Raw genomic sequence first — 71,095 nt, forward strand, 5'->3', positions numbered from 1 at the left:
AATCGTTCCCAGTCGTCGTCATTGTCAGTGTCAGACTCAGTGTGTCCCTCAGTCTCAGTGTGTCCCTCATGTGTCTCTGAGCTGACGTCCTCTCCCTGCGTTTCCTCTCGGTGCTCAGTTTGTCTTTGCTGAAGCTGTGAGGACTCTTCAGTCTTCACACAGACGGCACTGGACTCCGGGACAGGCCTGGAAAATGATTTAAACATAAATATATTTATAAATCGACAGTTTGTGTGAGTGAAATGTGAGACATGTGTAAAGGGGCGGAGCCTACACTGGCAGCTGCTCTTCCTCCTCTTTGACGCTCTGCTCCTCTGGCTCCTCTTTAATCCGTGGAGTCTCTGTGATTTCCTGGTTCAGCTCAGGACCAGGACTCGTCGGGATCTGGACATTCCCTCTGACCAGTTCGATCCTCGGGCTCTGAACCTGGTCCAGGAGCTCCTGTTTCCTCTGGTTCTCCTCTCTGGAGCGACACAGTTCCTCCTCATACTCCGCTATCGTTCTTTCAACCAGCACAAATATCTCCTCAGCCGCCGCAGCCAGACGCTCATTCACCAGAGCTCTCAGGGTTTGGCTTTTGGACATTTTTACAAACTCACAAACAGGTGGTGAAGCTTCAGCCCTAAACAGAGACAAGGAATAAACAATTAGCCTTTAAACATGTCTAATGTCTCACATTTTTCCCAACATAAATAATATACAGGCTATGAGATTGTCTTTTAAAAATGCTGATGATTCCCTGTAAACATCGTCAAAGGTCACTTATGGGACATCGCCCAACCCGACTGGGCCGTCAATGCAGGTCAGTCAAGTTAAAGCAGTCTTTGTCCGAACGGTGCCGCGTTCCCACAGCGCTGTTTGTGACGCTGCGGATCAGGATCGAGATGGGAATCATTGATCAATAGATGGAAACTTATTTTGAACCCAAAGGCGCAGATTTATCAGCGGAGAAGTGTCTTTCCCTCCTCCCTCTTTCTCTCGGCTGTGACCGGCTCCAGAGACACGACAACCCGCGGACTTTCTGTGGGTTTTGTGTCGTACGGACTTCACTGCAAAAAGTGGATTCTAAGCAAGGAAAAAATGTCTTACTTTAAGAAATAAGTTCTTATTTTTTCCCTAAAAAGTAATAATGTTTTGTGGAGCAAAGTTTTCTTGAGAAAAAAAATCTTATTTTAGGAAATAAAATCTAGCCATTTCTAAAAATTTGCTAAAAACATACAACATTTCTTGTAACAAGAAAGAAAAACTTTTTGAATCTTCTTCAGTTTTAGACAAAGAATATTTTTTCTTATTTTAAGATAAAATAAGATCAACAACTCTTAATTCAAGAACTGATTCTCACTGATCAATAATACATTCCATTATTTAAAGTGGGCGGCTCGGTGGCACAGCGGTTAGAGCCTCCGCTTCACAGCTCGAAGGTCCTGGGTTCGATTCCCACCAGGACGGGGCCATTCTCTGTGGAGAATCATGGAGACGGGGCTCCGGGCGCGGGCAATACTTTCCTTAAATATTAGTATTTATTAAGAACATTTTACTTAAATCAAGCAACATTTAAGTAAAATACCCACAATTTTTCACAAAATAAAAACGTTTTCCTTAAACAAAAAGAACAATTCTTATCATTACTGTAAAGTCTTTACCAAACATAATTTTTTAAAGTGGGAAAATTTGTTAATGTATTCAGATGTAATTATGGTCTATAAAACCCTAAATGGACTAGCCCCGCCCCCATTACAGGAGTTTATACAGCTAAATGTAAACACAAACACACGCTCATCCAGCAGAGGAGACTGTAATATCCCATTCAGAAAGACTTCTTTCGGACAATCTGCCTTCTCAGTACGAGCAGCTCACTCCTGGAACTTGATCCCAACAGAACTGAGGAACCTGACCTCACTCCACACTTTTAGAAACTCTGTGAAGAAGTGGCTCTTGGACAATCAGACATGTGAACACAACATGGTCTAGAGTCACCACTGATGCATGTCTTGCTGTGTGGAAGATTGTGGTGTTTTGTGTTTTGTCCCTTTCTGATTTTTATCTGTGAATTTACCTATTTTTTACATATTTAACGTTATCATTCATCATTCACTGTCTTTTTATGTCTCTGTGATGGTGTTTTTGCTGTATGTTTGTGCCTGTGTTTGTCCTGTCATGACATCAACCTGCCAGGGGACGACGGATGAAAATGAGCCTATATGGCAAACTCCGGCACATTTACATGTTGAAAAAACACATGTTGATTAATGTGCACTGTCCCAATTCAAATAAAGATATTAAAAATTATTCCATTTTCTGAGGACATTTTGCTTAATTCTAGCTCTTTATTTGCTTAAATTGAGCGTTTCTTTCTTGTTTTATGATGAGAAAAATATTCTGGAAATAAGAATTCTTAGCAAGAAAAAAATGCTGACCCCATTGGCAGAATGTTTTCCTTAAAACAAGACAACATGTTTAAGATTTCTTCCCTTGTTTTTAGTCGGGTACTTTATGCAGTGTTGGCTCTGCCCTGGTTTATGGGAAAGTCGCTGCTGTCGCTTGAAATGAACGAGCACTTTGGAGCAGGGAGTGACCGAGTGATGGAATTACACCGGAAAGTAACGAACAACGATGGACTGTTCTGCACGACCTGGCAGCTCACTGTGGAGACGGACAACAGGAGGGCGACATCCTGGCAGGAAAAGGGATGAACTGTGAAGGAACCACCTGCTCTGGACTAACTGAACTAATGCTGAGACCAAGAAAAAGCTAATTTATTATAAATGTATCAACTATAACTGGAATAATTCCTTTCCTCCTGAGAGGAGATTGAAGCAGCTGGACCTCTTATCTGTCCCACACCGTCAGCTTTCCCCACTCAAGGTCAAGTCACGGAGCTAAACCCGATACAGACTGACGCTTCTGTGACTATATTTACAAACATTCACTAATTTCAAGGACTATGCAAATAACTGCACACACATCCCCTCCCGAACCCGCCCCAATCCCTCTGTGTCTGCGTCCTCTAACCTTTCTTTTCAACTCTCCCACCCCCGCCCTGTACTGTGTGTTTCCCATGTCTTGATGTCTTTATATCTGTAGGTATGTGGAGATTTCTAAAATGGAGTTGCCATTTTTGTCCCCAGTATCTGTGACCGGGTTTTGCCCTGATCATTGTTAGAGCGGGACGGCAAATGGCCTGTTTGGCTGAAAGTAGGCGGTCATTCCCACAGTAAGTCACGAGTCACGTCGTCAGGATAATTGTCTTCAGTCTCGTGTAGAAACGGAGAGAATCGGTCTTCATTTACTCCCGCAGCAGCAAATTCAAAATGTAATTGTAACTTCAATATTCAAGAATTGAATAAACACCTTTCAGACACTGTGGACACTGTGGAGAAGGAGCTGGACATGAAGAGGGTCTTGTTGTCGTTTGCTGCTCAAAGTTTCCCACATGTTTTGTCACTCCTGCCAATGCACGTGTGGAAGAGATAAACCTTAAACACCATTCAGTTACTCAGCTCCACTTTTGTTGCTCGTTTTTCCCACTTTCTGTCCACGATCATTAGTTTTGTTTACTCTGCACTGACACAACTGAAAACAGCCTCATTAAACCAAACTCCAATGTTTAAATGAACTAAAGCTAAAATATAAAATTATGCTTTAACACATACGACCAATGGAAATATGTTAAATCAATGTTGACTGAAAGTTTGATGAAAGAATCTTGAATATTTAAAAAGTTCTGGTTGTTTCTCTTTTTAGGTCACACTGACCTCCATTCGTTTCAATGGAAGGGGCGGAACTAAAGAGAGACGCTGATTTTGAACTAGAAACCGCTGTAACTTTCTTCATACTGAACATATACACACACATTTCATTGCATATTGTCGGGGGTTACTGCATCTTTCCACTTAAACTATTTACTTGTCTTTCTATTGAGTTTGAAATTTTTATCCACATACCTACTTCATGTCTTGGAAATGTTAAATCCTGTTTTATTGATTCGATCTGTTGTTTTTTTGTAATTTTATGCAACTGTGAAGCACTTTGAATTGCCTTGCGTATGAACACTGCTCTACAAATAAACCTGCCTTATGATAATTATTCATACAGTTAAACAGTTAATTAAGGCGAGACGCTGCAGGTGAATAGGGGAAAAAATGTATATTTACAGATATCACTTTGAAACTGTTGCTGTGGATCACTGGCATAAAAGTGAGAAAAAAATACATGGCAACTTTTCTGTTATTTTATCTTTTCATATAAGAACAAGGTGTTTCATGCCTAAAAATGCCCCAAATTTCACATCTTTTCGGTGCTGAAATCTGAATAATGGATTGAGCTACATTCAAATTTATGGTTTCATTTTATTGATAAATGAGTTGCCAAAACTTTTTCAGAGGGGATTTTGGATTTCTTGTTTAGTTTTAAAATAAGCTGTTTTTTAGTGGAAAAATTTGTAAAAATGTAATTTTTGCCTTATTTTTTGACATTCAAAACTCAATAAATGGGGCTTAAGGGATTAAATAATAAAAAATCGTTCTGAAAAAATCTTCCAAATCTTGTTCAGTCCAAGGCTGGAAAATGTGAAGTCTTTAGGTCCGACTGACGTGGACATAGTGTCGCCACAATGACAGAAAAATGTGTTTGGAGAAAAAGGCCCTTGAAATTGTGTTCTCCCAAATAAGTCTATGGGGGAACATTGAATCAACGCAATATTTAAACATGTTATTGTGAAGATTAGGCATGTTTTCTGTTTCCGGGTGAAAGTTTATATGTTCAGAGACCAATGTGGCCCAAAACCTGAAAACTGAAAAAATTGAGTTTTGCCTGTAGTGTCTCCCCTTAATGCTAAACTCCGAGCACATCTCCACTGTTTTAGGTCGGACCAACGGCTCCCTTTTCTCCTGACTAGAGAGACGTCGGACTAACGGAACCCCGACTCAATAGGACATGTTCTGAATATTCTTTATCTATGTTTGTGGCTAATGTAGTCATAGGAATTGCTCATTTGTGTTGTGTTCCTCCCCGGACAGAACACACCCGGAGAAACTGTTGCAGGAAAATAACCTCTTGTGACTCATAAATAACGTCTATATCTTTAAATTTGCTTTGCCTGTTTTTACCTCGGCTCAGTCACACAATTACGATACAATAACACAGCGCAAGTGGTCACTGCAGCTAAATGCTAACGCTAAAGCTAACCTCGCGCGAGCCTTTTAGCTTCACATTAGCGTGTAGCAGTTAGCTTAAGGAAGAACAAGAAACTTACTCAGATAAAGACGGACATTTCAACGTGTAATCCAGAGTCATGAACAGAAAAGCCAAACGAGCCTCGGCTAATGTAGCACGAGAAGCTAACGTCGTCTTCTTCTCTGCTTTCAGCGTAATGGCGGATTGTTCGTCAAACTAACAGCGCCGTCTGGTGGACCGGAGAGAAACTCGTGTAAAGGTTCTATTTCTGTTCAAAACTAAATAGAAAATGGAACTTAACATTGAGGGAAAAATCAAAAATGAACCACTGCCATAATCCTGCGCAGAACTAAACCGAAGCCTGTGTTAAAGTAGTTAATGGTGGCGTTAACATTAAAGATATTGTAGTGTTGTATTGTAGTCAGTGTTAACTTCCGCCTGAACCGAGAGGATCTTTTTCCTCATGTCATCAGATTTTTTTTCCCCATCATTTTTTGTCGGGAATTCAACTCATTTTTGTAATTTTTTTGTCATTTTTTGTCACATTTTTTATCACATTTTTGTTATCTTTTCGTCATTTTTTTGTAACATTTTGTCACATTTTTTTGTCATTTTTTGTAATTTTTTTGTCACATTTTTTGTCACATTTTTTCGTCAATGTTTTATCACATTTTTGTCATTTTTTCGTCAATTTTTTGTCATTTTTTTGTCAATTTTTTATAACATTTTTTGTCACATTTTTGTCATTTTTTCGTCAATTTTTTATCCATTTTTTGTCATTTTTTTGTCAATTTTTTATCAATTTTTTGTCAATTTTTTGTCAATTTTTTGTCACATTTTTCCGTCAATGTTTTATCACATTTTTGTCATTTTTTCGTCAATTTTTTGTCATTTTTTTGTCAATTTTTTATAAATTTTTTTGTCACATTTTTGTCATTTTTTTGTCAATTTTTTATCCATTTTTTGTCATTTTTTGGTCAATTTTTTATCAATTTTTTGTCAATTTTTTGTCAATTTTTTGTCACATTTTTCCGTCAATGTTTTATCACATTTTTGTCATTTTTTGGTCAATTTTTGTTCATTTTTTTGTCACATTTTTGTATTTTTTTGGTCAAATTTTTATCCTTTTTGGTCATTTTTTCGTACATTTTTTGTCAATTTCTTGTGACATTTTTGCCACTTTTTCATCAATTTTTCGTCACTTTTTTGTCTAAGTTTTCTCACTTTTTTGTCACATTTCCATCATTGTTTTCTTCTCAGTTCTGTTGCTATTTTCACAGCTTTTTCCAGAAGCTTTCGGACTGGGGTAAAGCCAAACTGGAGAAAATGTGCTCGGTTCGGGTGGGAGTTAAGGGGTTTCAAAATGTAATACGTTTGTGTTACATATTACTGTTTCAAAAATGTATCTGAGTTTAGGGCAGTGCAATTAGTCGAAATTCGATTACAATTTCGATCATTTCACTAAACGACTACAAAATTAGCGTTTGTGTTGTTTTTTTTCACTTTTCTAAAAAAAAAATTTTGGGGGCAAATATTTCACGGCGCTGGGATTATTTCCCCTTCACATTTCGCGTGCCGTGGCTCGTGCTTTTGCCTGACTTAAAAACAAACAGCGCTGCTCAGTTTGCTTGTGCAGGTGTGAGGGCAGCAGGGGGCAGGTGTGAAACAGAGACCTCTCCTTAATCGAGGCAAACTTGAAATCATTTGTACTTTTATAACTGTTCAGAAAACAGAAAATATTCAGCAGTTTTTTTTATTAATAAATATATAAATAAAATAAAGACCTTTTTTTTATAGGGAACAAATAATCGTTTGAATAATCGTGATTTCAATTATGACAAAAATAATCGTGATTATTATTTTTTCAATAATCGAGCAGCCCTATCTGAGTTACACTAATTTGAGTTAATTGGACAAAATATATACAAAATAAAACCATATAACTACGATAAATAGTAATAAAGCCACAGAGTGCAGCCAGAGATTTCCTTTTCCTTGGCTCATTCTCTTGTGTTTTGTTTTGACATTAACTACAGATCTTATTGTGTCCAACTTGATTTGGTGCATTTTATTTGGGGGGAGTTTGGCATTTTTTTGATCTTACATTTAAAAGGGGGGGGGGGGGGGGGGGGTATTATGCAAAATCGACTTTTTCAAGCTTTACCTCATGTTATTATGTCATTCCCTCGTTAAAAACATGGCTGAAGTGTTGCCTTGGCACATTCACGTATTTTTGAGTCATCTGTAAAAACTCTGATGGCGGCCATTTTAGGGATAGGTTTGCCTGAGTCCTCCTAGGAACGCCCCCACCTCCTGGAGACGCCTCCGAGCTTTGGTCACCAGCCGAGTAACCAACCACTGCTCCTCAGCAGAACCCCCTCCCCACTGATGCCACAGACAGCGTGTGGAGGGGGCGTGTCTAAAGGCTCAGAGGTTCTTAAAGAGACAGAGGCCTATTTCAAGACATTCACTACGGCCATTTTGAGAGAGACATTTTATACAAGGCAGTTATTCTAACTTACTGCATTTACAGACCAACAGAAGGTTTGTCATCATTGTAGTGTGATATAGACTGGTGCTATGGGACTGAAAAAAGCATAATACCCGCTCTTTAACAAATGGCAAGCGGCTCCCAGATTCCTGTACTATTAAGTGGCCCCATTCTTACCTGTATTTGGTGGAAAACCCGAGCGTAAACGCACTAGAGGAGCTGCGAGCGCACAAATCTCATGATACACAACAAATTGCATTGTTGTATAATGACAAATAAAGCACCTTAGCCATAACCTCATATAAAAGTAAAACATGTGCTTTGTTATTTGCATGACTTGTCTTTTCCTTCAGACCGTACGACTGTAAACGTTTGTTCTGCTGCTCAAAGTAATGAATAAATGAACCAAAATACTGTTATTCAAAATGTCTGCTCTAAAATTCTAAATAGGTTTATTCAATTATTCCCAACACTGACAATGAACATGAGACCTGCCTTCAGATTCGTGATTACAAGTTATAATAGAGTCAACACAAAACCATTCCCTTTACCACCTCATGTAACCGGAGGATAATGTTAATATTGTTCATTTGTGAATCTAAAACAGGATTTAACCTCTTAACTCCCGCCTGAACCGAGAGCATTTTCTCCAGTTCAGCTTTACCCAAATCCTGTAGGCCAGTGTAACACCTCATTTGAAAGCTAAGCCCTAGAAAAGTCATCTAAATGGATCTTTTTCCTCACGTCATCAGATTTTTTCCATCTTTTTGGGGGAGTTTCAACTCATTTTTGTAACTTTTTTATGTCATTTTTTTGTCAATTTTTTGCCACTTTTTTGGTACATTTTTTGTAATTTTTTGTGACATTTTTGCCACTTTTTCATCATTTTTTGGTCAATTTTTTGTGACATTTTTGTCACATTTATTGTCATTTTTTTGTCTTTATGTCATTTTTTGGTCAATTTTTTTGCCACTTGTTTGTTATTTTTTTCGTCAATTTTTTGTAAATTTTTCGTCATTTTTTGTCAATTTTTTGTAACATTTTTGTAATTTTTTTGTGACATTTTTGCCACTTTTTCATCATTTTTTCATCAATTTTTGGTCATTTTTTTCCCTCACATTTTTGTCACATTTAATGTCATTTTTTCATCTTTTTTATGTCATTTTTTTGTCATTTTTTTGTCAATTTTTTGCCACTTTTTTGTTATTTTTTCGTCATTTTTTTTTAAATTGTTCGTCATTTTTTGTTAATTTTTTGTGACATTTTTGTCATTTTTTTGTACTTTTTTTGTAAATTTTTTGACAGTTTTTCACCATTTTTTTGTCGATTTTTTTTCAATTTCTTGTGACATTTTTGTGACATTTTCGCCACTTTCATAACTTTTTTGTCACATTTCCATCATTGTTTTCGTCTCAGTTTTGTTGCTATTTTCACCGCTTTTTTCCAGAAGCTTTTGGACTGGGGTAAAGCCAAACTGGAGAAAATGTGCTCGGTTCAGGCGGGAGTTAAGGGGTTAAGAAGAAACGTCTGCCAGAGAGAGTTTCACTTCCTGTTAAAGCCGCTCTCTGGTTTTTCAGGTGTGCGTCCTGAAATGTGACTCTCGACTCCTTTTATCGGCGAATCTCTTCTCACAGGTGGAACAGCCGTAAGGTTTCTCACCGGTGTGCGTTCTTGTGTGTGTGTCTAAATGACCTTTTTGGGAAAACGTTTTCTCGCAGATTAAACAGCTGTAAGGTCTCTTTCCCGAGTGTGACCTTTGATGTAAATACAGAGCGCGCTCGTGGGCAAACGTTTTGTCACACGTGGAGCAACTGTAAGGTTTCTCTCCGGTGTGTGTCATTTTGTGTAAATTCAGGACACTTTTATCCGCAAAAGTTCTCTCGCACGTCGAACAGCTGAAAGGTTTCTCTCCCGTGTGTGTTCTCTTGTGTTTGTCGAGGTGGTCTTTAATGGCAAACGCCTTCTTACAGAGCGAACAGCTGTACGGTTTCTCCCCCGTGTGGATTCTACGATGTCGTTTGAGGGCAGACGGAAATGCAAAATGTTTATTACAGTTTGAGCAGCTGTACGGCTTTTCACCCGTGTGTGTCCTTGTGTGAGAATCTCGCTGGCCCTTTTGTGTGAAGGTTTTTTCACAGACAGAACAGCTGTAAGGTTTCTCTCCTGTGTGGACTCGAATGTGCGTGTGCAGACTCTGTTTTGTCCCGAATATCTTTTGACAAAACGGGCACTGGTGCTTCTTCCTCTCGGCTCCTGAGGCGTCTTCAGTGTCTCCATCGGCCTCTGTCTCCATCTGTGTGAATCGTTCCCAGTCGTCCTCAGTGTCAGTGTCAGACTCAGTGTGTCCCTCATGTGTCTCTGAGCTGATGTCCTCTCCCTGCGTTTCCTCTCGGCACTCAGTTTGTCTTTGGTGAAGCAGTGAGGGCTCTTCAGTCTTCACACAGACGGCACTGGACTCTGGGACGGGCCTGAAAAAGGATTTAAGCATGAGTATATTTAAAATCTACTGTCAGTTTGTGTGAGTGAAATGTTTAACCCCTTAACTCCCACCTACCTACACCCACAATGATGGAAATGTGACAAAAAAGTGATGAAAAATTGATGAAAAAGTGGCAAAAATATGATAAAAACTTGATGAAAAAATGACAAAATGTGACAAAATGTAACAAAAAATTACAAAAATGTGATAAAAATTTGACAAAAAAAATTACAAAAATGTGATAAAAATTTGACCAAAAAAATTACAAAAATGTGATAAAAATTTGACAAAAAAAATTACAAAAATGTGATAAAAATTTGACCAAAAAAATTACAAAAATGTGATAAAAATTACAAACAAATGACAAAAAATGTGACAAAAATGTGGAAAAAATGTGACAAAAAATGACAAAAATTTGACAAAAATATGACAAAGATTTGATAAAAACTTGATGAAAAAATGACAAAAATGTGACAAAATGTAACAAAAAATTACAAAAAAATTACAAAAAATATGATAAAAAATTGACGAAAAAATGACAAAAATGTGGAAAAAAACTGACAAAAAAAGACAAAAAATGGACAAAACGTAATGAAAAAATTACAAAAATTTGACAAAAAATGAAAAAAATCACAAAAAAATTACAAAAAAATTACAAAGAATGTGACAAAAATCTGATAAAAAATTGACGAAAAAATGACAAAAATATGGAAAAAATTTGACAAAAAAATGACAAAAAAGGGCAAAAAAAATCACAAAAAATTGACAAAACTGTGATAAAAAATTGACGAAAAAAGTTACCAAAATGAGTTGAATACCCAACAAAAAAATGATGGAAAAAAAAATCTGAAGACGTGAGGAAAAAGATCCTCTCGGTTCAGGCGGGAGTTCAGAGGTTAAAGGGGCGGAGCCTACACCGGCAGCTGCTCTCCCTCCTGTTTGCCGCTCTGCTCCTCCGGCTCCTCTTTCATCTGTGGCGTCTCGGTGTTTTCCTGGTTCCGCTCGGGGCCAGGACTCGCTGAAGTAATGTGGACATTCTCTGTGACCAGTGAGATCATCGTGCTCAGACTCAGCGTTTGACCTTTAGACATTTTTACAAACTCACAAACAGGTGGTGACGCTTCAGCCCTAAACGAAGACAGAGAAAACCACGAGGTAACAACGTGTCTAACGTGCACCTTCGCGAGCCGTCAAAGTCACCCATGTTAGACTGGAAGAGAAGAGGCAGATCACGCTGGAACACAGTAGAAGGAAAGTACAAACTTAGGTACGGATCAACTCGTCTAAGCTCAGGTAAGAACAGATCTCAGTCTGGAAAAACGGTGGCCTGTTCCTTTAACCTCTTAACTCCCACCTGAACATGTCTTCTCCTGTTCTCCAAATCTAAAAGCTTCTTCAAAATAGTCACAAAAAACGAGAAGAAAAAGAGGATGTAAATTGACAAAAATGACAAAAATCCAGCAAAAAAAGAAAAAAGACAAAAATCCAACAAAAAATGACAAAAATCCAGGAAAAAAAATGTCAAAAATCCAACAAAAAATGACAAAAATCCAGGAAAAAAAATGTCAAAAATCCAACAAAAAATGTCAAAAATCCAACAAAAAATGACAAAAATCCAGGAAAAAAATGACAAAAATCCAACAAAAAATGAAAAAAATCCAGAAAAAAAGACCAAAATCCAGGGGAAAAAATGACAAAAAACCAGAAAAAAAATGACAAAAATGCATCAAAAAAGTAACAAAAGTGCCATAAAAAGTGACAAAAACACATAAGGGAAATAAAAAGTGACGACAATGGCAAAGAGGAGAGAATGCATTTGGTTTTGGCGGGTGGTAAGAGGTTAAGAGTGAGGAGAAAATGTACAGTTAATCTCTTACGGTTAAAACGAATAGTCAGTTAAACATAAATATATATCACAAAAATAGACAATTAATAAAACATATCTTTTCCACATGGATGTGTCTGTGTTTGTTTTATGTGGAGCCCAGAAGAACGGTTATTATTAAAGATAAAGTTATCTCCAGAAACCCGTTTGGTGTAAAACAGCTGTGATCCTAATGCTTCCAGCTGCAACAAACATGGCGGAAAAAGCACCAAAATGTGACAAAAATTCAACAAAAATTCAACAAAAATTCAACAAAAATATGACAAAAATTCAACAAAAAAGTAACAAAAATTCAACAAAAATTCAACAAAAATGTAACAAAAATATGACAAAAATTCAACAAAAAAGTGACAAAAATTCAACAAAAAATGTGACAAAAATTCAACAAAAATGTGACAAAAATTCAACAAAAATTCAACAAAAATGTAACAAAAATATGACAAAAAATCATAAAAAATGTGACAAAAATTCAACAAAAATGTGACAAAAATTCAACAAAAAAATGACAAAAATTCAACAAAAAAATGACAAAAATTCAACAAAAAAATGACAAAAATTCAACAAAAGTGTCACAAAAATGGAAAAAAGAAAAGAAAAACATAGAAAAGGTGACACAACACAGCAACAACGCGAGGAAAAAGATCACTTTTGTGGGTCTTAGCTTTCAAATGACAGGCCTATGTAACAGCCGAGAGGACAGAAGGCATTCGGTTTCGGCGGGTGGTAAGAGGTTAAAGAACAAAACACAAACAAACATTTCTGTGGTAGTTTCCACTGAGGCTAACAGCCGGTTAGCATCTCCTACTGAGGCTTTAGCTTCATCAAACACCACGATCAAGAGCAACAACAAAACAACGGGTTCATGACAATGTGTTTAAGAGCCTTATGTGGCACGTGGGATCATTTAAGCACATTTACTCACCCGAACAAGGCCCGACATCATCACAACACAAGCACAAGAGCGACACGAGCAGCGGGTCTAAAGACAGGCGCGCGTCGCCACCTGCTGAGTGGAGTCCGTCACTACAACAACAACTACAACAAATATTTTTCTTGTACTTTTCCGGAAGGCGTGACGCAGCCAGACGTACTGCTGCCCTCCACCGTTCATAAGCGGAACTGCATCATGGACAAATCCTCACAAGCAGATTTGTATCAATCAAACTTTATTTATAAAGCGCTTTTCATACCGAAAGGCATCACAAAGTGCTTTACAGATTACAACATTTAAAACAATACGCCTGGGACAACCTCCCATATGTATATTTTATATATTAGGATTAAATAAATAGATTAGTCAGTTAAAGGCTAAGCTTAAAAGGTGGGTCTTGAGCTGCTCTTGAAAACATGAACGTTCTCCTCAGCCCTGAGCTCCTCCTCAGGTCTGAGCTCCTCCTCAGGGTAAAAGCGTTTGGGTAAAAGTCTCTCTCTCTGGGCCTCAGGAACGATGTTTAACCCCTTAACTCCCACCTGAATCAATCACATTTTCTCCAGTTTGGCTTTACCCCAGTCCAAAAGCTTCTGGAAAAAAGGTGTGAAAATAGCAACAAAACTGAGGCGAAAACAATGATGGAAATGTGACAAAAAAGTGACGAAAAATTGATGAAAAAGTGGCAAAAATGTCACAAGAAATTGTCGAAAAAATTACAAAAAAATTACAAAAATGTGACAAAATTTGACAAAAAAAATTACTAACTATATTGTAAGGCGTAATAATACCAGGAGTAGTTTGGCATCCACACAGTAAAGTGAAGATTACTGCGCGGATTTCGAACTACTTCTGGTATTATTACGCCTTACAATATAGTTCCCCCTTTTATCCGCTTAGAAAATCCACATTGTTTAATTTTGTGTAATTATACTTTGTAGTGGAACACTTCACGTAACCATATTTAAATAGGGAAAACGTGGAAGAGCTTGGTAGCTTCTATCTTGACCTGTTTTGGAGCTATAGAGGAGAGAGGGAGAGGCTAAATGCTAACGCCGTCTGCGCTGTGTTTACGTGACTGAAGGCACGGGGGAAGATCAGACAGGTCCTAAAGAACTCGTCACAGCTCAGGTAAGAACATATCTCAGTTTGTAAAAACGGTGGCCTATTCCTTTAAGTGTGAATCTGGTGGTGATTTGGGTCACGTTTTTGCTATTTTTTCATCGCTTTTTTCCGTTGCTTTATTGTTGCTTTTCCGGCACATTTTTGTACCATTTTCATCCTTAGGTGTGGGTTAAGCAAAACATTATATATATATAGTTTTTTTTTATATCGGTTTTGGTTTATTTGAATGATTGTTATGAACTTTATTATTATTACTATATGTTTTACTTTTGATTTAAACAGCTACAACTGCCCATCAGTACAACAAAGATTAAAAAGTGCAATTAATGACGAGTAAAAACAATTACAAGATACACAACATGAAACTAAAGATGGGTTTTCAACAACGACTTAAAACGTGAAAACCTTCGATATTTCATGAAAGATGAAGCGTAATCATCGAACTGATAAGAGATTTGTGGATGATTCACACAGGTTTGTGCAGATAAAGGCACAATATGGACGGTTTCTGCCAGACAAACACATCAGATTAAGAGAACAGCTGCTACAAAACAGCAGACAGGTATTTGAAGCTGCTGGTGCCTCTGGAGTCTCCCGAACATCACGGTGTCGGACCCTCCAGAGGCTGCAGTTGTGCATAAACCTTCTATCCGGGCCTCCCCTAAACGGTTCATTGAAGCTGAAGCAGAAACTCATTTTCAAACAGTCTTGTTCACTGATGAGGCCGTGTAGCCCTGGATGGTCAGATCAATGGAGTAGTGGACGGTTGGTGAATGGCCACCATGTCCCAACAAGGCTGTGACGTCAGTAAGGAGGGGGCGGAGTCAAGTTTTGGGCCAGAATCATGAGGAGAGAGAGCTGGTCAGCCCCTTTAGGATCCCTGAAGGTGTGAAAATGACCTCTGAAAAACGCACCATGTAAAGAAAACCTCTCAATACCTCCCAAATATCATTTAAAAAACAATTTGGAACAGTTTATAAAACAGGAATAACTGAATAACAATTATCACAGTCATGAAATAGCTCAAAATAGACACATAAGTAGTTTTCCCATTTGATTACATTGTACTGGGTTAAAAGGACACAAGATGGCTGCCAGAACTGCAAATGTTCAAACATCTTACTATGAAAAGGCTTACAAATAAAGTGTATTATTATTGACTCAAATGCAACTGTAAAAGCTGCAGTTACAAAAGATTTCACAGAAAACTCCTAAAATACATTCAAAATGGAAATAAAATATAATATTTGCTGAAGTTCACCTCAAATTGTGTGGGTGCACATGTGCGTTTTGAGATTATATTTCCGGACAAATGTTTTCTCACAGACTGAACAGCTGTAAGGTTTTTCTCCCGTGTGCGTCTTTATATGAAGGTTCAGAGTGCTTTTTCGAGTAAAGGTTGTCCCGCAGATTAAACAGCTGTATGGTTTCTCACCTGTGTGTGTTCTTGTGTGTACATCTAAATTACTTTTTTGTGTAAAAGTTTTCTTACAGATTGTACAACTGAATGGTTTCTCTCCTGTGTGAACTCGAATGTGTCTTTGTAAATTTTGTTTACTCCATAGTGTCTTGTTACAAAATGGGCACTGGTGCTTCTTCCCCTCCTCTCCGTCAGCTCCCGATGTGTGTCCGCTGTGGACAGTGGTCTCTGGTCCAGACTTGTTTAGGGGGGACAGTTTGGCCTCTGTCTCCATCTGTGCAGCTGCAGAGCTGCTGTGTGGCCCCCAGTCGTCGTCATTGTCAGTGTCAGACGAGTCATTATGTCCCTCAGTCTCTGAGAGGAAATGTGTCTCTGAGCTGATGTCCTCTCCCTGCGTTTCCTCTCCCTGCTCAGTTTGTCTTTGCTGAAGCCGTGAGGACTCTTCAGTCTTCACACAGACGGCACTGGACGCTGGGACAGACCTGAAAAATGATTTAAACATAAATATATTTAAAACCTACTGTCAGTTTGTGTGATGTTTAAAGGGGCGGAGCCTACACTGGCAGCTGCTCTTCCTCCTGTTTGACGCTCTGCTCCTCTGGCTCCGCTTTGATCCGTGGAGTCTCTGTGATTTCCTGTTTCCGACTGAAGTCAAAACTCGTTGTCGGGATCTGGACGTTCCCCGTGTCCAGTTCGATCCTCGCGCTCAGAACCTGGTCCAGGAGCTGCTGTTTCCTCTGGTTCTCCTCTTTGGAGCGACACAGTTCCTCCTCGTACTCCAATATCGTTCTTTCAACCAGCACAAATATCTCCTCAGCCGCCGCAGCCAGACGCTCATTCACCAGAGCTCTCAGGGTTTGGCTTTTAGACATTTTTACAGAGTCAGACCTGAACAGAGACGGAGAAACATTTCAGCAGTGACAACGTCTCTGATGTGACTCTAATCAGCTGCTACTCAAAGATTACAACGTCATCATATCAGACTGAGTGCAACAAGAACAAACACAGCAGCTCCAGCACTGAGACGCGTTAATGAACAGGTTTTATTGATTTCAATAAGTTTCCAGATCGCTCCAGCTGCTGATGTGTCCAATATTCTTAATGACACACAAGTGTTGATTATTGCTTTCATTATTCTGTAACTTGTTTTTCTCACCGATTTATCTGTAATTCATATCCAAGAAGCAGCTGTTATAAGTGTCATAAGTGTTTGTATATTTCTAATGATCCACAATAACAAAAATAAAATCGAGATCGAAATACATAAATGAGCCGGAGACTTGTTAATGCTGTGTGGGCTTGGCTCTCTGGAGGAAGCCTGGTGAAAGTAAGTCTTGCATCACTCATATAAATCCATATAAAAACATGTGTCGAGTATAACAGTAGCTTAAGTGCTAACATACAAGTCTATCATTAATTAAACCAATATGTGGTGACATATATGTATGTATTATTATTCCTCTACTCCAAGTTACTGTGGTACTAAACGCCATGATTTTGTGCTTCAGTCGCTTTCGTGCTGTATCTGTTGTTCGCCACTAGATGGCACCATTGCTCCATGTACTGTTGTGACTCTTCACATTGTGCCTTTATTTAGAGTCAGGGATCTCTAACCCTTTCCTGGCACCTCGATAAAGGTTTTCTACATTTCTACACGCGCTTCATGCGTCACATTTCAGAGGCATTTTGTGTTTGAACATGTTCAACATAATCTAAACACTGACATGTGATTAAACAGCTCAGTTTGGTCCTAATTTCACTCCATTACTGCATTAAATGGTGATTCTGAGGCTTAAAATGTAAATATACGCATCTAAAAGGAGTCGTTTCGAGCCTAAACTGCGGATAAACTTAGCGCTGGTTCTATTGTTGTTGTGCTAATGCTAACTCGTGTTAGCGGTTAGCATCACAGTGTCCGGATTTAGCTTTAGCAGAAACAGTCAAACGCTGAGCAAAAGGTCACACTTACTGTATTGACTTGAATATGACACAATTATAGAAATATCATTAAGAATCAGAAAAGTGTGTCCGTGACGCGAAGAGCGGCTAACGCTGCGCGGAAGTGAGGAGCAGGTCGTGATTGGCAACTGACCATTACTGCCCTCTACTGTTCGGGAGCGCGACCGGAAGAACATATTCTATTTATTAACCTCTTAACTCCCGCCTGAACCGAGAGGATCTTTTTCCTCACGTCAGCAGATTTTTTTCCATCATGTTTTTGTTGGGTATTCAACTCATTTTTGTAACATTTTTTTTGTCATTTTTTCTAACATTTTTGTCAGTTTTTCTTCTTCTTTTTGGTCACATTTATGTCATTTTTTTGTCCATTTTTCCTCAATTTTATGTCGTTTTTGGTCACATTTTTGGTCACATTTTTGATCACTTTTTTTTTTTTTCATACTTTGTCACATTTTTGTCATTTTTTGTTGTCATTTTTCTGTCACATTTTTTGTAATTTTTTCGTCAATTTTTTTGTCAATTTCTTGTGACATTATTGCCACTTTTTCATCCATTTTTTGTCACTTTTTTGTCACATTTCCATCATTGTTTTTGTCTCAGTTTTGTTGTTATTTTTGTAATTTTTGTTGTCAAATTTTAATAACATTTTTGTCATTTTTTTGTCACATTTATGTCATTTTTTTGTCAATTTTTTCTCAATTTTATGTCGTTTTTTGTCACATTTTTGTAAAAAAAATTTGTCACATTTGTGTCATTTTTTGTCACATTTTTGTCATTTGTTCGTCCATTTTTTGTCAATTTCTTGTGACATTTTTGCCACTTTTTTATCCATTTTTCGTCACTTTTTTGTCAATGTTTTCCCACTTTTTTGTCAATGTTTTCCCACTTTTTTGTCACATTTCCATCATTGTTTTTGTCTCAGTTTTGTTATTTTTGTAATTTTTTTTGTCAAATTTTAATCACATTTGTGTCATTTTTTTGTCACATTTATGTCATTTTTTTTGTCAATTTTTTCTCAATTTTATGTCGTTTTTTTGTCACATTTTTGTTATTTTTTGTCACATTTTTGTCATTTTTTCGTCCATTTTTTGTCAATTTTTCGTCACTTTTTTGTCAAAGTTTTCTCACTTTTTTGTCACATTTCCATCATTGTTTCCGTCTCAGTTTTGTTGCACCTTTTTTCCAGAAGCTTTTGGATTGGGGTAAAGCCAAACTGGAGAAAATGTGCTCGGTTCAGGTGGGAGTTAAGGGGTTAAGAATGTTTTTGGGACACTTCTTAACCCTTCTTAATATTTTCTCCCGTTCGGCTTTAATCAAATCTAAAAGCTTCTGAACCGGGACCTTACAGCCTATGGAGTTCGGGAAGTTACCATGGAGATCCGCCATCTTTGCAGCTGTTAGCATACCTTTCCATTGACTAGCATTAGCTAAAAACAGTATAAAAAGAGGAGAAAATAGCCTTGTGTTAATACATCTAACTCACTGTGGTGTCCAAGTGTTTTAATGTGAACAATCACTCCAGTATTTTAACTTTTAAAATCTACATTAGTTTACAACTGCTGCTAATCCCATAATAGTGATATTACGTCACATTCCCGAACTCAGTGAAACGCCTCAGTTGAAAGCTAAGACCTACCGTGCTGTCACTTCTGGCACTTTCATCTAATTTTTGCCATTATTTTGTTGAGTTTTTACCTTTTTTTTGCTGCACTTTCATCCCTTTTTTGGTTGATTTTTGTGTGTCTTTTTTTTTGTGTTTTTTCACTTTTCTTGTTGAGTTTTTGTCTCTTTTTTGTTGCACTTTCGTCGCTTTTTTTGGTTGATTTTTGTGTGGCTTTTTTATTGTGTTTTTTCACTTTTCTCTTTTTTTTGCTGCACTTTTATCCCTTTTTTGGTTGATTTTTTTATGTCTTTTTTTATTGTGTTTTTTCACTTTTCTTGTTGAGTTTTTGTCTCTTTTTTGTTGCACTTTCGTCGCTTTTTTGGTTGATTTTTGTGTCTTTTTTAATTGTTTTTTCACTTTTCTTGTTGAGTTTTTTGTCTCTTTTGCTGAACTTTCATCCTTTTTTGGTTGATTTTTGTGGCTTTTTTATTGTGTTTTTTCACTATTCTTGTTGCACTTTCGTCGCTTTTTTGGTTGATTTTTGTGGCTTTTTTATTGTGTTTTTTCACTTTTCTCTTTTTTTTGCTGCACTTTTATCCCTTTTTTGGTTGATTTTTTGTGTGTCTTTTTTATTATGTTTTTTCACTTTTGTTGTTGAGTTTTTGTCTCTTTTTTTGCTGCACTTTTACATTTTTGCTGCGTTTTCATCCTTGTGTTCTTCTTGTTTTTGTCACTTTTTTTTCTCTCTTTTCCGTAAAGCCAAACTGGAGATAATGTGCTCAGTTCTGGTGGAGGTTAAGAGGTTAAATGTTTAATACTTAAACATAAGTATAGAGAAATGAGCAACTAAGAACAGAAACCTGCATTTTCATAGTTCCCATCATGGAATTCTCAGCTGCACCTCCATTTTAAACACAACCGATTAGAAACAGACTCTGAGGGGAAAGTGCATCAAACCAGACCTGCACAAACCTCATAAAGTGTTAACATTTATTTAACTACAAATAATAAAACACAATGTGCAACAGCAGAAGATTGATAAAAAATCAAAGGTCACACATTAAAAAAAAAAGCACTGCCAAACGACATATTCAATGTAAAAAAAAGTGGACCCCAAAAAACCCCCCACACAAAATGAACAGAACAATAAAGCAGGAATGGATACTAGAACAATGTAAGAAATAAAACATTTAGAAAAAATAGATCTGCAGCTTAGTCAAAATGTCCAACCAAGCTTGAATTAGAATAGAGGCGTGTTTTAATCAGGGACAGGAAGAGGCGGCTCTGACGGGAAGAGGCTCGGTCACATCTAGTTTTTCCACTTTGACCACGGGCTAAAGTCTAAGCATCTGGTCCAGGGGCGGACTGGCCATTAGGGTCACTGGCTCTCAGGCCACCGGTCTGGCCTCTCACTTTACCTTACCTCACTTTACCCAAATCTAAAAGCTTAAAAGAAAAGCATCCGAAAAAACAAAAATGTGCCGGAAAAGCAACGAAAAAAGTGCCAAAAACACAACAAAATGTGAGGGAAACGTGACGACAAAGCAATGAAAAAAGCGATGAAAAAACAACAATAACATGAAAAAAACCCCGAAAAACAAGAGACGAAAACACAATGAAAAAGTGACAAAAAAGTGGCGAAAAAGTAATGAAAAATCAACAAAAACATGACAAAAATGCAGCGACAATGTGACAAAAAGTTACCATCACTTTTCAAGATTTTAGCTTCAAATGAGGCGTTACAGAGTTGCTCTCCAGTCAAGAAGCCTTTAGAATTGGGTAAAGTCGAACTAGAGAAAATGCTCTCGATTAAGACGGGGGGTAAGAGGTTAATGTATGTATTTGTGGAAGTGTCGCATTTACTCTAATTTGGGCCAGACTGACCAGAGTCCAGGGCTGTGTTTCAGTCCCAGTCCGCCTCTGATCTGGTCAGAAGACCTCAGTGTTCTGCCTGCACTGTGCCAATTCAATTTTAAGTTCTATTGTTAAAGGAAGCCAGTGGAGAGAGGACGGCACAGGAGTAACTGACTGTATATAACATAACGAATCACAATAGTCCAGTCATGGTGTTACCAGTGCATGGACCGCTTTAAAAAGTTGGCTTGGTGGTAAATAGGGCTTGATCTTCCCTAAAAAGCACATCCCTAATAAAGGGAAGAGGGATCTGCAAATGTTCCGAACAATCTGAAGAACTGTATGGTTTTAATCTAGAGCACTTGTTCTCTGAAAGGTTGTCTCACAAACTCAAGGCTTTTTGGTGAGTTTTTTTATGCTTCCAGAGAGCAGACCCGCTTCCAAAGTGTTGCTCACACACAGGACAGCCGTACGGTTTCTCTCCCGTGTGTATTCTCGTGTGGACGTCTAGACATCTTTTACTGGCAAATCTTTTCTCACAGAAGGCACAGCTGTATGGTCTCTCTCCTGTGTGTGACCTTGTGTGTACATTTAGATCACGTTTAAGGGCAAATGCTTTTCCACACTCTGCACAGCGGTGGGGTCTCTCTCCCGTGTGCTGCATTTTATGTCGGTGGAAGTCAGTGGCAAATACAAATGTCCTCGAACAGACTGCACAGCTGTAGGGTCTCTCTCCTGTGTGCAGCCTGTTATGTTGGCGGACGTAAGAAAGACTTGAAAATGTTTTCAAACAGACTGAACAGCTGTAAGGTTTATCTCCGGTGTGCGTTCTTGTGTGTAGAACTAGATGACATTTATGCCTAAAGGTTTTCTTGCAAATTGTGCAACAGTGAGGTTTCTTTCCCGTGTGTGTTCTTGTATGCACATTTAGTCTGTCTTTTTGGGTAAAGGTCTTCTTACAAATTGTACAACTGAACGGTCTCTCCCCTGTGTGAACTCTGATGTGTGTTTGTAAAAGTGATTTTGCCCCAAATCTCTTCTTACAAACATGACACTGGTGCTTCTTCCTCTCATCTGCATCGGCTCCTGACGTGTGTCCGGACAGTTCGGTGCTTCTGTCTCTGATCTGGACTTGGTTGTCGTGGTCTCCGTCAGCCTCTGTCTCCATCCGTGCAGCTGCAGGGCTGTGTGGTTTCCGTTTGGCGTCATTGTCAGTGTCAGACTCAGTGCGTAGCTCAGTCTCTGAGTGGAAATGTGTCTCTGAGCTGATGTCCTCTCCCTGCGTTTCCTCTCGGTGCTCAGTTTGTCTTTGTTGAAGCTGTGAGGACTCTTCAGTCTTCACACAGACGGCACTGCACTCTGGGACAGGCCTGAAAACAAAATGATTTCAACACAAATACATTTAAAATCTCCTGTCAGTTTGTGTGAGTGAAATGTGTGACGTGTTTAAAGGGGCGGAGCCTACTCTGGCAGCTGCTCTTCCTCCCGTCTGTCGCTCTGCTCCTCTGGCTCCTCTTTAATCCGTGGCGTCTGTGTGGTTTTCTGGTTCAGACCGGGGCCAGGACTCGTTGGGATCTGGACGTTCCCTCTGACCAGTACAATCTTTGGGTACAGAACCTTGTCCAGGAGCTCCTGCTTCCTCTGGTTCTCCTCTTTGGAGCGACACAGTTCCTCCTCATACTCGGCGATCGTTCTTTCAATCAGCACAAATATCTCCTCAGCCGCCGCAGCCAGACGCTCATTCACCAGAGCTCTCAGACTCTTAGACATTTTCACAAACTCACAAACAGGTGTTGAAGCTTTAAAGCCCTAAAAGGAGACGACAGAGAAAACATTTCAGAAGTGACAACATGTCTAGCATGGTCTGTGAGCCGTGACTCTGAGTTCAACTGCAGCCGCGACTGAACGATAATAACTTCATCAAATATCTGAGTGCAACAAGAATAAACCAATTATCGTACATGTTTTGTTTTTTTAAATAAAGGCTCCGACCTAACTTGTTTAACCGTAGTTCATATCCAAGAGGCAGCCATTTTCTTCACCTGGTTTGGAGCTATAGTGGAGAGAGGGAGAGGCTAAATGCTAACTGCTAACGCCGTCTGCGCTGTGTTTACGTGACTGCGGACACACGTGAAGAACAGACAGGTACACATGAACTCGTCTAAGCTAAGGTAAGAACATATCTCAGTATGTAAAAAACGGTGGCCGGTTCCTTTTAGTACAGGGACAAAATGCATGTATTAAATAGCAACAAGTGACTTTCAAACATAACTGACAACAAAGTGGTTAAAACAGTTTGGAGAGGATTTAGGATTTAATGTATTTCATTTCACTTTTCATTGCGATGATTCAGGTGACATTGTTGGAGCTAATACACAACATTGTTCTGTTGTTTCAGACTTTATCAAGTGCATTCACATCAGCTGGGAGGAAACAGTCTGCCTCTTAACCTGTGTAATCGGGTTCCAAATACAGGGCTTGACTTTAAAGGAACAGGCCACCGTTTTTACATACTGAGATATGTTCTTACCTTAGCTGTGACGAGTTCTTTAGGACCTGTCTGATCTTCCCCCGTGCCTTCAGTCACGTAAACACAGCGCAGACGGCGTTAGCATTTAGCCTCTCCCTCTCTCCTCTGTAGCTCCAAAACAGGTCAAGATAGAAGCTACCAAGCTCTTCCACGTTTTCCCTATTTAAATATGGTTACGTGAAGTGTTACACTACAAAGTATAATTACACAAAATTAAACAATGTGGATTTTCTAAGCGGATAAAAGGGGGAACTATATTGTAAGGCGTAATAATACCAGGAGTAGTTTGGCATCCGCACAGTAAAGTGAAGATTACTGCGTGGATTTTGGCTGAAATTAGATCAGGATAATTGTTTTCAGTCTTGTGTAGAAACGGAGAGAATCGGTCTTCATCTTTCATTTTTGTAACTTTTTTGTCATTTTTTGTAATTTTTTCGGCAATTTTATATCACATTTTTTGTTTAATGTTTTGTAATTTTTTGTCAATTTTTGTTTTTGTTTTTTTTGTCAAATATTAATCACATTTTTGTAATTGTTTTGTCACTTTTTTATCAAATTTTTGTCATTTTTTTTGCTACATTTTTGTCATTTTTAGTCACATTTTTTTGTCAATTTCTTGTGACATTTTTGCCACTTTTTCATCAATTTTTCGTCACTTTTTTGTCACATTTCCATCATTGTTTTCGTCTCAGTTTTGTTCACTATTTTCACAGCTTTTTCCCCGAAGCTTTTGGACTGGGGTAAAGCCAAACTGGAGAAAATGTGCTCGGTTCAGGTGGGAGTTCAGGGGTTAAACCAAACTCCAATGTTTAAATGAACTACAGGAGCTAAAATAACCAATGGAAATATGTTAAATCAATGTTTACTGAAATTTTGATGAAAGAATCTTGAATATGTAAAAAGTTCTGGTTGTTTCTCTTTTTCGGTCACACTGACCTCCATTCGTTTCAATGGAAGGGGCGGGACTAAAGACAGATGCTGATTTTGAACTAGAAACCGCTGTAACTTTCTTCATACTGGACATATATACACACATTTCATTGCATATTGTAGGAGGTTACCGCATCTTTCCACTTAAACTATTTACTTGCCTTTCTATTGAGTTTTATCCACATACCTATTTGGAATGGATTAGATTTAGACACATCTTTGCCCTAAATGAACACAATCACTCAATTTAGTGCTATTTCCACCCGATCATTTTTTTTCTACCCACAACGAGATTCTGAAGCTTAAAAGTAAAATAAAAAATACTTAAATTCTTATATCCACTTCTTAAATCCATTAAACTTACGGCTGCTGCGTTTTGCTAACGTCAACTTCCGGTTAGCGTTTAGCATCACATTAGCAACAGCAGAAACAAAGCAACACGTCAGAAACACAACACCGGGCGAAATAAGATATTACACTTACTATATTGCGTTAAACATGACCCAGAACATAGAAACTGAGAGTCACACAGGGGCCTCCGTGAAGCGAGGCACGATCAGAGAGGAGCGGGTGGATGCGGAAGCGCCAGTTCCCAGATCCTCGATGGTGATTGGCTGCCGACGCCATTACTGCCCTCTATTGGTCGGGAGTGCGACGCAACCAAGAAATAATTAAAGGGATGTTTCAGGATTATTTGACATAGGGCTTTGTTGTGTGCTAACCTTAATACTTAATTAGGCGCTGCACTCTGAATTCAATCATGACAAGCGTACTCTTTTAGTTGCTTTATTCATCAACGCGGACCACTCAACATGCCGCTCCGGAGGCTCAACTTGAATCTCAACATCCGGCTTATACATCATCGCGTATAGACGTAACCTGATATCAATACATGACATCCCCCTTTTCCTTTGAAATCAAAGTTTACCATCACAAACATTTCTTTTTTTTTTTTTTCTTTTTTTTTGTACATTCCATCATTTCCTTATCTTACTTACTAACAATGTATTTTCTAACTGTCTCACAACACATGAACACGTTCTTTTATAACAAACCTTTTACTTGTTTTTATCTCTTATTTATTTAACCACAAAGTCTCGAAACCTCTCTGGTGCCTTTTTAGCCCTCTGGGGTCTGTTTGTTTGTGTCTCTGGACCCTGAGTGCCCTCTTGTGGTGGACTGAAAATGTCAGTATTTTTGTTTACGTCACTTTCCTCCCTTTCAGGTGTTGTGTCTTGTCCATAATGTTCTTCGTTGGTCTCACGTGTCACATATTTCTTTACATGTGTCGTGTTTCGGTGATAACGTGCTCCAGTTGGTGATTCAACTAAGACTTGGTTTCCAGTTTTGTTCACAATTTTGTGAGGTGTTGCGTTAAACGGTGTTGTAAACTTGTCCACTTTGTCTTGTTGAACCAGTACTGTGTCTCCTATGTCCACTTTTGAGTACTGAGCACCTCTTCGTTCATCAGCATATATCTTTGCCTTTCCTTTTTGTTCAGCGTCTCTGTCACGTACATCCAAAGCAGAAGTTTTCATTTCACAAATGTCCGGTAACTTTCCTCTCATTTTCCGATTAAACAGGAGTTCTGCTGGACTTTTGCCTGTGATTGGATGTTCAATGCTTCGATAAACTGTGACATATTTCCTCAATTCTCGTTTCCAGTCAAGTCCTTCAGCTTGTGCGATCCTGATCCTTTTCATCAGTGATGCGTTTTGGCGCTCGACTTCTCCATTGGCTTGAGCCCATTTTGGTGTTGTTCTCACATGTTTAAGTCCATTGTTTTCACAATATTCTCTGAACAATTCAGATTTGAACTGCGGTCCGTTGTCTGATTTAATGGTAACTGGTAGTCCATGTCTGCTGAAGATACAGTCAATAGAATCAATTACCTTTTCTGCAGTGGTAGAAGTCATTACATCATACTCATAGTATCTACTGTAGTAATCTACTAGAACGAGTATCGAATGATTGGAAGGTAGCGGTCCTAGTAGGTCTACAGCAACATCTTGCCAAGGTCCATCCGGTAAGAGTGTATTTCTCAGTGGTTCAGGTGGATCTGGTCTGGCTACTATTTGACATCCGTGACATGTTTTACAGTGTTTTTCCGCAGCTTTGTCCATGCCAGGCCACCACACTTTTGTTCTGAGATGTTGTTTGGTTCCGACAATTCCTAAATGTCCCTCATGAGCTAGTGACAGTGCTTTAGCTCTGAGCTTTTCCGGCAATACAATGCGAGTCCCTCGCAAAACTATATATCCTATTACACACAGTTCATTTGCGATAGGTGCATATGTTTTACATTTGTCAAAATGTCCATTTTCAATTGCCTGCCGCACCTCAATTAACTCTGAGTCTGTAGCAGAGGCTTCTTCAACCTCTCTTGTGGTAAGTGCTTTTGGAGTTGCATTTACTGTAACGAATCTCACGTATTCCTCTGATTCATGTTTGTGAATCTCCTTTGTAGCTGTGTCTGACAGCAGTCTTGACAGTGAATCAGCGATGTTTTGTTTTCCTGCAACGTGTACAATTCTAAAGTCATATGGTTGTAGTCTGAGAACCCATCTTTCTATGCGTGCACATGGTTTTGACCTCTTGCTGTATATGACCTCTAATGGCTTGTGGTCTGTGAGTAGGTCAAACTTTCTACCATACACATAGGGATGTAGTCTTTCACATGCCCATACCAGTCCTAGGGCTTCTTTTTCTGTCTGTGAGTATCTCCGCTCACAGTCTGTTAAGCTACGACTTACATAGCACACAGGTACCTCTTCCCCACCCTGTTCCTGTATCAGCACCGCGCCCAAGCCTACTGGGCTTGCATCTGCTATGACTTTGGTAGGGGCTTCTTTGTCAAAGTAAGCTAGTGTACCTGCTCTGGTTAATTCCGTTTTCAATGTCTCAAAAGCATGTTTTTGCTCTGGTCCAAATGTAAACAAAGTGTCTTTTCGTGTTAAACGTCTTAATGGTTCTGAGAGTGTAGCAAACTGTGGTATGAACCTGCTGCTAAAGCCTACCAGTCCAAGAAAGCTTCTCACCTCTGCAGCAGTCTTTGGCTCTCTGGCTTCCATCACAGCTCTCACTCTTTCTTCCGTTGGTCCGATGCCTCTTTGTGTCAGTAGTATTCCCATGAACACAAGTCTGTCCATGTTGAACTGGCACTTTTCTGGGTTTAGTGTCAATCCACATTCAGAAAGTCTCTTCATGACAGCATGCAAGCTCTTGTCATGTGTTTCCTGGTCCGGTGCGTGTATAATCACGTCATCTGAGATGTTCTCAACTCCTTCAATGCCTGACAGTGCATTAGCGATCTCGTGTTGGTATTGCTCACTGGCTGACGAGACTCCAAATATTAGTCTTTTATATCTGTAAACTCCGTTGTGCACTGCAAATGTTGTGATCTCTCTGGACTCTGGGGTTAGCTCCAACTGATGGTAGCCCCACTTGAGATCTAGCTTGCTGAAGATTGCAGAGCCGTTTAGTCCTTGAAGTATTTCATCCACTGTGGGGATAGGGTATCTTTCTCTGACTATTGCCTCATTTGCTTTTCTCATGTCTAAGCACATTCGGATATCTTTATCACTTTTCTTTGGGAGTACCACTACAGGGTTTACCCAAGGTGTAGGTCCTTCTACACGCTCTACAATGTCCATGTCAATCAGTTCGTTTATCTTTTTCTCCACTGCATCCCTTAAATGGTAGGGTATGCGCCTCAGTGGTTGTGCAACTGGTTTCACATTTGGGTCAATGTACAGGCTTATCTGTTTAGTGTTTAGTTTCCCTACTCCTTTAAACACTTTTGGGTACTGCTCTTTAAGAGAGTGCTTTAGATCTGTGACAGCCGCCACATGTTCACCTATTTTCAACACCCTTAGTTTAACAGCAGTCTTTTTCCCCAGGAGTGGTTCACCATTGCCTTTTATCACAATAAACTCGGCCTCCTCAGTCTTTTCACCAATACTGATTTCACATCTGAATGCACCTTTAACAGATAGTGACTGGGTTGAGGAATATGCATACAAGTTCCTCTGCTCTTTGGGTACATATGAATGGCACTTTATCTTTTCAGCCTTTAGCTTTTCCCATACGTTTTCACCCATTATATTACTTGTAGCACCAGAATCTATGAGCATTTTTAACTCAACTCCCCCCACAGAAAATGTTAGTTTCTCAGGTACATTATCATCTTTTACAATGAATGCATAATCATCTTGTTCAACAACATTCACATTTTGTTTCTTATGTCCTTTGGTACGACACATTTTTGAGAAATGGTCTTTACCATTGCACTTGCGACATGTTTGTCCTCGTGCTGGGCATTTTGGATCCTTACCCATGTGATCAGTATATCCACACCTGTAACACTGTCTGTCTGACATACTTTCTTCTTTCATTTTTACTTTTGGTTTCATGTACTTTCCTTTCTTTGTCGTTGCGATCCGGTTGACGGTGTCCTCTTCTTTTCTCTCCCTGGTAACGCTCATTGCTGCCAACTGCTCCTCCACTCGTTCACATTGCGAAGCCACCTCCAACGTGCGAGCCAATGTTAAACCTGGACCTTCTTCTAGTAGCTTTCTCCGTACGTATTCAGAAGTGCATTTACACAGGATAGCATCTCTTATTTGGTTATCTCTGTCTCCCCGAAAGTCACAGTCCTTTGCAGCTTGTCTCAAACGAGTACAAAATTGTTGCACTGTCTCACCTTGTTTTTGGGACAACTTGTGAAAAGTCTGTCGTGCATATGCTGCATTTACTTGTGGAACGAAATACGTGTTGAGCGCTTCCACCGCCGCCGCGTAGTCAGTCGCCTCGCCCGTGCGCGGTAAAGTAGAGAAAATGTCCTGCACGTCTTGTCCGGCCAAGTGCAGTAGAAGGGCACGTCTCCGCTGTTTAATTGCATCTGTAGCATCATCGGCCAAAATTAGTCCTTTCCCGTCCGCAAACAACTCGAAAGATGTTAACCATCTCGTCCATCTCGGTCCGAGTGTAGCAGGATCCGTGTAGCAAGCAAACGGTGAAATGCCTGACTTTTCCATGTTAGCTTGAAACTTTCGCTGCTAACTCGCCGTGTCGCCGTCGGTTTCTTTGATTTACCAAAAATAAAAAATGGTCCTCATTTTCCTCGTCGCCATTGTTGTGTGCTAACCTTAATACTTAATTAGGCGCTGCACTCTGAATTCAATCATGACAAGCGTACTCTTTTAGTTGCTTTATTCATCAACGCGGACCACTCAACATGCCGCTCCGGAGGCTCAACTTGAATCTCAACATCCGGCTTATACATCATCGCGTATAGACGTAACCTGATATCAATACATGACAGGCTTCATTTCCTAGTTATCCAGTTGTTGATTTCCGGAGACAGATATTTATTTTTTTAATTCATGCAGTCCTTATATTTGAAGAGTTTAGTGGTGCTAGGCTATTGCTAGGCTAGTGCTAGGCTAGTGCATGTCTATGGTAACGAGTAGCCTGCATTAACCTCTTAACTCCCACCTGAACCGAGAGGATCTTTTTCCTCTCGTCATCAGGTGTGTTTTCCATCATTTTTTTGTCGGGTATTCAACTCTTTTTTTTTTTTACTTTTTTGTCATTTTTTATCACATTTTTGTCATTTTTTTCATAAATTTTTTGTCATTTTATGTTCACATTTTTATCAAATTTTTATCACATTTTTGTAATTTTTTTTCACTTTGTTGTCATTATTTTGTCACTTTTTTGTCATTTTTTGGTCATTTTTGGTCAAATTTTTGTCGTTTTTTTGGTCACATTTTTGTCACATTTTTGTCATTTTTAATCAAATTTTTGTCGTTTTTTTGGTCACATTTTTGTCATTTTTTGGTCACATTTTTGTCATTTTTTCGTCATTTTTTAAATCAAATTTTTGTCGTTTTTTTGTCACATTTGTCATTTTTTTAATCAATTTTTGGTCGGTTTTTTGTCACATTTTTGTCATTTTTTTGGTCATTTTTTGTCGTTTTTTTGTCACATTGTCATAATTTTTTTGTCAATTTCTTGTGACATTTTTGCCACTTTTTCGTCACTTTTTTGTCACATTTCCATCATTGTTTTCGTCTCAGTTTTGTTGCTATTTTCACAGCTTTTTTCCAGAAGCTTTTGGACTGGGGTAAAGCCAAACTGGAGAAAACGTGCTCGGTTCAGGTGGGAGTTAAGGGGTTAAAAACCTCTTCAAAATCATGGGCTCGTCCTCCAAGCGTTGCCATGTCTGATTTGTAAAAAGCTCCTTTGTGAATCCCACGTGCAGTAATGCGGCCGCAGGTAAACAAACTACTGTAGATCCGGTCACTGAGCAGATCACTCCGCCGCTGCGTAGCGACAACCAGGAAAGGACGCTAACGCTGCTCAAATACAAGTTCTTTTAAATACAAAATGGTTATATTTCAAAAATTATTCCGTCGACACAGACATTTATATGGCCAGTCTGGTGTTATCAGTGATTTGCCTCAGGTGCTCTGTGCTTTAATGCAGGCTACTAGCTACCATAGACATGCACTAGCCTAGCACCACTAAACTCTTCAAATACAAGGACTGCTATTGACAAGGACCGTATATTATATAAATCCAGATATATTTTAAACAAAGAGAGCTTAATTCTTCTATATATAACTCATTAATCATGCCATATATCACTTATTGTTTAGAAATTTGGGGAAACACCTATAAATCCCCCCAAAAATAAAAAAAGGCAATAAGACTCATCACATTCTCAACCCACAACCAACCCATTCCCTGTTCATAAACCTGCAAACATTGAAATTCTATGATTTAGTAGATTTGTATACAATAAAAATGAAACTTACAAAATATGTTCACCATCAGACAGAGCCGGTATGAGCTCAGAGGAGAGGAGATGTTCGTAAAGAAAACATTTCAAACAAACACCATGAGATTTCATTAAAGGGGTCGATCTCTGGAATAACTGCACAGAGGATCTCAAAATTATGTCCCTCTCTCGTCCACCTAAAGAGAATGTATAAAAGTATTATACTTGAAAAACACCTTAATTCTGTTTACTAGTTTGTTTAAGACTGTCAACTTACTTTAAAAATAAATAAATAAATAATAATAATAGAATAAAATCCCTTTGAATGTCTGATGTTATGTTAGAAAGTAAAAACACGTGCTGTAAGTTAAAAAAAAAAACAAGGGTAGGCAAAATAAGCATTAGCTTCAGCCTATACCTTTTCGGTCATTTTGTATTTTGTGTTATGAAGAAGTTTACTTAACTAAGTGTAAATCTTTTGTCATAATTTTGACCGAATAAACTGAACTGAATTAAAATTAAAAACCCTTTAACCTCATAACCCCCGCTTTAACCGAGCGCATGTTCTCTGATAGAGCTCCACAGTCCCACCCACTCCCGGTCACGTGTCGGGGTCCGACATAAAAAATCCCATGTATTGTTAGCATTGACTTTTTGAAAAAGTAAATTATTTAGAGTTTAATGGCACGACACCGGCTAAGCAGCGATGTGCTAACTACCCACACGTGCACAGGTATTTTACAAGAAAGAAAAAAAAAACAATACTTGGAAATACGACAAAATTACTTTTATGATTTTGCAGTTTATTACAACAAATCTTCAGTATTACCTTGTATGTTTCATGTCCGGGAGTTAGCACATTCAAAGTGTGCTAACGTTTGAGTAGATTTGGTCTGGTCTTAGATCAGATAAAACATCTTGTCGCTAATGGAACAAGTCATTATTCTCTCTTGTATCATTTCAAGTGAAAAACAAATCTTTTTAAAAGGAAAAGTTCATTTGTCTGATTTCAAAGCAGGTTTTATGCTCGTTCCATTAGCATTTGTATCTTAGATTAGTCCAAACAGACTCAAATTCAACAAATTCAAGCAATTTTAAGTCATTTATCTAATTTAAGATGGTCATTTTTCCAGTGTGTTGCTTTACTTTGGCCTAAAACTGGCGGCTTCGGCCCTCGGTCTTTTAAAATGAAAAAAATTGGCCCTCCGCTAAGAAAACTTGCTTACCCCGGGTTTATACCATTGTCAATGAGAATTCCAATGTTAACTGGCGTAACCGCACAGTAATGGTGCGTTCCAGGCAACTGGTAAATTTCCATCCTCCATCTTGGAAAAATGTCTTGGAACACAGCTCGAACTGGTAATTACAACTTGTAAACTGAGAGCTCCAAACTGTTCCGAGTTCAGACACGAGATGAAGTCAGCAATGGTGGAGGAATATTGCCAATGATAGAACTAACAAAACCAATGTGTCACTTTTGCTCACAGCTTAACTAACTGGTGTTTACATTATTCTTATTATCATGGATCACGTTTATGCAAATAGGGCTTGACTTCCCTAAAAACAAATATATGAAGGGAACAGGGATCTACAAAACGGCTTCTCTCCAGTGTGCGGTATGTGTACATTGAGAGTATTTGTTCTCTAAAAGCTCGTCTCTTTGTGTATTCTTCTATGGTTCCTGAGAGTGGAGTGGTCGGCAAAATGCTGCTTACAGACTGAACACCTGTACGGTTTATCTCCTGTGTGTGTTCTTGTGTGAACATCTAGATTGATTTTTTTGGCAAATGTTTTCTCGCAGACTGTACAGCTGTAAGGTTTATCGCCAGTGTGTGTCCGCATGTGTAAATTTAGGGCACTTTTTTGGGTAAATGTTTTCTCACAGATTGAACAGCTGTATGGTCTCTCTCCTGTGTGAATCCTGATGTGTCTTTGTAAATTGTGCTTTGTCCGAAATCTCTTCTGACAAAACGGGCACTGGTGCTTCTTCCTCTCAGCTTCTCCGTCGGCTCCTGACGTGTGGACAGTGTGGACAGTGGTCTCCGGTGCAGACTTGTTTTGGGGGGACAGTTTGGTGCTTCTGTCTCTGATCTGGACTTGGTTGTCGTGGTCTCCATCAGCCTCTGTCTCCATCTGTGTGAATCGCTCCCAGTCGTCCTTATCAGTGTCAGACGAGTGCTCAGTGTGTCCCTCATGTGTCTCTGAGCTGATGTCCTCTCCCTGCGTTTCCTCTCGGTGCTCAGTTTGCCTTTGTTGAAGCAGTGAGGACTCTTCACTCTTCACACAGACGGCACTGGACTCCGGGACAGGCCTGGAAAATGATTTAAACATAAATATATTTATAAATCTACAGTGTGAGTGAAATGTGTGACGTGTTTAAAGGGGCGGAACCTACTCTGGCAGCTGCTCTTCCTCCTGTTTGCCGCTCTGTTCCTCTGGCTCCTCCTTAATCCGTGGAGTCTCTGTGATTTCCTGGTTCAGCTCGGGCCTCGTCGATGGGATCTGGACATTCCCTCTGACCAGTTCGATCCTCGGGCTCCGAACCTGGTCCAGGAGCTCCTGCTTCCTCAGGTTCTCCTCTTTGGAGCGACACAGTTCCTCCTCATACTCCGCTATCGTCCTTTCAATCAGCACAAATATCTCCTCAGCCGCCGCAGCCAGACGCTCATTCACCAGAGCTCTCAGCGTTTGGCTTTTAGACATTTTTACAAACAGGTGTTGATGCTTCAGCCCTAAACAGAGACAGACAAAATTAATTTGATTGACTTGTGCATCCTTTCTGTTATAAAGGCTCAGACCTCCGACCATAGTGGATGTTTATGTTCATTAAAACCCCATTACCACAGAAGACTTTTTTTTTTTAAAGAAATCAATCCGGCTACATTTTCAGATTCAACAACACATTAAAGCTTTTTACATATATTACAACAGAAATATTTCAGAACAATTGTACAAACATTCCTGAATATTCATGTACCATATTTGAATAGCCTCTTAAAAATATAACCCGTATTTTGTTGCTTAACCTCTTACCTTCCACCTGAACAGAGCACTTTCTCTCAGTTTGGTTTTACCCAAATGTAAAAGCTTATTGGAAAAAGTGTAAAAAAAAAAAACAAAAAAAAGAAGTGAAGAAAAAATAAATGAAAAATTAACAAAAAATAATAAAAATGTGACAAAAATATAAATAAAAAATGTGACAAAAAATAAATAAAAATGTGACAAAAATAAATAAAAATGTGACAAAAAAAAACCAACAAAAATGTGACAAAAAATATAAAAAATTGACAAAAAATAATAAAAATGTGACAAAAATAAATAAAAATGTGACAAAAAATAAATAAAAATGTGACATGTGTGGTCATACCGCCTTTGCTCTGCCCAATCCCGTCAGACCTTGGAAGCTAAGCAGGGAAGGGCCTGGTCGGTACTTGGATGGGAGACCGTTTGGTAACACCAGGAAGCCGAGCGAATGTAGTGAGTGAGTGGTTGGTGGTGGTCGGAGGGGCCGATGGCGCAGACTGGTTGCCGTCAGTCTACCCCAGGGCAGCTGTGGCTACAATAGTAGCTTACCACCACCGGGTATGGAGTGAATGAATAGTGCAATGTAAAGCGTCTTTGAGTGTCCAGAAAAGCGCTATATAAACCCGAGGCATTATTATTATTATTATTACAAAAATAAATAAAAATGTGACAAAAATCAATAAAAATGTGAAAAAAAATCAATAAAAATGTGACAAAAATCAATAAAAATGTGACAAAAATATAAATAAAAATGTGACAAAAATAAATAAAAACGTGACAAAAATATAAATAAAAAAGTGACAAAAATAAATAAAAATGTGACAAAAATATAAATAAAAAAGTGACAAAAATAAAAAAGTGACAAAAATAAATAAAAATGTGACAAAAATATAAATAAAAAAGTGACAAAAATAAAAAAGTGACAAAAATAAATAAAAATGTGACAAAAATAAAATAAAAAAGTGACAAAAATAAATAAAAATGTGACAAAAATATAAATAAAAAAGTGACAAAAATATAAATAAAAATGTGACAAAAATAAATAAAAACGTGACAAAAATATAAATAAAAAAGTGACAAAAATAAATAAAAATGTGACAAAAATATAAATAAAAAAGTGACAAAAATAAAAAAGTGACAAAAATAAATAAAAATGTGACAAAAAATAAATAAAAATGTGACAAAAATAAATAAAAATGTGACAAAAATATAAATAAAAAAGTGACAAAAATAAATTAAAAATGTGACAAAAAATAAATAAAAATGTGACAAAAATATAAATAAAAAATGTGACAAAAAACCACAAAAATGTGTCAAACTCTGGCAAATACGAGATGAAAAAGAATGTGAAAATGTGACAACGAGGCAGCGATGTGAGGAAAAGGATCCGTTTTGTATGTCTTCACTATGAGGCGTTACTCTGACATGCTGTGAGCGCCAGGTGAGAACTTGTTAGATTTGGGTAAAGCCGAACTGGAGAAACTGCGCTCGGGTAAGAGGTTAATAATATACAGTGACAATGGTTTCTCGACTATTATTGGGTGAACGATTTTCCTTCGGCAAGTCCACGACTCCAAAGATGTTTCTAACTGCTATGAATATATTTGATATATTTGCAACGTGGATTTTTCCCTGGTTTGTTACCACAGGTTCACCAAACGTTCATCTTGCATCGCTTTGTTTTCCGCCACTAGGGGGCACAAGTGCTCCATGTACTAATGCACTATTCTGATTCTTCTAAAGCGCCTTTACTTTAGGTGTTTTACTCAATTGTTCATCAGATTGGGCAGTAATGAGCGTGGGGTCAGAACATGAAAGCATCATCTGAGTCACTTCATTTATCTCACATGTGTTGATTGTTGTGGTGATATTGTTGGACCTAATGAACAGTTCTGTCAAAGCAGCTACAATAAACCTGCTGGAAAGTGTAATATAATGTCCGGCTCACGGTTTTATTGGAGTTTCTCCCCGGGTTTGATATGATTCGCCCTGGGTGTGAGGAGATGATTAAAGGCAGCGCTGCAGCTTTTGTTTTGCTAAATGCTAACCTCGTGTTAGCATCACATTAGCTGTTAGATTGAGCTACAGTTCGCACAGAGTAAAACATCGACCGAAATAAAAGCTCAGACTTACTGTATTGGGTTAAATACGACACGAATATCAAGCTATGATTCGGAATCACAAACGCGCTGCCAGGTCTGTGGAGAAGTGAAGAAATGTGGAGCAGGTGAAGGCGCCATGGAGCTATCAGTGAAGGGGCAGAGCCAGGGTTGCCAGATCATCAACGACTTCTTCTTCTTTTTTAGCTCCGCTCCTCTGACAGCCACACACTCCTGGTCCCCAAGACAAAACTCCGCACTATGGGAGATGGAGCCCCAACCATCTGAGGGCACCAGATGGACATATCTTTGTCCCTTTTTTGGTGAGTTTTTGTCACTTTTTAGTTGAGTTTTTGTCACTTTTTTGTTGAGTTTTTGTCACTTTTTTGGTGAGTTTTTGTCACTTTTTTGGTGAGTTTTTGTCACTTTTTAGTTGAGTTTTTGTCACTTTTTTGTTGAGTTTTTGTCACTTTTTAGTTGAGTTTTTGTCACTTTTTTGGTGAGTTTTTGTCATTTTTTGTTGAGTTTTTGTCATTTTTTTGGTGAGTTTTTGTCATTTTTTTGTTGAGTTTTTGTCACTTTTTTGTTGAGTTTTGTCATTTTTTGGGTGAGTTTTTGTCACTTTTTTGTTGAGTTTTTGTCATTTTTTAGGTGAGTTTTTGTCACTTTTTTGTTGAGTTTTTGTCATTTTTTAGGTGAGTTTTTGTCATTTTTTAGGTGAGTTTTTGTCACTTTTTTGTTGAGTTTTGTCATTTTTTGGGTGAGTTTTTGTCACTTTTTTGTTGAGTTTTTGTCATTTTTTAGGTGAGTTTTTGTCATTTTTTTGTTGAGTTTTGTCATTTTTTTGTTGAGTTTTTGTCACTTTTTTGTTGAGTTTTGTCATTTTTTGGGTGAGTTTTTGTCACTTTTTTGTTGAGTTTTTGTCATTTTTTAGGTGAGTTTTTGTCATTTTTTAGGTGAGTTTTGTCACTTTTTTGTTGAGTTTTGTCATTTTTTGGGTGAGTTTTTGTCACTTTTTTGTTGAGTTTTTGTCATTTTTTAGGTGAGTTTTTGTCTACAGACGGCCTCTCTCGCCCATATATGGTCATTTTTTAAAAACAGTTAAGGGGGAAAACAGTTTTGAAAAAATGTAAATTTCTCTAATTATTAAAAAACTACTGTAACAAATGCTGAATTATGAATATAGTTTCTACTAAATAAAGATACAAAGACATGGGGAGGAGCAAAGTGGTTCAACAGCCCATAAATACATGAATAACGGAGAATGCTAACTTGATGCTACATGCTAGCATCGGGCTAATGCTAACGGTTAGCTAGCGCTTGCTACAACTGCCGTTTTTTCACTTCTACTGAACAATCTGTTGTGAGAAAATATCCAAATGGGCCCGATTTACACTGGACTTTATTTATGTGATAAATAAGTTCATATTCCACCAGAAAATGGCTAAAAAGAGGGAAAAATTGTGTTTCTCTAAAGATTCTATTTTCCCCCTCGGTGAAGCCACGCCCCTTCTATGACGAGATGCCGTCTGTTTGTTTTGTATTTTTCCTGCTAATATGCTTAGTGTTTTTACCACTGATATGTTCTGTTCTTTTTTGTGGCAATTGTAGCATTTTGAGATGTGTTTTTCATGTGTAAAGTGCAATACAAATAAAATGTATTATTATTATTATTATTCTTTCAGCGTAAAGCCACACCGCGTAGAATTTTACCCAATAAATACAATTTAAATACAAGCATTTATTTTAGGACAGATATTTTCATGATTGAAAAATGACTCATAAATGTACAAACAAACATTTATGAGGCTCACCGCTCCTAAGATATTACTGTGAATTTTACCGGGAGTGGGTACGTCTCCGGCTCGTTTCCATGGAGATGTGACTGAAATCAGTAGAATTTGAGATTTACACAGGTTAGTTTCTTTGATCACCCACTGCAGTAACAGCATTTAGTTAGTCCAAAATGTTACGCAGTGTACCTTTAATGGCGGGCAGCTGGCTGAACTAAGGCACATGGCGCCAACGATTATTTGATAATCGATTAACCTCTTAACTCCCGCCTGAACCGAGAGCATTTTCTCCAGTTCAGCTTTACCCAAATCCTGTAGGCCAGTGTAACGCCTCATTTGAAAGCTAAGACCTACAAAACTCATCTAAATGGATCTTTTTCCTCACATTATCACATTTTTTCCCATCTTTTGGGGGGGGGGGGGGGGGGGGATTGTAACTTTTTGGTCATTTTTTAAAATCAATTATTTATCCTTTTTTTGTCAAATTTTGTCACTTTTCTTTTTTCATTTTTTTCATTTTTTCGTCACTTTTTTTGTCATTTTTTTGCCATTGTTTGTCATTTTTTCGTCACTTTTTTGTCAAAGTTTTCTCACTTTTGTCCCTTTTTTTTGTCACATTTTTTTTGTCATTTTTTCATTTTTTCGTCACTTTATTGTCATTTTTTTTGCCATTTTTTTCATTTTTTCGTCACTTTTTTGTCAAAGTTTTCTCAGTTTTTGTCACATTTTTTTGTCATTTTTTCATTTTTTCGTCACTTTATTGTCATTTTTTTGCCATTTTTTTCATTTTTTCGTCACTTTTTTGTCAAAGTTTTCTCAGTTTTTTGTCACATTTTTTGTCATTTTTTTCATTTTTTTGTCACTTTTTTGTCACATTATTTTGTCAAAGTTTTCTCACTTTTTTGTCACATTTTTTTGTCATTTTCTTTTGCCATTTTTTGTCATTTTTTCATCACTTTTTTGTCAAAGTTTTCTCACTTTTTTGTGACATTTCCATCATTGTTTTCGTCTCAGTTCTGTCGCTATTTTCCCACCTTTTTTCCAGAAGCTTTTGGATTGGGGTAAAGCCAAACTGGAGAAAATATGCTCGGTTCAGGTGGGAGTTAAGGGGTTAATCTACTATTATTATATGTGAAAGTACTGAGGTATTTGCTGTAAAAAATACTTAAGTAGAAAAAACTAATCCATTTAAAGAACATGAAAATTGTGCCCAAATTCTCCCTCATTGTGGCAAAGCGACGGGGCCTTTTGTGAAAATAAGTTCCCGGGTATAATAAAAATAAAAGTCGAATCATAATTAGACAAGTTCTTTGTTTCCCGTTGAAGTGTTGGCACCTGAAGTGTGTTCATCAGTGTCATTACAGACCGGTACATTTGTCAGGGAAAACAAACATGGAGCCAATCAGGAGTACAATTACTATCTTAGTATTCACAGTTTTGTACAGCAGAGTATTCAGTTAAAGTTCTCAAGTCGACAAAATCCATCCCAGTTTACTCCCATAGCACATTTTAATACAGTGCTTCCAAAGTGCTGCACATATATTACAAAATATACAAACAATACTACAAACAAATATACTGCAAATCAGGGGTAGGCAACATCAGGCCCGAGGGCTAAATCCGGCTCTCCAGCATAGAAGCTCTGGCCCTCAGGATGTTTTGGATGATTTTGAAGATGATTTTATTACACAAATCAGAGTTTGAATACGCTAAAAATGTGCAAAATACAGTCAAATCTTTCAAAATTTTAAACAAAACGCCCAATTAGGTCACATATAGACAATATCTGAGCGGTGCTTTATCCGAGATCTAAAACAGAACAATAATGTGTGGAAGAGCTGCACATTTACAATATCGGGTTCATCTCCAATGACAGGAAATGTGCGAAACATGGGGGATAAATTTGGGGGGAAATGTGGCTAAAAATGAGGGAAAATTGTGTTAAAATTGTTTTGGGAAAAAAAAATGGCAAAAATAGGGAATCAATTGGGAAAAATTAGCAAGAAAGAAAAAACAACTGTGAAAACAAGAAAAAAAATTGGGGAAAAATAATACTAAGAAAAAAACATTGGGTGAAATGGGGCAAACATTGGGCGAGAAATTGAAAAAATGGAAAGAAAAAACGATGGGGGAAAAACAAATCATTTGATTTGAGCTGAAACAACAAAGTCATTTCCTTTAAAGGAATAGGCCACCGTTTTTCCATACTGAGATATGTTCTTACCTGAGCTTTGACGAGTTCTTTAGGACCTGTCTGATCTTCCCCCGTGCCTTCAGTCACGTAAACACAGCGCAGACGGCGTTAGCATTTAGCCTCTCCCTCTCTCCTCTATAGCTCCAAAACAGGTCAAGATAGAAGCTACCAAGCTCTTCCACGTTTTCCCTATTTAAATATGGTTACGTGAAGTGTTACACTACAAAGTATAATCACACAAAATTAAACAATGTGGATTTTCTAAGCGGATAAAAGGGGGGACTATATTGTAAGGCGTAATAATAGCAGGAGTAAGTTCGAAATCTGCGCAGTAATCTTCACTTTACTGTGCGGATGCCAAATTACTCCTGGTATTATTACGCCTTACAATATAGTTCCCCGTTTATTCGCTTAGAAAATCCACATTGTTTAATTTTGTGTAATTATACTTTGTAGTGTAACACTTCACGTAACCATATTTAAATAGGGAAAACGTGGAAGAGCTTGGTAGCTTCTATCTTGACCTGTTTTGGAGCTATAGAGGAGAGAGGGAGAGGCTAAATGCTAACGCCGTCCGCTTTTATCCTGCTTCAGATCTCAGTAGAACCTAAACTTTTTTTCATTGTTTAATGGTATGACCATAATGTACAGACAATGCTGGCAAAATGGTGCTTTACTTTGGGCTAGAATTGGCAGCTGGGCGGCACGGTAGCGCAGCGGTTAGTGCTCTCGCTTCACAGCTAGAAGGTCCGGGTTCGATTCCCACCAGGGACGGGGCCTTTCTGTGTGGAGTTTGCATGTTCTCCCCGTGTCTGCGTAGGTTTCCTCCGGGTACTCAGGTTTCCCCTACCACTAAAAAAAAACATGCACAATAGGCCAGGATGAATGATGTGTGTGAGTGAATGGTGGTGGTCAGAGGGTCCGTTGGCGCAGACGTGTGTAGTCGTGAAAGCGCCTCTGACAGTCTCCCCCAGGGGAAACTGAAGCTACAAACGTAGTTTACCACCACTGAGTATGGAGTGAATGTACAATTGTCTCATCATGTAAAGCGCTTTGTGACTATATGTCTGTGAAAGGCGCTATATAAATAAAGATCTTCTTCTTCTTCTTCTTTTTACAATGAAGACAATCGGCCTCCGCCAAGCAAACCTGCCGACCCCTGCTGTGTGTTATGGCGGCACGAAATACAAATTCCACAAGATGAGATGAAGCACGAGATTGGGTTCACGAGAGTTTGTGAGACAAAATTTGTGATTGAACAAAAAGATTAAATATTTCCTGTTATTAACATATAAACATGAGAAACTCGAGGAAGGAAGAGAGGAGAGGAGCCGCCGGGGCAGTGACCCCAAACCTGCAGATCTCAGGAAAAACATCTCAGTTCAGAAAAGTGCAGTTCTAGGACAAGCAACGTCATAATATTGAAAATAATGAGACACTTAAACGTCAAAATGGATTTTCATGTGTGTTTGCAGATTATCTTTCCGGGCGCACGTTTTCTTACAGATTTCGCACCTGAATGGTTGCTCGCCTGTGTGCGTTCTTAAATGTCGCCTGAAGGTCGAGTGATCTGCGAAGGTTTTGTCACAGGCGGCGCAGCAGTACGGTTTTTCTCCGGTATGTATTCGTTTATGATATTCTAAAGTGTATTTGTGGGCAAAGTTTTTGTTACAGACTGGGCAGGTGAAGGTTCTCTCCCCCGCGTGGACCACTTTGTTGTGTCTATTGAAGGTGGACAGATCTGTGAAGGTTTTCTCACAGACCGGACACCTGTAAGGTCTCTCTCCTGTGTGGACTCGAATGTGGATTTCCAATTTCTCTTTTGACGAAAATCTTTTTTGACAAAACGGACACTGGGGCTTCGTCTTCTTAGCTCCATCGGCTCCTGACGTGTGTCCAGTGTGGGCAGTGTGGGCAGTGGTCTCTGGTGCAGACTTGCTTTGGGGGGACAGTTTGGTGCTTCTGTCTCTGATCTGCACTTGGTCGTGGTCTCCATCAGCCTCTGTCTCCATCTGTGCAGTTGAACAGCTGAATGTTCCCAGTCGTTCCCCGTCGTCGTCATTGTCAGTGTCAGACCAGTGCTCAGTGTGTCCCTCATGTGTCTCTGAGCTGATGTCCTCTCCCTGCGTTTCCTCTCGGTGCTCAGTTTGTCTTTGCTGAAGCAGTGAGGACTCTTCAGTCTTCACACAGACGGCACTGGACTCCGGGACAGGCCTGAAAAATAATTTAAACATGATTATATTTATAAATCTACAGTGTGAGTGAAATGTGTGACATGTGTAAAGGGGCGGAGCCTACACTGGCAGCTGCTCTTCCTCCTGTTTGACGCTCTGCTCCACTGGCTCCTCTTTAATCCGGGGAGTCTCTGTGGTTTCCTGTTTCAGACCAGGACCAGGACTCGTTGGGATCTGGACATTCCCTCTGACCAGTACAATCTTTGGGTACAGAACCTTGTCCAGGAGCTCCTGCTTCCTCTGGTTCTCCTCTTTGGAGCGACACAGTTCCTCCTCATACTCCACTATCGTTCTTTCAATCAGCACAAATATCTCCTCAGCCGCCGCAGCCAGACGCTCATTCACCAGAGCTCTCAGGGTTTGGCTTTTAGACATTTTTACAGAGTCAGACCTGAAGAGAGACAGAGGAAACAAAGTCTAATGTGACCATCGTCTGTGAGTGCAGTGTTTAAACAACCGTATGTAAAGTGATAGTGGGACACAAAATACTGGTATTCAATGTAATTCTTAATTGGAAAAAATTGGGGTAATAAAAATATCAAATAATAATAATTGGATAAAACATATCCAATTTTGTTTTTTATAAAAGCAGATTAAGGATTCCGAATTCTTCTTAACCTCTTAACTCCCACCTGAACGGATCCCATTTATTTCCAGTTTGGCTTTACCCTAATCAAAAAGCTTCTTGGGAAAAAACACCAAAATAGCCACAAAAAAATAAGAAGAAAACAAGGATGTAAACGCAACAAAAATGTGACAAAAATTGAAAAAAAAAGAAGGAAAAAAATAAAAGATACAAAAGGTGACACAATACAACAACGCGAGGAAAAAGATCAGTTTTGCGGGTCTTAGCTTTCAAATGAGGTGTTACACAGCCAAAGAGGACAGAATGTATTTGGTTTAGGCGGGTGGTAAGAGGTTAAACCTCTTTAGCAGCTAATATTAGTTATATTACAGTTATATTACAGTTATATTACAGTTATATTACTGTTGTATTACAGTTAATATTACAGTTGTATTACAGTTAATATTACAGTTATATTACTGTTGTATTACAGTTAATATTACAGTTGTATTACAGTTAATATTACAGTTATATTACTGTTGTATTACAGTTAATATTACAGTTATATTACTGTTGTATTACAGTTAATATTACAGTTGTATTACAGTTAATATTACAGTTATATTACTGTTGTATTACAGTTAATATTACAGTTATATTACTGTTGTATTACAGTTAATATTACAGTTGTATTACAGTTAATATTACTGTTGTATTACAGTTAATATTACAGTTATATTACTGTTGTATTACAGTTAATATTACAGTTATATTACTGTTGTATTACAGTTAATATTACAGTTATATTACTGTTGTATTACAGTTAATATTACAGTTGTATTACAGTTAATATTACAGTTATATTACTGTTACATTACTGTCAGTCACAGGAGAGTTCTAACCATTTCTGTGCAATAACCTGTATATATTTCTATGGCAATAACCGAGTGTGCTAAATGCTAAGCTAGCCCCGCATTAGCCTTTTGTTTTCGTTTCATTTTCGATTCACATTTTCGTCCAGGGTTTAAACACAGCAAACCCGGAGCAAACATGGAGAAAATAAGAGGCTAAACTTACAGTAGTCTGTGAAATTACATGAGAAATGTCAAAGTATTCAGAATTCTGAAGCGGTGCAGTGATGACAGGAGGAAGAGCCTCTGCACTTCTTCTGCGTTTAATGGGTGTGAGCAAGTAAAGAATTGTGCATTAGCGCCACCTGCTGGACTTCTTCCTCGCGAGGCTACGTGTTTTTTGAAAAAAAATTTTTTTTAAATAAACGTTTATTACAAAATCTCGTGGAGACAAAACAGCAAAAAACAGGCAAGGCAAGTAAAATAAAATCGAGTAAAGTAAAATAGAGTAAAGTAAAGTAACTTTTTGGTCATTTTTTTGTCATTTTTTGTAATTTTTTCGTCAATTTTTTATCACATTTTTGTCATTTTTTGTTAATTTTTTTGTCACATTTTTGTTACTTTTTGGTAATTTTTTTGTCAATTTCTTGTGACATTTTTGCCACTTTTTCATAACTTTTTTTTCACATTTCCATCATTGTTTTCGTCTCAGTTTTGTTGCTATTTTCTCACCTTTTTTCCAGAAGCTTTTGGATTGGGGTAAAGCCAAACTGGAGAAAATGTGCTCGGTTCAGGTGGGAGTTAAGGGGTTAATGTCTCCGCGGATGGATAGTAATTATTAAGAATTCTAAATTGCATTTCTTCTGGGTGTGATTGGCCATTTTATAAATGTCCAATGTTTTTCTGAAATTGTCGGATTTTGTAATATTTTAAGTTTTATCTTCCTATCATAATCATGACAGAGATGTTCTTTGAAAGCTTTATTTAGATATTTGTGTCACATTTTTTGTCTGTAATGCTTAATTCTCCTATTTTTAAATGTGGAAGTTTGATTTGGACAGTAGAAAAAAATATTGTTTTTTATCAGCTGTGTCAAAGCCACTGGGATAGATTTACAGATTCTCCTATATTCTTTGAGAGAACCTTGAAAATTAAACTTGTTTTTTAATTCTTGTATGTGTAAAATTTCACAGTTTATATCCAAAATGTCATGTACAAAGATCATTCATCATCTTTACAGTTATGGTGTTCATAGAGGCAACTATTACTTCACTTCACAGTCTTGCAGAGAAGAGGAGACATTACAAGTTCGAAGTCATTTAATTGACAATAAAAAATAAACACAATGCCCCAAACAAAAATAATAAAAAAACACATCTTTTGCAGGAGAGGGGATATAAATAAGGGTCGGCCCAAAATGTGCCATTGAGCAGAGCTGCCATTAGTCCCACATCTCCTTAGTCAGAAAAAAACGGGTTTGGGACAGTTTTTTAGAGATAAATGGCACCTCTGCTCAGTGGTAGTTTCGGAATAATGAGACGTCGGACACAATGGAACCCAATAAATAACAATAACATCCTGATCCGCCTGCTGTGATCTGCACTTTAGACATTTCCTCATCAAAAAGCCGGTCTTCTCAATAACGTGTTTACTTTAATCATCCCTCGGCCTGACACGATGACAAATTTGAAGTTCGATATATATCGAGGCAGGAAAGTATCGCGATAAACGATATTATTGACAAAAAATGACAAAAATGTGATAAAAATTTTAAAAAATAAAACAATTGACAAAAAAATGACAAAAATTACAAAAAATTACAAAAAAAGTTACAAAAAAGTTACATAATTGAGTTGAATACCCAACAAAAAATGATGTGAATAAAAATCTGATGACGTGAGGAAAAAGATCCTCTCGGTTCAGGCGGGAGTTAAGAGGTTAATATTGAGAGTTCGTTTTCTCCTCATGAGAGAGGCAGTGCAGACCGCACATCACTGATATGGTTAAAGAGGGGGTATTATGCTTTTTTCAGCCACATAGCACCAGTCTATTGCACACTACAATGATGACGAAACCTTCTGTTGGTCTGTCAATGCAGTAAATTAGAATAACTGCCTTGTATAAAATTGCTCTTTCAAAATGGCTGTAGCGAATGACTTGAAATAGGCCTCTGTCTCTTTAAGAACCTCTGACCCTTTCCGACACGCCCCCTCCACACGCTGTCTGTGGCATCGCAACACTCCGCTCGTTGTCTCAACAGTATTGAAACTACGATCGGTGCATTTTAATTATTATTGTTGGAAAGGAGCTACTGTTTATCACTTTGTGAACAATGGCCACACAGGATATGATTTGAAGACGAACCTTCCACACCGGACGCTTGGAAAGGGCTCTTGCCTGAAAAATAACTGCTGTTTGGAGGCTTCTCTTTGTAACTGCCATGCCCTATGGATCTCTAACTATACCCCCATGGACGACACCAGGATCTGCAGGAGCCCATACGATTCAAAAGACGGACATTATCTGTGCAAGTGGACAATGGTTTTTCGAGGTTACCCCGTTAGCTTGTTATAATCGACTACTGCTCATTGTTGATGAAAAGTCTGCAATAAACCACAAATGTGTAAAGCCAGGCTCATTGTGTGATCATCGTAAAGGCTGCTTCGAGTAGTTGCTGCTTTGTTGACGTTATTTGTGCATAATATGCTGCCTGTTTTCAATGAATGTTGTGAAGGTGAAGGTTGTTAGCTTATCGCGGCTAGCTTGTTAGCTCCGGGAGAAACCACTCGGCTACGACACACTGTAGATGAAATGTGAGCAATAAACTACAAAATCAACAAGCCAGGCTCCGTGTGTGATCATCATAAAGGCTGCTTCAAGCAGTTGCCTGTTTTAGTGACGTTTTCAATGCATAATATGCTGCTTGTATTCAGTGAATTTTCCCGTTAGCTTGTCGCGGCTAGCTTGTTAGCTCCGGGAGAAAACCACTCGGCTATGACCCATTGTAGATGAAATGTGAGCAATAAACTTCCAAATCAACAAGCCAGGCTCCGTGTGTGATCATTGTTAAACGGTTCTTTATGTGTGTGGTGGTTTTATTGACTTTATTTGTGCATATTTCTCGTTTTCACGTGATGACTCAGGTTTAGCTTAGCATTAGCTTTCTCCGGAGGCTCTGTGCATCATCAAGGCCCTAAGACATTCCCAGCGCAGAACCAGACACTGAAATAAGTGTTCTTGTCACCGGTTTTAATCCTGGGTGTTTCGGTAACAGAGACACTGATGTGTGTCTTTGTACAAGTCTCAGAGCTGCTGTAGCTCCGGTTCACAACACATGAAGCTAATCCTCCATGATGACCCTGTTTACATCTTAGGGCTAGACACTGCGGGGAGGGGGTTCTGCTGAAGGGCAGTGGTTGGTTACTCGGCTGGTGACGAAAGGTCGGAGGCGTATCCTGGAGGTCGAGGGCGTTTCCTGAAGGAATCAGGCGTTTTATCCCTAAAATGGCCGCCATCAGAGTTTCTACAGATTACTCGAAAATACGTGAATGTGCTAAGGCAACACTTCAGGCATGGTTTTAATGAGGGAATGACTTAATAACATGATGTAAAGCTTGAAAAAGTCGATTTAGCATAATACCCCCCCTTTAAGCGTCTCCAATTGGACCTGTGCCACCGAACCTATTCTGAGGCTGTAATCTCAAACTCTGACGAGATTGCAAGGCATGATGGGTGATCATGTGTGTTTTGAGATTACCTTTTTGGGAAAACGTTCTCTTACAAAAGGAACAGCCATATGGTTTCTCTCCAGTGTGGATTCTTATGTGTAAATTAAGGGTACTTTTTCGGCTGAACATTTTTTTACAGACTACACAGCGAAAAGGTTTCTCCCCCGTGTGAATTCTAATGTGTGTTTGTAAATTTTGTTTTGTCCCAAATCTCTTGTGACAAACGTGACACTGGAACATCTTCCTCTCGGCTCCCGACACGTGTCCGATGTAGAAAGTGGTCTCTGGTGCAGACTTGATCTGGGGGGACAGTCTGGATCTTCTGGCTCTGACCTGAACGTCTCCATCAGCCTCTGTCTCCATTTGAGCAGCTGAACTACTGAATGGAGGTCCCCAGTTTCCATCATTGTCACATGAGCGCTCATTAAGTTCCTCAGTCTCTGAATAGAAATACGGCTCTGAGCTGATGTCCTCTCGCTGCTCAGTTTGTCTTTGATGAAGCCAGGACTCTTCAGTCTTCACACAGACAGCACTGGACTCCGGGACAGGCCTGAAAAGTATTAAATATTTGTCAGTTTGTGTGAGTGAAATGTGAGACATGTTTAACCTCTTACCACCCGCCTAAACCAAATGCATTCTGTGCTCTTTGGCCATTATATAGGCCTGTGTAACACCTCATTTGAAAGCTAAGACCCACAAAACTGATCTTTTTCCTCGCGTTGTTGCTGTGTTGTGTCACCTTTTTTTTTTCTTTTTTTTTTTTTAAAGTTTTGTCACATTTTTGTAAAAAAAAAATAGAGTTTTTGTCACATTTTTGTTGATTTTTTGATTAATTTTTGTCACATTTTTGTTGAATTTTTGTCACATTTTTGTTGAATTTTTGTCACAATTTTGTTGAATTTTTGTCACATTTTTGTTGAATTTTTGTCACATTTTTGTTGAATTTTTGTCATTTTTTTGTTGAATTTTTGTCATTTTTTGTTTAATTTTGTCACATTTTTGGTTGAATTTTTGTCACATTTTTGTTGAATTTTTGTCATTTTTTGGTTGAATTTTTGTCACTTTTTTGTTGAATTTTTGTCACTTTTTTGTTGAATTTTTGTCACTTTTTTGTTTAAATTTTTCACATTTTTGGTTGAATTTTTGTCACATTTTTGTTGAATTTGTCACTTTTTTGTTGAGTTTTTGTCACATTTTTGTTTAATTTTTGTCATTTTTTTGTTGAGTTTTTGTCACATTGTTGTTGAATTTTTGTCACATTTTTGTTGAATTTTTGTCACATTTTTGGTTGAATTTTTGTCACTTTTTTGTTGAATTTTTTGTCATTTTTTGGTTGAATTTTTGTCACATTTTTGTTGAATTTGTCACTTTTTTGTTGAATTTTTGTCACTTTTTTGTTTAAATTTTTCACATTTTTGGTTGAATTTTTGTCACATTTTTGTTGAATTTGTCACATTTTTGTTGAATTTTTGTCATTTTTTTGTTTAATTTTTGTCACATTTTTGGTTGAATTTTTGTCACTTTTTTGTTGAATTTTTGTCACATTTTTGTTGAATTTTTGTCACTTTTTGGTTAAATTTTTGTCACATTTTTGTTGAATTTTTGTCATTTTTGTTTAATTTTTGTCACATTTTTGGTTGAATTTTTGTCACTTTTTTGTTGAATTTTTGTCACTTTTTTGTTTAATTTTTGTCACATTGTTGTTGAATTTTTGTCACATTTTTGTTTAATTTTTGTCACATTTTTGGTTGAATTTTTGTCACTTTTTTGTTGAATTTTTGTCACATTTTTGTTGAATTTTTGTCACTTTTTGGTTAAATTTTTGTCACATTTTTGTTGAATTTTTGTCATTTTTGTTGTTGAATTTTTGTCACTTTTTGGTTGAATTTTTGTCACTTTTTTGTTGAATTTTTGTCACTTTTTTGTTTAAATTTTTCACATTTTTGGTTGAATTTTTGTCACATTTTTGTTGAATTTGTCACTTTTTTGTTGAGTTTTTGTCACATTTTTGTTTAATTTTTGTCATTTTTTTGTTGAGTTTTTGTCACATTGTTGTTGAATTTTTGTCACATTTTTGTTGAATTTTTGTCACATTTTTGGTTGAATTTTTGTCACTTTTTTGTTGAATTTTTGTCACATTTTTGTTGAATTTTTGTCACATTTCTGTTGAATTTTTGTCACATTTTTGTTGAATTTTTGTCATATTTTTGTTGCGTTTACATCCTTTTTTTTCTTCTCATTTTTGTGGCTGTTTTGGTGCTTTTTTCCCCAAGAAGCTTTTTGACTAGGGTAAAGCCAAACTGGATGAAATGGGATCCGTCCAGGTGGGAGATAAGAGGTTAAAGGGGCGGAGCCTACTCTGGTGGCTGCTCTTCCTCCTGTTTGACGCTCTGCTCCTCTGGCTCCTCTTTAATCCAGGGAGTCTCTGTGGTTTCCTGTTTCAGACCGGGACCAGGACTCGTTGGTGGGATCTGGACATTCCCTCTGACCAGTACAATCTCTGGGTACAGAACCTTGTCCAGGAGCTCCTGTTTCCTCTGGTTCTCCTCTTTGGAGCGACACAGTTCCTCCTCATACTCCACTATCGTTCTTTCAACCAGCACAAATATCTCCTCAGCCGCCGCAGCCAGACGCTCATTCACCAGAGCTCTCAGGGTTTGGCTTTTAGACATTTTAACAGAGTCAGCCCTAAAAAGAGACAGAGCAAAACAAAGTCTAATGTGACCATCGTCTGTGAGTGCAGTGTTTAAACAACCGTATGTAAAGTGATAGTGGGACACAAAATACTGGTATTCAATGTAATTCTTAATTGGAAGAAAATATTAATTGGGGTAATAAAAATATCAAATAATTGGATACATGTAAGTCTTTGTTTCTGATCATTTTGTTTGTTATGAAACAGAAATAAATATAAAATCACACAGACTGGATTCAGGCTCATCACCATTTTGTCTGTTTATTTACTCACCGTCATTTGTCCTAATTCACCAAATCAAAATTGTCCCCGACATCTTTTGCACCAAACTTTGCGAATCCTTAACCTCTTAACTCCCACCTGAACGGATCCCATTTATTTCCAGTTTGGCTTTACCCTAATCAAAAAGCTTCTTGGGAAAAAACACCAAAATAGCCACAAAAAATAAGAAGAAAACAAGGATGTAAACGCAACAAAAATATGACAAAAATTCAACAAAAATGTGACAAAAATTCAACAAAAATGTGACAAAAATTCAACAAAAATGTGACAAAAATTGAAAAAAAAAGGAGGAAAAAAATAAAAGATACAAAAGAACAACGCGAGGAACAAGATCAGTTTTGCGGGTCTTAGCTTTCAAATGAGGTGTTACACAGACCTATATAATAGCCAAAGAGGACAGAATCACCGTCCAGGGATGGAGGCTGCAAATTAGCCGATGGCTAGACGCCTTATGTACAGAACATCGGCCAACGAGTTGGCAATGTCTCCTTGTACTGTCCCTGTCAAATAAACAAATAAATAAAAAAAATGTATTTGGTTTAGGCGGGTGGTAAGAGGTTAAACCTCTAATATTGCTGTTATATTACAGTTATATTACAGTTATATTACAGTTATATTACAGTTAATATTGCTGTTAATATTACTGTCAGTCACAGGAGAGTTCTAACCATTTCTGTGCAATACGTGCGATGGCCATGTCGTCACACCCGTTGGCCGTGGTAGGCATTTTACATTTTCATATTTGATAAACATTTTATTAAAATCCTATAATCAGCAAAAACAATGTCCATAAACAGCTTCTCTTGCGCTGTAACAGATCTATCATTTTATAAAACCGGGTTAGAGGCCTGTATGCATCAGCTGCCTCCAATTCACCAAAACATCCGGTGAAAATTGCGGAAGTAAACAATAACAGCGATCGCTCGCTCGTATAACCGAGTGTGCTAAATGCTAAGCTAGCCCCGCATTAGCCTTTTGTTTTCGTTTCATTTTCGATTCACATTTTCGTCCAGGGTTTAAACACAGCAAACCCGGAGCAAACATGGAGAAAATAAGAGGTTAAACTTACAGTAGTCCGTGAAATTACAGGAGAAATGTCAAAGTATTCAGAATTCTGAAGCGGTGCAGTGATGACAGGAGGAAGAGCCTCTGCACTTCTTCTGCGTTTAATGGGTGTGAGCAAGTAAAGAATTGTGCATTAGCGCCACCTGCTGGACTTCTTCCTCGCGAGGCTACGTGTTTTTTGTTTTGTTTTGTTTTTTAACGTGTATTACAAGATCTCGTGGAGACAAAACAGCAAAAAAACAGGCAAGGCAAGTAAAATGAAATAGAGTAAAATAAAATAAGGCTTTGTTCTCAGATAAATGACAATGTGTTACAGGATCAGAAACAATTCTGCAGCATCGCACATTTCTTCCACAGTTTGGTTGGATCTTTTTACAAAATTCAAGGATAAAAACATACAAAATTCATTATTAACCTCTTAACTCCCGCCTGAACCGAGAGGATCTTTTTTCTCACGTCAGATTTTTTTTTTTTCATCATTTTTTTGTTGGGTATTCAACTAATATGTGTAACTTTTTTGTCATTTTTTTGTCATTGTTTGTCATTTTTTTTGTCTTTTTTTCGTCAATTTTTTATCACATTTTTGTCAATTTTTTGTCACATTTTTGTTACTTTTTTTCATTTTTTTTCCAATTTTTTTTCAATTTCTTGTGACATTTTTGCCACTTTTTCATAACTTTTTTGTCACATTTCCATCATTGTTTTCGTCTCAGTTTTGTTGCTATTTTCACAGCTTTTTTCCAGAAGCTTTCGGATTGGGGTAAAGCCAAACTGGAGAAAATGTGCTCTTTTACTTTGGGTGTGATTGGCCATTTTATAAATGTCCAATGTTTTTCTGAAATTGTTGGATTTTGTAATATTTTAAGCTTTATCTTCCTATCATAATCATGATGTTTTTTGAAAGCTTTATTTAGACATTTGTGTCACATTTTTTGTCTGTAATGCTTGATTCTCCTATTTTTTAAATGTGGAAGTTTGATTTGGACAGTAGAAGAAAATATTATGTTTTTTATCAGCTGTATCAAAGCCACTGGGATAGATTTACAGATTCTCCTATATTCTTTGAGAGAACCTTGAAAATTAAACTTGTTTTTTAATTCTTGTATCTGTAAAATTTCACCGTTTATATCCAAAATGTCATGTACAAAGATCACGAGGCGACGTGTATTCAGCATAAACTGTCATTCATCATCTTTACAGTCCATGGTGTTCATAGAGGCAACTATTACCCAGTCTTGCAGAGATGAGGAGACATTACAAGTTCTAAGTCATTTAATTTACAATAAAAAATAAATAAATACAATGCAAAAAACACATCTCTTTTGCAGGAGAGGGGAAATAAATAAGGGTCGGCCCAAAATGTGCCGGAAATTTTCGGAATAATGACACGTCGGACACAATGGAACCCAATAAATAACAATAACATCCTGATCCGCCTGCTGTGATCTGCACTTTAGACATTTCCTCATCAAAAAGCCGGTCTTCTCAATAACGTGTTTACTTTAATCATCCCTCTGCCTGTCACGATGACAAATTTGAAGTTCGATATATCGAGGCAGGAAAGTATCGCGATAAACGATATTGACTCTAACGATACTAGATACTGACAACTCTCAGGCATCAAAATGACAGTTGTTCTAAAAGTGCATAATCATATCCTAAAATACCAATAATGTCACTTCATTTGCTTCAGTTAGAAATCCAAGTTTTAGAAAGAAAAAATAGGGGGAAAAGCTAAATATCAAACCCAAAAACATATCGTTTATCTGTGATTTATTGAACGATAAGTTGATATAGTAATTATCGTGACAGGCCTAATTATCCCTATATGTTTAACCCCTTAACTCCCACCTGAACCGAGCACATTTTCTCCAGTTTGGCTTTAGCCCAGTCCAGAAGCTTCTGGAAAAAAGCTGTGAAAACAGCAACAAAACTGAGACGAAAACAATGATGGAAATGTGACAAAAAGTGAGAAAACAATGACAAAAAATTGGTGAAAAAGTGGCAAAAATGTCACACAAAAAATCACAAAAATGTAAAGAAAAAATGACAAAAATTTGATAAAAAATGGATGAAAAAAATTAAAAAATTTGACCAAAAAAATCACAAAAAATTTGACAAAAAAATTGTCAAAAAAATTACAAAAATTTGACAAAAAAATTGACAAAAAAAGACCAAAAAAATAACAAAAAATGTGACAAATATGTGATAAAAAATGGACAAAAAAAATGACAGAAAAGTTGCAAAAATGAGTTGAATACCCAACAAAAAAATGAAGGTTCAGGCGGGAGTTAAAAGGTTAAACTGTGCGGGTCTTTGAAAACAGGATTTAAAGTCAAGTTAACGGGTTAAACATATCATGCATGCTCCACATACTTCATCCATATAAAAGAAAACCAAAGCCTCCAACAAAAACATTTAAAATGTGTTTTTTTTGGGGGTGAAGAGGCACATAGTGAAGACATGAGCCCAGGTCAGTGTGTGTGGGACCGGCCAGAGGCTCGTCTCAGAACCACCTTCTTAACACGGTATTAGCAACTGATAGGAGCAAGAAACTGATCACAGTGAAACGGTGAAACATAGGAATAGGAAGTGCCGATCCGTGGCTAAAAGTGGGCGAGTGAATAAGCGGATTCGGCATCTCACCGAGCGCAAAGCATGCTGGTCCAGGTTAAAGGTCAGGACTACCCAGATCGTATCCCAAACTGTGAGTGTGACACAGATATTGAATATTTTGGGCGTTGAAAGTTGATGTTTTAAAATAATTCGGTAAGAAACGGGGACACAGTGTTACTGAGAAGAGAAGAAGAACTCGTGGTCCTTTAACCCCTTAACTCCCACCTGAACCGAGCACATGTTCTCCAATTTGGCTTTACCCCAGTCCAAAAGCTTCTGGAAAAAAGCTGGGAAAGTAGCAACAAAACTGAGACGAAAACAATGATGGAAATGTGACAAAAAAGTGAGAAAACATTGACAAAAAAGTAACGAAAAATTGATGAAAAAAATGACAAAAATCATAGACTGTAGAAAATAATGGACGTCTTCTGCTCACTCCTCCCCGTTTACCAGAATGACCACGGCCGTGGGGCAATTCATGGCGGATTTACAGACTCCCCCTCCCCAGCTCTGACGAAGCATGTTCCTAAAAAGGACATACGGGGGGGATTTTCACCGTAGACTCGGCCCTTGCGTGACGTGTAGCTCGCGCTGCTCCAATGCTAACAGTCCGAGCCTCATTAAATACGAGATTTCAAAAAATCATATTACGAAAACCAGCCTGGTTTCATATATTGTTATTAACCCAGCGTGATCTCAGGAGGAAGATCAAGCCTAGTCTAGCGTTGAAACAATTGAAACCAGGCTTTAAAGTAGTTTTTAACGTGTCTAAAGTCCAATGCTTTTCAATGGGGGCCTAGCGGCGACATGGAGGTACTGCAGCAACGGCGGAGCAATGGCGGCCCCCACGTTTGTGGTCAAAAAGCAGGGCAGCCAGCGGCCATTGGATAAAATGCTACAAAAAATGACAAAAATGCTACAAAAAAATGACAAAAATGTGATAAAAAATTGACGGAAAAATTTGACAAAAAAATCTTTTGTCAAATTCTTGTTGTTTTTTCTTCAATTTTTTGTGACAAATGACAAAAATTTGAAAAAAAAATGGATAAAAAATTGACAAAAAAAGAAAACAAAAAGATAAAAAAAATTGATACAAAATTGATGTTAAAATGACAAAAATGTGATAAAAAATGACCAAAAAGTTACAAAAATGAGTTGAATACCCAACAAAAATATGATGTGAAAAACAATCTGATGACGTGAGGAAAAAGATCCTCTCGGTTCAGGCGGGAGTTAAGAGGTTAATATTGAGAGTTCGTTTTCTCCTCATGAGAGGCAGTGCAGACGCACATCACTGATATTATTAAGCGTCTCCAATTGGACCTGTGCCACCGAACCTATTCTGAGGCTGTAATCTCAAGCTCTGACGAGATTGCAAGGCATGATGGGTGATCATGTGTGTTTTGAGATTACATTTTTGGGAAAACGTTTTCTTACAAAAGGAACAGCCATATGGTTTCTCTCCAGTGTGGATTCTTATGTGTAAATTAAGGGTACTTTTTCGGCTGAACATTTTTTTACATACTGGACATCCAAAAGGTTTCTCCCCCGTGTGAATTCTAATGTGAGTTTGTAAAGTTTGTTTTGTCCCGAAACTCTTGTGACAAACGTGACACTGGAACATCTTCCTCTCGGCTCCCGACACGTGTCCGATGTAGAAAGTGGTCTCTGGTGCAGACTTGATCTGGGGGGACAGTCTGGATCTTCTGGCTCTGACCTGAACGTCTCCATCAGCCTCTGTCTCCATTTGAGCAGCTGAACTACTGAATGGAGGTCCCCAGTTTCCATCATTGTCACATGAGCGCTCATTAAGTTCCTCAGTCTCTGAATAGAAATATGGCTCTGAGCTGATGTCCTCTCGGTGCTCAGTTTGTCTTTGATGAAGCCAGGACTCTTCAGTCTTCACACAGACAGCACTGGACTCCGGGACAGGCCTGAAAAGTATTAAATATATCTCAGTTTGTGTGAGTGAAATGTGAGACATGTTTAAACTCTTACCACCCGCCTAAACCAAATGCAGTGATATTTAGTCTGGGGACCACCAATTCATTTTCTCGTAGGAGAGGTGTGGTTTACGATCGTTCATAGTCGTTTATTGGGCGATACGGAAAAAAAAAAAGTCTATCATGCGTCTGCACGAGGCCATGGCCAATCGTATCATCGTATGAGATGACGTATGACGTACCCGCTGTAAAACTTTTGAGCTAAATTATTTAGAACAAGGTCTAAAGCTTGATCAAAAAATACCATCGTGTCTGCTGCTGGCATGTTGGATCCGTAAATAAACTTTTTTTTTTTAAATCCGTAAATAAACTTCAAGCTTCCGTATATCGAATAGTGCGTCATCGTCTTGCCGTCCCTCCTCGCTGTGATTGGTTCCCAAATCCACCGGAAAATTTGCTGAAAGTTTGCTGTGCAGTTCGAAATAATTTGAGCGCACACAGCAGCATGGTGTTAGCCAGGTTATCATTTTTGTTGAATATTTGTCACTTTTTTATTGAATTTTTGTCACATTTTTGTTGAATTTTGTCACTTTTTTGTTGAATTTTTTTCACTTTTTTGTCACATTTTTGTTGAATTTTTGTCACTTTTTGGTTGAATTTTTGTCACATTTTTGTCACATTTTTGTTGAATTTTTGTCACTTTTTTGTTGAATTTTTGTCACTTTTTTTCACATTTTTGTTGAATTTTTTTCACATTTTTGTTGAATTTTTGTCACTTTTTGGTTGAATTTTTTTCACATTTTTGTTGAATTTTTGTCACTTTTTTGATTAATTTTTGTCACATTTTTGTTGAATTTCTGTCACATTTTTGTTGAATTTTTGTCACTTTTTTGTTGAATTTTTGTCACTTTTTTGTCACTTTTTTGTTGAATTTTTGTCACTTTTTGGTTGAATTTTTGTCACATTTTTGTTGAATTTTTGTCACTTTTTGTCACATTTTTCAGCGTTTACATCCTTGTTTTCTTCTCATTTTTGTGGCTGTTTTGGTGCTTTTTTCCCCAAGAAGCTCTTTGATTAGGGTAAAGCCAAACTGGATGAAATGGGGTTAAAGTGGTGGAGCCTACTCTGGCGGCTGCTCTTCCTCCTCTTTGACGCTCTGCTCCTCCGGCTCCTCTTTAATCCGGGGAGTCTCTGTGATTTCCTGGTTCAGACCGGGGCCAGGACTGGTTGGTGGGATCTGGAACTTCTCTGTGGCCAGTGCGACTCTGCAGCTGAGAACCTGGTCCAGGAGCTCCTGCTTCCTCTGGTTCTCCTCTTTGGAGCGACACAGTTCCTCCTCATACTCCGCTATCGTTCTTTCAACCAGCACAAATATCTCCTCAGCCGCCGCAGCCAGACGCTCATTCACCAGAGCTCTCAGCGTTTGGCTTTTAGACATTTTTACAAACTCACAAACAGGTGTTGAAGCTTCAGCCCTAAAGAGAAACAACAGAAAACAATAATATTCATCTCTAACATGTCAAAGGCTCACGGAGTTGCCTCCAACCCCGCTTTAAAGCTTAGCCGTTAACTAGCATAACATTGTTGTTGCTAAATGCTAACCTGGTATTAGCTTTCTGTTTTAGCGTCACGTTGGCGTTCAAATTGAGTTACAGGAGAGTCAGGCTCGACACAGACCGTGATAAAAGATTAAACTTACTGTATATGGTTAAATTTGGGGGAAAAATCATCAAAGTATCAACCAGAATCCAAGAAGTACAGCGATGAGAGGATCGGCTGCGGCTGTGTGTGTGTGTGATGAACGGTCCAATGGCGCCTCCTACTGGCCGAGGAAGGCACTTGTATTAATGAGAATGTAAAAGGATAAATAAAGGGGAGCCAATAATATAGTAGTCAAACATGAATTCATATTGTACAAAGTAGACATTCGGCAAAAGCTAAACTAAAGGAGTGAAGCAATATTTTAACCTCTTAACTCCCGCCTGAACTGAGAGGATCTTTTTCCTCACGTCATCAGAATTTTTTTCCATCATTTTTTTGTTGGGTATTCAACTCATTTTTGTAACTTTTTTGTCATTTTTTGGGTCAAATTTTTTATCACATTTTTGTCATTTTTTGTCACATTTCTGTTATTTTTTCGTCAATTTTTTAATCACATTTTTGTCATTTTTTGTCACATTTTTGTCATTATTTTGTCACATTTTTATCACATTTTTGTCACATTTTTGTCATTTTTTCGTCACATTTTTATCACATTTTTATCACATTTTTGTCACATTTTTGTCATTTTTTCGTACATTTTTGTCACATTTTTGTCATTTTTTTCGTACATTTTTTGTCGATTTCTTGTGACATTTTTGCCACTTTTTCATCCATTTTTGGTCACTTTTTTGTCACATTTCCATCATTGTTTTCGTCTCAGTTTTGTTGCTATTTTCACAGCTTTTTTCCAGAAGCTTTTGGACTGGGGTAAAGCCAAACTGGAGAAAACGTGCTCGGTTCAGGTGGGAGTTAAGGGGTTAAATTTTATTTTTGCTAAATTTTTGTCACTTTTTTGTTGAATTTTTGTCACATTTTTTGTTGCGTTTACCTCCTTGTTTTCTTCTCATTTTTGTGGCTGTTTTGGTGCTTTTTTCTCAAGAAGCTTTTTGATTAGGGTAAAGCCAAAATGGAGAAAATGTGCTCGGTTCAGGTGGGAGTTTAGAGGTTAACCAGGAAAGTCCCACTGGAGGTTAAGAATCTCTTTTTCAGGGGAGTCCTGGCCCCAGACAGGAAACTATTGTACATGTTTTTAGTGGTAGGGGAAACCGTAGTCCCCAGAGGAAACCTATGCAGACACGGGGAGAACACGCAAACTCCACAGAAAGGCCCCGTCCAGGTGGGAATTGAACCTGGGACCCATCTGTGAGGCACGAGCGCTAACGGCTGCACCACCAATCTGTCTTTTGCAGTCGCGTGATTAGCGGACACTATGGGAATCAAACTCACGACCCCCGTTTCTAAGACTCCACATGTTGTAGTTTTGACAAAGGAAAAAACAAAACATTTAATTGTGCAAAATACTTTTTTTATTCAAGTTTTTGTTGTCCATTGAAATAACTCCTGGACATTTGACTCCAAACAAACAGCTTCTATTACACGAGGTATTAGAACTACACAAAAATAGGAACAACACGTTTTTCAAAAGCTAACACATTAACATGCACATGCCACAGTTATTAAAGTCATGAACTCAATATATGTTACACAGTATTGCAGTATAAATATTATAAATATTCTTTGTTTTTATAAATAGCTCCAATGATAGATGATAAACATCCGGTCCCAAAGAGAAGAATGTAAAAAGGCATGGTGATGGTCGCCACTTGTGGTCTAACCAAAGACTGAACCAAAACTGAACCGGATCCAATGCGCCTCTGGCAGATACGACTGCTCCCACTGCAGAGCAAAGAGCTGGGCCAAACCAGGACTAAACCAGGACTAAACCAGGACTGAACCAGGTCCACAGCGCCTCGGATACCGATCACTGCAGACCGGAAACACTCACAAGAGCTGCAGTTAAAAACCTCTTACCAGCCGCCTAAACCAAATGCATTCTGTCCTCTTTGGTTATTATATAGGCCTGTGTAACACCTCATTTGAAAGCTAAGACCCACAAAACTGATCTTTTTCCTCGCGTTGTTGCTGTGTTGTGTCACCTTTTTGTATGTTTTTTCTTTCTTTCTTTTTTTTCAATTTTTGTCACATTTTGGTAGAATTTTTGTCACATTTTGGTTGAATTTTTGGCAATTTTTTGTCTAATTTTTGTCTAATTTTTGTTGAATTTTTGTCACATTTTCGTTGAATTTTTGTCACATTTTCGTTGAATTTTTGTCACATTTTCGTTGAATTTTTGTTGAATTTTTGTCAAATTTGTCAAATTTTTGTCATATTTTCGTTGAATTTTTGTCATATTTTTGTCAAATTTTTGTCACATTTTCGTTGAATTTTTGTCACATTTTCGTTGAATTTTTGTCACATTTTCGTTGAATTTTTGTCATTTTTTTGTCAAATTTTTGTCACATTTTCGTTGAATTTTTGTCACATTTTCGTTGAATTTTTGTCAAATTTTTGTCACATTTTTGTTGAATTTTTGTCACATTTTCGTAGAATTTTTGTCACATTTTCGTTGAATTTTTGTCAATTTTTTGTCAAATTTTTTGTTGAATTTTGTCACATTTTCGTTGAATTTTTGTCACATTTTTGCTGCGTTTACATCCTTGTTTTCCTCATTTCTTGTGGCTATTTTGGTGCTTTTGTCCCAAGAAGCTTTTTGATTGGGGTAAAGCCAAACTGGAGAAAATGGGATCCGCTCAGGTGGGAGTTAAGAGGTTAAACACAGGGTATGTATATTTAAAAAGAATATAAATATATAACACTTAAAAACATGTGTGTCCCAGGTCCAAGGTCAACATGTCCAAAGCCAACACAATCCTAATGTTGATTTATTCATAATTAACGTTTCATCAAAACATTATGACTTAAAAGTTGTGCATCAGAAAGCACTTTACGTTGCCAGATCCTAAAATCAATTTGGACAATCCTACACCTGGGTTCAGTCCTGGGTTTGGAGCTCGTTTAGTTCTAGTTTCGCTTTGGTTAAAGTTTAATCCAAGTTAGTTCCCGTTTGGCTGGTCCACTTGTAACCATGAACGATCTGACACGGAACGCTGTACATCTGGAAGCTTTGTAGAAAACACGAGCCAGAATAATGAAAACAAAGTTGAAAGTTTGTGGAGCTTTGTGCAGCTGTTCTCTGAGGCGCGGCTCGGAGACATTTAGAGGCACTGTCAGGTCAAACACACACAACGGGGATCACTTCAGTCACTTCTGTAAAATGAACTGGTCGATGAACTCGTTCTGCTCGGACTCCACTTTGGACAAGGCCTCGCACTCGATCCGGTATCTGCAACCGAGAAGTAAATATGGATGTATTAAATGTATCACAAAAAATGCATTGGAAATAAATTAGATCCAAATGTAGAGCAGTGACAAATACAGGCTTAGGCTATAATACCTGTATATTACCTCTCTAAATATATAGGCCATGTAACTATCGGTCTCTGCCCACGGGGCCCGGCCGGGCCCAGCCCGAAGGGACGACGTGGGCCCGCCCTCCTGTGGACCCACCACCCGCAGAGGGATCCGTAGGGGTCGGGTGCGGAGAGGACTGGGTGGCAGTCAGAGGCAGGTGCCTCGACGACCTGGTCCGCATGCACAGCTTCTGGCGTTCGGGACATGGAACGTCACCTCACTGGGGGGGAAGGAGCCTGAGCTTGTGCGGGAGGTTGAGAGATACCGACTAGATATAGTCGGGCTCACCTCCACGCACAGCTTGGGTTCCGGATCCCAACTCCTGGAGAGAGGCTGGACTCTCCATTTTTCTGGAGTTGCCCGCGGGGAGAGGCGGCGGGCTGGGGTGGGTTTGCTCATATCCCCCCAGCTCAGCCGCCACGTGTTGGAGTTCACCCCGGTGGACGAGAGGGTCGCGTCCCTACGCCTTCGGGTCGGGGACAGGTCTCTCACCGTTGTTTCGGCCTACGGGCCCAACATCGGTGCAGAGTACCCGGCCTTCTTGGAGTCCCTGGGAGGGGTACTAGAGAGTGCTCCGACTGGGGACTCCATTGTTCTACTGGGGGACTTCAACGCCCACGTGGGTAACGACAGTGAGACCTGGGAGGGGGTGATTGGGAAGAACGGCCTCCCCGATCTGAACCCGAGTGGTGTTCTGTTATTGGACTTCTGTGCTAGTCACAGTTTGTCCATAACGAACACCATGTTCGAGCACAAGGGTGTCCATAAGTGCACGTGGCACCAGGACACCCTAGGCAGGAGGTCGATGATCGACTTTGTAGTTGTGTCGTCTGACCTCCGGCCGCGTGTCTCGGACACTCGGGTGAAGAGAGGGGCTGAGCTGTCAACCGATCACCACCTGGTGGTGAGCTGGATCCGCTGGCAGGGGAGGAAGCCGGTCAGACCTGGCAGGCCCAAGCGTGTTGTGAGGGTCTGCTGGGAACGTCTGGCGGATCCCTCTGTCAGTGGGGTCTTCAACTCCCACCTCCGGAAGAGCTTCACCCAGATTCCGGGGGAGGCGGGGGACATGGAGTCAGAGTGGACTCTGTTCTCCTCCTCCATTGTCGATGCGGCTGCTCGTAGTTGTGGCCGTAAGGTCTCTGGTGCCTGTCGCGGCGGCAATCCCCGAACCCGGTGGTGGCGCCCGGAAGTAAGGGATGCCGTCAAGCTGAAGAAGGAGTCCTACCTGGCCTTGTTGGCTTGTGGGACTCCTGAGGCAGCTGAGAGGTACCGGCAGGCCAAGCATGCTGCAGCTCGTGCGGTCGCGGAGGCTAAAACTCGGGTCTGGGAGGAGTTCGGGGAGGCCATGGAGGAAGACTATCGGTCGGCCTCGAAGAGATTCTGGCAAACCATCCGGCGCCTCAGGAGGGGGAAGCAGTGCTTCACCAACACTGTGTACAGTGCGGGTGGGGGGCTGCTGACCTCGACTGGGGATGTCGTCGGGCGGTGGAAGGAGTACTTCGAGGACCTCCTCAATCCCGTCGTCACGTCTTCCAATGAGGAAGCAGAGGCTGAGGACTCGGAGGTGGGCTCGCCCATCACCGGGGCTGAAGTCACCAAGGTGGTGAGAAAGCTCCTTGGTGGCTCCGGGGGTGGATGAAATTCGCCCTGAGTACCTTAAGTCTCTGGATGTTGTAGGACTGTCTTGGCTGACACGTCTCTGCAACATCGCGTGGCGGTCGGGGAGAGTGCCCCTGGATTGGCAGACCGGGGTGGTGGTCCCTCTCTTTAAGAAGGGGGATCGGAGGGTGTGTTCCAATTACAGAGGAATCACCCTCCTTAGCCTCCCCGGTAAGGTCTATTCCGGGGTGCTGGAGAGGAGGATCCGGCCGATAGTTGAACCTCGGATCCAGGAGGAACAATGCGGTTTTCGTCCTGGTCGTGGCACACTGGACCAACTCTATACCCTTCATCGGGTACTCGAGGGTTCGTGGGAGTTCGCCCAACCAGTCCACATGTGTTTTGTGGATCTGGAGAAAGCGTTCGACCGCGTCCCTCGTGGTGCCCTGTGGGGGGTGCTCCGGGAGTATGGGGTCCGGGGCCCTCTGCTAAGGGCTGTCCGTTCCCTGTATGAGCAGCAGGAGCTTGGTTCGCATTGCCGGCAGTAAGTCAGACCTGTTCCCGGTGCGTGTTGGTCTCCGCCAGGGCTGCCCTTTGTCACCGGTTCTGTTCATTACTTTTATGGACAGAATTTCTAGGCGCAGCCAGGGGCCGGAGGGTGTCCGGTTTGGGAGCCTCAGAGTCTCATCTCTGCTGTTTGCGGACGATGTTGTTCTGATGGCTTCAACGAACCGGGACCTTCAGCTGCTCTGGGGCGCTTTGCAGCCGAGTGTGTAGCGGCCGGGATGAGGATCAGCACCTCCAAATCCGAGGCCATGGTTCTCCACCGGAAAAAGGTGGCTTCCCCTCTTCAGGTCGGTGGGGAGTCCTTGCCTCAAGTGGAGGAGTTCAAGTATCTCGGGGTCTTGTTCACGAGTGGGGGACGGATGGAGCGTGAGATCGATAGACGGATCGGTGCGGCGTCAGCAGTGATGCGGTCGCTGTATCGGTCTGTCGTGGTGAAGAGGGAGCTGAGTCGGAGGGCAAAGCTCTCGATTTACCGATCGATCTACGTTCCCACCCTCACCTATGGTCATGAGATTTGGGTCATGACCGAAAGGACAAGATCGCGAATACAAGCGGCCGAAATGAGTTTCCTTCGCAGGGTGGCTGGGCGCACCCTCCGAGATCGGGTGAGGAGCTCAGTTACCCGGGAGGAGCTCGGAGTAGAGTCGCTGCTCCTTCACGTCGAAAGGAGCCAGCTGAGGTGGCTCGGGCATCTGTTTCGGATGCCTCCTGGTCGCCTCCCGCGGGAGGTGTTCCAGGCATGTCCTAGTGGGACAAGGCCTCGTGGAAGGCCCAGGACACGGTGGTGGGACTATGTCTCCGAGCTGGCCTGGTGTCGCCTCGGGGTCCCCCCAGAACAGCTGGAGGAGGTGTGTGTGGATCGGGAAGTTTGGGCATCTCTGCTGAGACTGCTGCCCCCGCGACCCGGCCCCGGATAAAGCGGAAGAAAATGGATGGATGGATGGATGGATGGATGTAACTATCGTTTGGCCTTTTAACCGCTTAACTCCCACCGAGAGCATTTTCTCCAGTTCAGCTTTACCCAAATCCTGTAGGCCAGTGTAACGCCTCATTTGAAAGCGAAGACCTGCAAAACTAAATTGATCTTTTTCCTCACATCATCAGATTTTTTTTCCATCACTTTTTTTGTTGGGCAGTCGTCTCATTTTTGTCAAATTTTCGTGACTTTTTTGTCACTTTTTCGTCAAATTATTCAATTTTTTGGGTCAAATTCTTATCACTTTTTTGTCCATTTTTTGTCACTTTTTCATCAATTTTTCCTCAATTTTTCGTCAAATTTTTGTCCATTTTTTTGTCCATTTTTTGTCACTTTTTCATCAATCTTTATCACATTTTTTTTAATCACTTTTTTTGTTGGGCAGTCATCTCATTTTTGTCAAATTTCCGTGACTTTTTTGTCACATTTTTCGTCAAATTATTCGCATTTTTTTTGTCAAATTCTTATCACTTTTTGTCCATTTTTGTAATTTTTTTGTACATTTTTTGTCACTTTTTCATCCATTTTTATCAAATTTTTTTTTATCACTTTTTGTAATTTTTTTGTCACTTTGTCACATTTTTGTTTTTTTTTTGGTCAAATTTTGGTCATTTTTTCGTCAATTTTTTGTCAATTTCTTGTCAATTTCTTGTGACATTTTCGTGACATTTTTGCCACATTTTCATCCTTGTTTTCGTCTCAGTTTTGTTGCTATTTTCACACCTTTTTTCCAGAAGCTTTTGGATTGGGGTAAAGCTGGAGAAAATGTGCTCGGTTCAGGTGGGTTAAAAAAACCCAATAAGGATCATTGATAAGTAATATTGATAAATCCTTAACAAACCCATCCCTAGGTAACAGTATCATAAAGCAAATATCCTTATGCTGTATCCACACAAAGACAAAACGCCTATACTTTAAGAAAACGGCGTAATTCATCCTCCAGGCCTGTCTGAGGCGCTGTGACGCTAACACAGATAATAGAACAGGATGTAGAGGCGCATGTGCAGTAAACTTATGTGGAAATGAAACTGATTGAAGGATTTAGGAAGAGCCGAGGAGGAGAGTTTATTCTTCAGACGTAAAAATCAGTCCAAAAACACAGACTGACTGTTTTTCTGCTCGTCACCTGTGGCTTGTGGACGGCAGTGGAGCAAAGAGGGGCGGAGTCAAACCATCATAGATCCATGAGGAAAACTCAGTATAAGGTCAGCAGATTATGGATCACAGACTCTGGAGCTGTGATGTCATCGCTTTAGTAAAAGTTGCGGAGACGTCGTAACAACGGAGCCTTGTAAACGTTTTTTTGAGATCTTTCCACTCTGAGGTCTTTACGTTTGGGCCTCAGCTTGACTTCGTATGGACAGGGCCTTAAAGTCCTTGTATCGAAGAAGATCCAGCCACTCGTCTTCTGTAATACTGACCTCTCGAGCTGCATCTTCTTCTCAGTGATGAGCGCCTGGAGCTGCTGCTGCTGAGCCTCACGTTGTTTGGCCACGGACTTCAGGAGGTTACGGGCTCCTATCGCCTTTGAACACATCCCACATGCATCAACATATAACCGTTCAGCCACAGACTTCAGGAGAATTCAGACTCCTATTGCAGCGAAAGAAAAAAAATACCGTAAATACCGTAAATGCTCTAATATAGGCCAGGGCCTTATTTACTCAAGGGCATCTAGGACCAGGCCTTTATTGGAACCAGGCCACGATTAGAGACAGGCCTTTATTTCTATTTGAGCAAAACGGACGACCAGGAAAATGAAGAAAAACGAGATTTGTGTCCATTTGCACCTAGAATATTAGGTTCATTTATTAATTAACATTTCAAACCCTCTCCCAGCGGCTGGAACATTGACGCCTTTTATTTTGTCGGGACAACAGGAAGTGTTTCGTTGCTGTTAGCGGAGCATTGACATCAATGTCACTGCAGGTTTCTGTTTCATTTTTACCGCAGACCGGATTATTTGTTGTTATCTTGTGTAAAAGGCGAGTTTAGACGGAGCGTTTGAGTTTGTGATCGATCATGAGACTGACCCGAGAGAAGACGAGACGCTCGCGCTGATCGGAGGAGTTATTTTGAGGCGTGGGACTGACCTGCACACGGAGCAGCTGGACGTGCTTTGAAGACGATGGCGACTTTATTAAAACCCTGGAGGGTCACACAACATTTGTTGTTTCCAAATATTGTCACAGGAGGTTTGAAAAGTGTCTAAATCTGTGTCAAAGTTACGCTCGGATCAGCTCCTCCGCAGCGTCCCCCTCGGCCCGGGTTCCCGTTTGTTTACTTCCTGCACATGAGTTTTCATTTACACGAGTATGAGACAAATTCCTAACATGGGGAATATTTCTACCGCTATAGTTTCTGTTAGAGACCCGGCCTCTGTTAGAGACCCGGCCGCTAATGGAATACAGGCCAGTATTAGAGAATTTACGGTACGTATCAACCTACACATAAAGGAAAGGTGTTACCTTCATCTTCTCTGTCTCTGCCTCTTTGGCCAATTCATCCACAAGCTCCATCAGTCCACCCACGATCTTCTGAAACTGACCGATTTCTAAGAACGCAGAGAATGTGTGAGACTGAGCAGCTTCTTCAACGCCACAGTCACCGACAACAACGTTTTACATGTGGTACGTGTGGTAACTTACTGTCCACGAACTCCTTGCACTCCTCCTTGAGTTCCGCGGTGCTCTGGCTCACCTCCGGCTCCAGGACCCGCAGCTTGTTCAGTTCATCGAAGTAAAAACCCGCCTCGGCCAACGGGTCCTTCGCCATGGTCCCGGCCTGACTGGAACGGACAGAGATGTGAGGATTTATCAACTGACCGGTTTGATTTGGGCCTTTCTTTTGTTAAGTCTGTCTCTCTGTGCTGTACTGTGGAATAAGATAATATAAGATAAGACTTTACTGAGCTCACAGTGGAGAAATTCACTGGAAAACAATTAAATAATAGAGGTACCTTATATATACAGTGAATAAAACAGCTTTAAAAGGAGCTACACCTGATTTTTTTTCTAGTTATGGAATGAAATTACTTTTGTCCTCCTTAAGTATATCGTAAACTCAGACATATGTTGGTAAAACACAGTAGATCTAATTATAAAACATCAGTTTCATGAACTTGCAGGCTAGTTTTCTAGCATTCTTGTGAAAGTGAAAATGTGCCTATGAACATGTCCCTGGGAAGAATTGTGATGCTGCAAATATGTTAGGAAGATTTGGGATGACCAACATTAACCCCTTAACTCCCGCCTGAACCGAGCACATTTTCTCCAGTTTGGCTTTACCCCAGTCCAAAAGCTTCTGGAAAAAAGCTGTGAAAATAGCAACAAAACTGAGACAAAAACAATGATGGAAATGTGACAAAAAAGTGAGAAAACATTGATGAAAAAGTGGCAAAAATGTCACAAAAATGTCAAAAAGAAATTAACGAAAAATTGCCGAAAAATGACAAAAATGTGACCAAAAAAAGTCAAAAATTTGATTAAAAAAATGACGAAAAAATGACAAAAATGTGACCAAAAAAAGTCAAAAATTTGATTAAAAAAATGACGAAAAAATGACAAAAATGTGACAAAAAATGACAAAAATTTGACAACATTTTTTTTTTAAATTTGATTTAAAAAATGATGAAAAAATGACAAATGTGACAAAAAAGACAAAAAAGTTAAAAAAACAACAACAAAAAATTGGTTGAATACCTAACAAAAAAATGAGGGAAAAAAAAATCTGATGACGTGAAAAAGATCCTCTCGGTTCAGGTGGGAGTTAAGAGGTTAAAATTTAGTGGCTTCGTCTTTCAATGTTTGAAATGGAAAAATCAGGTAAAGGCCTTTAAGGGGAAAAAAGACAATAAAATGTAGAATATCAAACTGTCAGCATTGGCAGTGCAAAGTTTACAGTCATAGTGCAGGTGTTTGATAAAGTGACGCTGATGCAGAGATTATTGCACAGAAGTTATTCCCCTGTCAATCCAAAACATGCACAATTGATCAAACATTAAACCTGATACCGGTGCCTTGTTTTGGTCCTGATTTTGTATTTTTTGCTCATTTTTCAGCTCAGAACAGCTTTACATAAAGGTCTTGTCTGGATGATAACTTATCTAAACACAGAGCACTGGGAACGTGTTATCAGCGGATTTCACGTGTGTCAACAAGCACGAGCACGAGCAGCTCCAAAAAAATAAAACAAATATATGGTCTCTGGGTATAAAACAGAGCTCAAGTATAATAGTACAGTACAAACAGAGCTCAAGTATTATAGTATAATACTTAACCTCTTAACTCCAGCCTGAACCGAGAGGATCTTTTTCCTCACGTCATCAGAATTTTTTTTCAATCATTTTTTGTTGGGTATTCAACTCATTTTAGTAACTTTTTTGGGTCATTTTTTTATCACATTTTTGTCATTTTTTTGGGTCATTTTTTGTAATTTTTTAGTAAAATTTTTGTCCTATTTTCGTGAATTTTTATCACATATTTGTCACATTTTGTCATATTTTTGTCTTTTTTTTGTCAAATTTTTATCACATTTTTGTCAAATTTTTGTAATTTTTGTCAAGTTTTTATCACATTTTTATCAAATTGTTCTCCTTTTTTTCGTCATTTATCACATATTTGTCACATTGTCATATTTTTGTCTTTTTTTTGGTCAAATTTTTATCACATTTTTATGTCACATTTTTATGTCACATTTTTGTCACATTTTTCGTAAATTTTTTGTCAATTTCTTGAGACATTTTAGCCACTTTTTCATCAATTTTTCGTTACTTTTTTGTCAATGTTTTTTCATTTTTTTGGTCACATTTCCATAATTTTTTTCGTCTCAATTTTGTTGCTAATTTCACAGCTTTTTTCCAGAAGCTTTTGGACTGGGGTAAAGCCAAACTGGAGAAAATGTGCTCGGTTCGGGTGGGAGTTAAGGGGTTAATACTGCATTTTCAAATCGCTTTGAACTTACACTCCTACCATATGTTTATGTCATACTCAGATTTACAACTAAAACTGTTAACATCTCAAATAATCAGGATTAACCCGTGATCCCGCAAAACGTACATGTGCAAATAACTCCAATATTAGCTCAATTCTACAACAATGCTGCCACTTGTTTATGTTCACATTTACGAGATAATAATAGACCACGAGGATCCAAGATTAGAAACACACTGAGTTGAAAACAATCGTAAAGCACTAAGCACACACAGAATGGCATCAACATGTAGTTTTTCTTAAAAGATTACATTCAATCGCAATAAATATTCGAGATGATCAGATTAGCATCTAGTTAGCCGCTAGCTTTGCTTCCAAAACACTGTCGCGTGCAGGCAAATTACCGTTTGACGTGACGGAATGGCCGGTCTGGATGTTTGTATCAGTAAATAAACCTGTGGGGAGTGAATGAGCGGACAGGACCGGAGGAAGGAGCCGCCCGTTCCCGCAGGTTTGAAGTTTGATCCGTGTTTTGCTGTTGTGATGTGGCAGCGGTGACTCCAGAGACCCTGCAGGACAGAGAGACGCTTCGCCTCACTTCCGCGTCACGTGATACAGTTTGAGCCAATGGAATACGTCGTCTTTATTGACACGCATTTTTTACAAATCTAACTCGGCATGTTTATCATATATGTTGCCAAATTGCTGATAGTAATAAAGAAATAATGTACAATGTTCGATACGTAGCGCAACCTTCCTGTACAGAACAGAACATTTGCCTTTAATACATTTCTAAACCTGAATGCTGAATCTCTCTTGGAAAAATCATCTCTGCCCTGGCAGCCTCGTGTCGTTGTCATGGGAACAGATGCAAACTGTCAAACAATGATGATCTCTGTGTCCACTGCGTTAGCTGTCAATAAATAATAATAGGTCAATTATACTAATAGAGGAAAGGGAAATGCAACATGATGTACGTGCGGAAAACTGAACTCTTTTAACCTCTTAACTCCCACCTGAACGGATCCCATTTTCTCCAGTTTGGCTTTACCTGAAAAGCTTCTTGGGAAAAAAGCACCAAAACAGCCACAAAAAAGAGAAGAAAACAAGGATGTAAATGCAACAAAAATGTAACAAAAATTCAACAAAAAAGTGACAAAAATTCAACAACAAAAATTACAAAAAATCAACAAAAAATCAACAAAATGTGACAAAAATTCAACAAAAATGTGACAAAAAATCAACAAAAATGTGACAAAAATTCAACAAAATGTGACAAAAATTCAACAACAAAAAATTACAAAAATTCAACAAAAATTCAACAAAATGTGACAAAAATTCAACAAAAATGTGACAAAAAATCAACAAAAATGTGACAAAAAATCAACAAAAATGTTACAAAAAATCAACAAAAATGTGACAAAAATTCAACAAAATGTGACAAAAATTCAACAAAAATGTGACAAAAAATCAACAAAAATGTGACAAAAAATCAACAAAAATGTTACAAAAAATCAACAAAAATGTGACAAAAATTCAAGAAAAATGTGACAAAAATGTGACAAAAATTCAACAAAAACGTGACAAAAATTCAACCAAAATGTCACAAAAACTCAAGAAAAATGTGACAAAAATAAATTAAAAAAAAAGAATAAAAAGAAAACATACAAAAGGTGACACAACACAGCAACAACGCG

General features: G+C 38.9%; 4 protein-coding genes and 1 long non-coding RNA gene across 7 annotated transcripts; 1 reads left to right on the top strand and 4 right to left on the bottom strand.

The window, feature by feature from the left end:
* Nucleotides 1-336: 336 nt before the first annotated feature.
* Nucleotides 337-58,043, bottom strand: LOC306976776 (uncharacterized protein). Of its 2 annotated transcripts, XM_079574844.1 has the most exons (3): nucleotides 57,952-58,028; nucleotides 57,377-57,727; nucleotides 55,606-56,243 (listed from the first exon to the last, which is right to left on the bottom strand). In XM_079574844.1, the coding sequence occupies exons 2-3, from the start codon at nucleotides 57,688-57,690 to the stop codon at nucleotides 55,613-55,615; spliced, it is 945 nt and encodes a 314-aa protein (XP_079430970.1). In that variant the 5' UTR covers nucleotides 57,691-57,727; nucleotides 57,952-58,028; the 3' UTR covers nucleotides 55,606-55,612. The 2 variants fall into 2 exon arrangements, 1 of the variants encoding a protein (XP_079430970.1); XR_013793785.1 differs by lacking the exons at nucleotides 55,606-56,243; nucleotides 57,377-57,727 and adding an exon at nucleotides 337-622 and having other exon boundaries at nucleotides 57,952-58,043.
* LOC306976762 (uncharacterized protein) lies at nucleotides 15,336-17,557 on the bottom strand. Its single transcript, XM_079574818.1, has 3 exons — nucleotides 17,473-17,557; nucleotides 16,062-16,391; nucleotides 15,336-15,985 (listed from the first exon to the last, which is right to left on the bottom strand). The coding sequence occupies exons 2-3, from the start codon at nucleotides 16,373-16,375 to the stop codon at nucleotides 15,346-15,348; spliced, it is 954 nt and encodes a 317-aa protein (XP_079430944.1). The 5' UTR covers nucleotides 16,376-16,391; nucleotides 17,473-17,557; the 3' UTR covers nucleotides 15,336-15,345.
* LOC306977269 lies at nucleotides 15,807-22,282 on the top strand. Its single transcript, XR_013793823.1, has 2 exons — nucleotides 15,807-15,845; nucleotides 22,147-22,282. It is a non-coding gene; the product is annotated as an uncharacterized lncRNA (long non-coding RNA).
* LOC306969198 (uncharacterized protein) lies at nucleotides 47,571-51,355 on the bottom strand (the record flags this gene model as incomplete). Its single annotated transcript, XM_079564798.1, has 3 exons — nucleotides 47,571-48,201; nucleotides 50,010-50,339; nucleotides 51,297-51,355. The coding sequence occupies 3 exons, from the start codon at nucleotides 51,353-51,355 to the stop codon at nucleotides 47,571-47,573; spliced, it is 1,020 nt and encodes a 339-aa protein (XP_079420924.1).
* Nucleotides 58,044-61,046: 3,003 nt separating the features above from the next.
* ift20 (intraflagellar transport 20 homolog (Chlamydomonas)) lies at nucleotides 61,047-69,852 on the bottom strand. Of its 2 annotated transcripts, none has more exons than XM_079575250.1 (5): nucleotides 69,803-69,852; nucleotides 67,116-67,255; nucleotides 66,936-67,021; nucleotides 65,889-65,992; nucleotides 61,047-61,197 (listed from the first exon to the last, which is right to left on the bottom strand). In XM_079575250.1, exons 2-5 carry the CDS (start codon nucleotides 67,240-67,242, stop codon nucleotides 61,116-61,118), a joined length of 399 nt encoding a protein of 132 aa, XP_079431376.1. In that variant the 5' UTR covers nucleotides 67,243-67,255; nucleotides 69,803-69,852; the 3' UTR covers nucleotides 61,047-61,115. The 2 variants fall into 2 exon arrangements, with proteins under 2 accessions (XP_079431376.1, XP_079431377.1); XM_079575251.1 differs by having other exon boundaries at nucleotides 67,116-67,251; nucleotides 69,803-69,841.
* Between the last annotated feature and the right edge of the window lie 1,243 nt (nucleotides 69,853-71,095).

The sequence above is a fragment of the Gobius niger genome (assembly GCF_951799975.1).
Source record: "Gobius niger genome assembly, chromosome: 1".
Taxonomy (NCBI): Eukaryota; Metazoa; Chordata; class Actinopteri; order Gobiiformes; family Gobiidae; genus Gobius; species Gobius niger.

Coding starts and splice junctions, on each gene's coding strand:
- LOC306976762 (XM_079574818.1), bottom strand. CDS start 16,375: ATGTCTAAAAGCCAAACCCTGAGAGCTCTGGTGAATGAGCGTCTGGCT. Junction 15,986..16,061: donor GAGGAAGAGCAGCTGCCAGT/GTAGGCTCCGCC, acceptor ATCATTTTTCAG/GTCTGTCCCAGCGTCCAGTG.
- ift20 (XM_079575250.1), bottom strand. CDS start 67,242: ATGGCGAAGGACCCGTTGGCCGAGGCGGGTTTTTACTTCGATGAACTG. Junction 67,022..67,115: donor GTGCAAGGAGTTCGTGGACA/GTAAGTTACCAC, acceptor CTGCGTTCTTAG/AAATCGGTCAGTTTCAGAAG. Junction 65,993..66,935: donor CAGAGACAGAGAAGATGAAG/GTAACACCTTTC, acceptor ATGTGTTCAAAG/GCGATAGGAGCCCGTAACCT.
- LOC306976776 (XM_079574844.1), bottom strand. CDS start 57,690: ATGTCTAAAAGCCAAACGCTGAGAGCTCTGGTGAATGAGCGTCTGGCT. Junction 56,244..57,376: donor GAGGAAGAGCAGCCGCCAGA/GTAGGCTCCACC, acceptor AATACTTTTCAG/GCCTGTCCCGGAGTCCAGTG.